General features: G+C 44.2%; 4 protein-coding genes and 3 non-coding genes across 7 annotated transcripts in view; 6 read left to right on the forward strand and 1 right to left on the reverse strand.

Moving 5' to 3' along the window:
• The first annotated feature begins 1,763 nt into the window (after window positions 1–1,763).
• LOC149281776 (inactive phospholipid phosphatase 7-like) lies at window positions 1,764–3,936 on the forward strand. Its single transcript, XM_089499016.1, has 2 exons — window positions 1,764–2,205; window positions 3,572–3,936. Exons 1-2 carry the CDS (start codon window positions 1,764–1,766, stop codon window positions 3,934–3,936), a joined length of 807 nt encoding a protein of 268 aa, XP_089355142.1.
• Window positions 3,937–17,131: 13,195 nt separating this feature from the next.
• On the forward strand, window positions 17,132–36,415 carry LOC149281777 (protein PRRC2B-like). The gene is made up of 32 exons (XM_089498957.1): window positions 17,132–17,246; window positions 17,385–17,562; window positions 17,947–18,049; window positions 18,508–18,580; window positions 18,772–18,915; window positions 19,524–19,765; window positions 19,854–19,984; window positions 20,199–20,347; window positions 20,425–20,515; window positions 20,798–20,993; window positions 21,325–21,653; window positions 23,922–24,111; window positions 24,321–24,540; window positions 24,884–25,067; window positions 26,262–27,773; window positions 28,156–28,337; window positions 28,861–28,970; window positions 29,177–29,300; window positions 29,411–29,487; window positions 29,860–29,862; window positions 29,967–30,152; window positions 30,356–30,550; window positions 30,762–30,848; window positions 31,380–31,484; window positions 31,705–31,897; window positions 32,215–32,312; window positions 32,799–32,926; window positions 33,140–33,377; window positions 33,942–34,091; window positions 34,383–34,465; window positions 35,263–35,350; window positions 36,275–36,415. Exons 1-32 carry the CDS (start codon window positions 17,132–17,134, stop codon window positions 36,413–36,415), a joined length of 6,045 nt encoding a protein of 2,014 aa, XP_089355083.1.
• Window positions 30,981–31,061, forward strand: LOC149281778 (small nucleolar RNA SNORD62). Its single transcript, XR_016278012.1, has one exon. It is a non-coding gene; the product is annotated as a small nucleolar RNA SNORD62 (small nucleolar RNA).
• On the forward strand, window positions 31,972–32,049 carry LOC149281779 (small nucleolar RNA SNORD62). The gene has a single exon (XR_016278013.1). It is a non-coding gene; the product is annotated as a small nucleolar RNA SNORD62 (small nucleolar RNA).
• LOC149281780 (small nucleolar RNA SNORD62) lies at window positions 32,380–32,460 on the forward strand. Its single transcript, XR_016278014.1, has one exon. It is a non-coding gene; the product is annotated as a small nucleolar RNA SNORD62 (small nucleolar RNA).
• Window positions 36,416–41,794: 5,379 nt separating the features above from the next.
• Window positions 41,795–49,441, forward strand: LOC149281781 (protein O-mannosyl-transferase 1-like). Its single transcript, XM_089498945.1, has 19 exons — window positions 41,795–41,916; window positions 42,607–42,713; window positions 42,803–42,853; window positions 42,993–43,139; window positions 43,469–43,580; window positions 44,035–44,100; window positions 44,203–44,296; window positions 44,372–44,527; window positions 44,632–44,762; window positions 45,056–45,151; window positions 45,462–45,554; window positions 46,164–46,260; window positions 46,459–46,551; window positions 46,981–47,101; window positions 47,853–47,950; window positions 48,147–48,260; window positions 48,433–48,559; window positions 48,699–48,876; window positions 49,267–49,441. Exons 1-19 carry the CDS (start codon window positions 41,795–41,797, stop codon window positions 49,439–49,441), a joined length of 2,178 nt encoding a protein of 725 aa, XP_089355071.1.
• A 1,511-nt stretch (window positions 49,442–50,952) lies between these two features.
• LOC149281782 (uridine-cytidine kinase 1-A) overlaps window positions 50,953–52,526 on the reverse strand; it is an 11,118-nt gene continuing 9,544 nt past the window's right edge. The window contains exon 7 of the mRNA XM_089499003.1: window positions 50,953–51,134. Coding sequence (XP_089355129.1) covers window positions 50,953–51,134 — 182 coding nt within the window. The remainder of the gene's footprint in view (window positions 51,135–52,526) is intronic.

The raw sequence follows: 52,526 nt of genomic DNA on the forward strand, positions 1-52,526 counted from the left end.
CTTAACTTAGCACATAATGGAAAGCAAAAAGACTTATCTCCCAGTATATATATATATGTATATATATGTATGTATGTATATATATATATATATATATATACACATATATATATATATATAATATATATATATATATATATATATAGATACAGAGAGAGAGAGATAGAGGGATAGATAGATAGATAGATAGATAGATAGATAGATAGATAGATAGATACATAGATAGATAGATAGATAGATAGATAGATAGATAGATAGATACATAGATAGATAGATACATAGATAGATAGATACATAGATAGATAGATACTATACATATACTGTATAGATCACATGCTGATGTCTCGTGTGTTGAAGACTATATGCATTTATAGTAAGCGGTTCTGCGTGTCTGCTTTCCCGCTAATCTACCAGCAATTATCCAGGAGAGGCTCCTCTGCTCCGCGTTCTCTGTCTTTATGGTGGATAATGGTTACTAATTTTATTACCAGTGAAACCAGACCGCACGTTATTATAATCACCAGCTATAACCCCACGTTATTTAATCACGTCTCACAATGTCAGGCCCCGGGAAATCCCTTTCTGCTATTGCATTAATGTGATCTGCCAGATAACGCTCATTGATTAGGGGAGAAGAAGGACAATTAATTCTGGATGTGCACTCAGAAAGCAGATGGGAATACTCCGATGGGTTAGGATCTCGGGGGTATCTTTAGGGGAAAAGGTTCCTTTGTGAAAATTGCGGATTATATGGCGGTGGGGAAACTCGGTTTCGGTAATGGGTTTCTGGAAAAATGCTGTTTTTTGCCCACGTATGGGGACTTTCTAAGGTATCATGCTTTCATCGTCAAGTGAAGAACTGTAGACTGGTGACCACGCTACATATAGGGCCACAGAAGGTCCCAATGTTCTTCTCCTGGGGCTACACTCTGCCTAAGGGTTATTTAGCCCCTTCCTCCCATCCCTGGTATCACCAAAGGGAAGTTTGAATCTTTTTGGCCCCTCATCACAAAAGAGAAGGACCACCAAAGTCTTCAAGAGGATGCGGGAGCCAGAAGGTCAACTCACATCTCCCACCAAAAAGTCTTCTGGAGACCCAGCTCCACTTCGGTGCAAATAAATTCAAGCAGGTCAAAAAAGTGAGGCATTTGCCCCGTGTGCCAGATGGCCACTACGTCGGCTTGCTGGCTATGCTTGCCTTTAGAGTAGTAGCTCACCAAAAAAGTCAACAAAACATCACACACAATCTCGCCGGTAAGTATTTAGCGTGTGATGCTGCTTTATTTAGTGGCGTGTGCCAGCGTCCACGATGCAGCTGCTGTCCTTCTTCAGAATCCATTCTGACAGCATGGGTGCTGCATCATAGTGACTACAAATCCCAGAATCCTTTGCCCTCGATGAAACAACAGCGAGAGATTAAAATAAACCACCAGCAGCCAACTGTGTCCTCATGTTACTGATATTATTTTCTCTTTCTTCTGTTCCCCATTGGATGGTTGAGTTGGCAGGGAGCACCCGATAGGCAGATTGGAAGGGCTGCCAGACGCGGCCGGAGTAAACGCCAGATGCATTCCCCGGCTAAATATAACTCCGGAGATGTGCTGGGAGAAGTTTGCTCTCGCTGGCTCAGTGTTCTTTGAGAGCTGGTAAATACACGGAGATCCAAGCAGGAGATACTTCGTTCCCTTTCTTCCAGGAAACCCCGTGAAGAAAAACTCTTCAAGAAAACTGCAGCCTGATTTTTTTGGAGGGTGTTCAGGAAAATGCCAGCCCAGCAGCGACGGATTAGAACCCGGGACAGGAATAATGTTCTGGCCAGACCGGAATTTATTTCTCTAAATCAGCCGCCGACGTTGACCCAGGAGGGCCGAAGCCCCAACAGAAAACAGAGCGGGCAAACGGGCAACTCCAGCGAGGGCTCAAGGGAAAAATCGCAAAGCCAGCTGCTCCCCGAAGAAGACTGCATGCAGCTGAACCCTTCTTTCAAAGGCATTGCGTGGAATTCACTGATGGCCATTGATATCTGTATGTCCAAGCGGCTGGGCGTTTGCGCCAACAGTGCTTCATCTTGGGGAAGCGCCCGCTCCATGGTCACGTTGATCGGACTAACCAGCCATGGGTTGCCTTGGATTGGGGGAGCGATAGTTTGTTTGTGGAACAGCAACACATTGGCGGGGCAAGAAGTCCTTACAAACCTGCTGCTCGGTGAGTTATGGTGGAGCTTCTAGTGGCTGAGGGCATCTACTAGTCTGCCAAACTTAACAGGGCAGATTAACGGTGTCATTGGATGTGTAGATGGGGTTTACCAACAACAAAAGTTCTGGTGGGTAAAGGTGATGGAAAACCCTTCCACTTGAAGTGGATAGTAGAAGCATTATTAAACAGTTATCTACGGACACCAGACAAGTTGGTGTCTTGAAGAAGGCTTGTTTTTATCAGAAATCTCATGGTGCTGCCACAACCACAAGGGATTCTGGGTAGGCGCATGCAAATAAGGTTTAGGGAGGCTTCTTATTATTCCTATGTTGTTGTAAGGACGTAGGACGTTCTTCGAGTGCGTTAGACTAACAATACATTGTAGCCAGTGTGTGACACCATCAGACAGAAGGGTTCTAAATTCTCACGAGTGGCACCAGTAGACTGAAAGTTCGAAATCGCATATATACGATATAAATAATTCCATTGAGCTTCTGTGTAAATGTAAACGTCTATATAAGCTGGACTAAATGTTAAGGATCCACACTTCCTAAAGGCCCAGCTTCTTCTACCACGTGACCCATGAAGATAATGTCGATTAATATATATATATATGATTAAAACTCAAGTGATGGTCCCAAACTCTTTACAAATTGTTGACTTTAGTGTTTCCATGCCAATTTGTGTAAAAAAAAAAAAAAAAAGATGATCCAGTTTGGAACCCGGGTGATTCCCCTACTACCTCTACTATTAATGTTCTCAGAGACCAGGACATGGATTAGGTGATCCATGAGTGACGGCACCACTTGGAGCTATTTTTGAGGTTTTGAACGACTGATTTGCTGACACTAACAAACGTTCCCTATGCTGAATCACAACAGATAAGCTCAAGACAGAGGTGCCAGCAGGGGGTCAGGGACGCTATGTTAACCCAGCATCAGAACATCTCTCCAGCTGTGACGTCTAGAAAAGTTTTATGAATTCGCCACTTATGTATATATTATTCCTCTGCACCACCGTAAAAGATGATGTAATGCCTTTCCTAAATGTATGGTTATTGTAGGATAATGCATTCCTACTGCATCTTGGACCATACCATTATGGAACTAATAGGGAGGAAATATTACTAGAAGATCGTGTTAGATTTGATTTTTGGGAAACCGTATAACTTTATAGAGATATTAATGGCTTGAGTCTTGAACCTCGATCTTGATAGAGTCACGGTCATAAAATTTAATGTTTTAAGAAAGTTGTCCACTCAGTAGAACCTTTTCCAAACCAGAAGAACATGATGTGATGTGTTGTTTTTACTCTAAACACCTCTTACGTGTGTACGTGTCTCATATCTCTTCTTCTCCAAACCTTCCTTTGAAAGCCCTGATGCTGGACATTCTGACTGTGGCTGGAGTGCAGAAGCTGGTAAAGCGCCGTGGTCCGTATGAGATGACTCCTGGAATTCTGGACTACCTTGTCCTTGATGTGTATGCCTTCCCTGCTGGACATGCCAGCAGAGCCACCATGGTATCTAAGTTCTTCCTCAACCATTTGGTACTTGCCATCCCACTTCGCGTTTTGCTGGTCCTCTGGGCCTTTTTAGTTGGATTATCTCGTATCATGATTGGCCGACATCACATAACTGATGTTTTAGGAGGGTTTGTGATTGGTTATCTGCAGTTTAACTTTGTGGAGTTTCTCTGGCTTTCTTCGAACACTTGCCAGATGTTGTCCTCCTTCTGGTAAAGTCCTATACTTGCTGTCAAGGAAAGACTTATTGCCAACAACGAATGGACCTTTCATAAAAACTCAACGTTCTATGTTCCGTGGATGCTTCAGGAGAGCAATGAAAGGACAACTGAGTTATTGTTATTTTTGTTCTAATAAGAAAAAAAAGTAATTGTGATATCATCTTCTACATTTGCATTCAGTAAGCGTTGGGTGCATCCAATTAAGGTTGTTGTAAGTTTACACTTTGTGGATCTTTTGCCAGTGGACAATCAAGAAGAAACAAAAATTTTTTTGGGGGGGGACTATTTTGATGCCTTTTTGTTGCTTGTTTGTTCCAGATCCAAGTACTTGACACATATAGGATTTAGAACAACAAAACGCATGGCTGTTCATCAAGGATGATGTCATATGGGAGTGATGTCATTGAATCACATCATAAAATGTCCCAGTGTCAGAGGTTAATAGACTTTCCTCGATTCTTTCCAAAAAAAATATCAATAAAACATCTTTGGATAAATCCTTATTGGTAATTATTACTCTTTTATGTAGATTATATTTATTTGCTTTCTCCAAAAATTATAGTGAAATTATTAGAAAATATATTCAGATTCCAAATGGTATTTTTCACACATTGAGTCTTCAAGGAGAATATAAAGGGAATTTTATTTAATAATCTACGAGAGGCAAAAGAAATTCCGGTGCAGACAGAATAAAAAAGTAAAAAAAATGTATAAAACACCATGAAAGAAATCCGAACATGTTTGCCCCTCCTTAAAATAATTATTTATGATTTTTTTTTTTTTATTTTAAATATAGTTAAGCTATTACCCAGATAATAGGGATTTTGCTGTCATATCTGGGTTGAATCGGATTTGTTACTTTGAGTGACTGTAGAAAGCGGTGCTATGGCTTTTGAAGGGTTAAGGGGAACAACGTCCGTGTTCCAAATACATATGATTTCCGGGGGGTTTGTTACAGTGTCCCGAGCATCTGTATGCCTCTTCCTGCCCAGATAACCGCATTCTTTCACCAGAAACCCTAATCTGCTGAAAACAGACCTGCTTGTTGCAGGAAGGCACGGAACGCAGAGCAGCAAAATGAACAAGCGACTTCCTCCGTAGACGAGAATCGTCCTATATCTTTTAACCCATCGCCTTCGAGATCTAATGGGTTAAAATCTGAAAAAATCCAAAATTCTGTAATAAAACCCGAACTGACCAAATAAACCCCGATGTGACGTGAAACCACGGATATGGATTTCGTTATAAATAGAAGGCCTTCTGGACACGACTCCGATCTCAAGTTGAAACACTTTAGGGAAAAAAGTAATGTGATATGAGAACCCCTGCACGTGGATACATTAAACCCCTGGAGCCAGTATGGAGAGGCAGTCATTAGGGGGGCTTTCAAAATAGCCATACAAGAAGATTCCAAGGCTTTGTAAAAACATCCCTAAAATCCCAAATCTTAGGCCGGTATCAGACCCACTCCCATTATTTGAAGTTCGGTGGCGACCCCAGACTCCTTGTCGACATTTAATTTTGGGCTGAAACCATCCACTAGCCGTTTCTGTCCCGGATGGAGCCATCCAATTAGAAGTGAGCTATTTATATGCCTTCCCAGAAGGGCAGCTGAATGGCGTAGGCACCCATCGAGTGGCGCGTCTACGATGATAAATATGGCGCGTGTTATAATCCGAACGGCTATATCAAATTATTAACGTTCTATATTTATTTGTCTACTGTGTCACCGGACTCTATTGCCTCTGAAATCTAAGAATCGTTTATATTTGATATGCTCACTGCCACTAATAATTGCCCCGTACCGTAGGCGTCTTGTCATTTTGGCTACTTGTCTCCCCCTAGTGGCTGCATTGTTTGCAGAGCAACAGATCATACAGGAGGGAGAAGCAACACAGCGCCCTCTAGTGGTGAGGTTTAAAATAAAAGAAACAGAATGACTTTTCCTTGGTCATGTTAATGAAGTGATCAATACTGATTGGCATTATTATTATTATTATTATTATTACAACTATAATAATAATAATAATAATTATTATTATTATTACTATTATTACTGTTATTATTATTATTTAATATTATTATAATTATTATTATTATTAGTATATTTTATCAATATGGCGCCAACAATTTCCGCAGCGCTTCTTACAGTCCTTAGATTCAAAAGATCTGATAAAAAAAAGAACTGCCAGACTAAGACGACTCGATACATTAGGTAAAGCTCGGCTAACAAGCTTACAATCTAGAGGGGGTCTGATGGAGCTCGAAACTGGAGACTTGGAGCAAAGTCAGAGGTCCGTAGCAATATATTTGGGGCGCATGCATTAGAGCTATAGAGGTTCCATACAGAGAGTCTGTATAAGTAAGGTAAGAGCTCAGAAGTCTTCTTTGGATATGAGAAGCCTGATTACATCTTAAGACGGGACCTCTGAGGTCATGAAAGCTTATGTGCCTCTGTACTTTTGGCCAAGTTCTAACAATTTATTACACACGCTATTAAAAGAGTAACAAAAGTGTGTATTTAAATATAAGAAAACATGTTAATAAACAAAATCGTATAAATAATACACACTATTTTTGCTTTAAACCCATAAGGACCAAGGCTTTTTTACACTAACCACCTAATATACATTAATAGTGACATATAAAAAAAAGTAACCCCTTAGGGTCAGGTAAAAAAAATAAGCATTTTAAAACAGTCAGCTACAGCAGCGATCCCATATTTTCCAGATAACATACCGGGTACGTCATTGGTCCTCTAGGGATATGTTTTCATGAGGTACTTGGTACGTCTTTGGTCGCGAAGGGGTTAAATGCTATACCATAATATTTAATTTAGAGATTCTGCCGAGTGGTCTCTTAACCCCTGAGTGCCTGTATAAATGAGCCGCACGCTGAAGATTCCGTTACCAGACCTAAAAATGTTTGGCGTGGCGTGGAACAGCTGCCTTCTATAAAAATCCCGTGTCTCCATATAAACACGGGCTAAGACGCTAAAATGTAATCTTTTAAGACTGTGCTGCGGACTTTCAGTTACTGAAATAAAACCCATTGATGGAAGGATCAGCCTTTCTTCTTTTTAAAGCATCTTGTAGGTCTTAAGACGACGTGGCACAAAGGTCTCCATTTGGAAGGAGGAGGTTGATTCAACTCATCACAAGAACCAAGACCGAGATGAGCCTCGGCATACCTGCCAACTCTACAGGTCCAATTCTGCCGGTGATGGCTGTGATTTCCTGGGTCGCCGAAGCATTAGTTATACACGCCCACTCCCCGCCCTATTCCCCTCCCACCCCCCAAAAAACTGCCCATATATATATATATATATATATATATATATATATATATATATATATATATACAGTGACCCCCCCCACACACATTCGGCTATCCCTGCTCATCACAAGGCCACTCCCTCCAGGAGGGAGAGCTCAGGGTAGCGAGACTCTGGCCAATCCGAAATCTTTATTTACCCCGTTTAATTTATAAAGCCGTTTCCTGCTGTTTCTATGCACATTATCGGGGCTTTTAGGGCTGTAGAACCCTGCGATCCCCTCATACCCAGCAAACATTCTGACCTCCTAGAAAAGAGGGGGCATCAGGGGAGGAAAGAGGGGCATCAGGGGAGGAAAGAGGCACACAGGGATAGGATCCCGGATATGGGATGTCTCTTCCATGCCCAGTTTGGCCATCTGGCACATTGGGCAAATGCCTATTGGGCCGTTGGCCAACAGCAATTCTTAATATCATTTATTGTTTTATATAGCGCGATCACATTCCGTAGTGCTGTAGAATGGGAATCAGACGTAAAGGAGTGTAAGCCATAACCAAATTGGATAATTAAATGATTCGGTTGATCTATTATTCCCTGGCCTTTGGTAGCCATCATTCATTCTGATGCCCAGTGCCATATTGCATAATCCCTTTTCCAAGTGGAACTTCAGAAGCAGTTGTTGTTGTAGTTCTGTCCGGAGCCGGCAGGCGTCGCTCTCCGCTTTCCTCTAATCCTGTCACGCCTATTCACTGATTGACAGCCGAACCGGGGGAGGGGCCAAAGGAAAAAAAATACACAGAACGAGAGAGACGGAGGAGAGAGAGAGGCGAAGAGTCGGAGCAGAATCGCCTTAAATCCGCCACCATCCCGTGCACCGACCGCCTATCCCGAGCCCGGAATTGTTTAGAATTTAGCCCATAAGAGCCCTCCACCAGACCAGGTCGGTAGTTGTAGCGGGGCGGCGCTCGGGGTCATTCTATACCGGGTGGAGGCGGGGGGAGTTGGGGCTTGGCTAGGCCTTGGCCACAGCTTTGTTCGGTTCAGGCCCAGCAGCCATTTTCCTCCATCTTCACTCAACCCCTGGCTAGGTACACTTGCAGGGGTAGAGAGGAAATGCTCCCGGGGCCTCCTTACACCAATTCCCGGCGACACGGAGGAGGAAGACTCTGGCCCCGGGGCCTATTCAGCCGCCGGCTTCATTCCCCTCCCCCTTGGCTGGGGTCCCCGAGCCGGGGGGGGGGGTCAATGATGGAGTCTGGGTGCAATAGGTACATTAGAAGGGGTTCTATGGGGGCATATTATGCTGCCTCACCGGCCTCCCGGGGCTGGGTGTGTATGCGGGGCAATAATGGCGGTGCTTTGGGGTATGTGATGAGCTGTGGAGGGTGTTTGGGGATCTATAGGATTATGCAGCGTTCTGATTCTTCCCATCTATGTGTCTACATTACTGTGCCTGTAAGGAGGCCACATATATATATTAGTGTGTGTCTGTAGGGAGAACATATGGGGGGTATATATATATATATGTATAGTGTGTGAGGAGGTTATATATATATATATTATGCTATATTGTACAATCTGCAACTGCATTGATATTGTATTTTGGTGCCTTTTTTCAGTGTATGTTTATGTATTTTAACAAATCCCCCCCCCCCCCAATATGGCTGCCAAGTAACGGGGTTTATTTACTGAACGGCCACAATCCACGTTCTATATGTAAACATACGGAACGAAGCGGTGGTGTAAGGGTTATTGGCTGTTCCGTGTCCGCTGGCGGTTATAGTAATGCACCCGCGTGTATGTATGTGTGCCATAGGTGTGTGTTGATAACGTATAGTAAGCGTGGCAGGTAAATTGTATACTAATGTTCTGCTGACTCCTAGTGAATGGAATCGGGGAATAACACCCGCAATTAGTGTTTATTTCCCAGTGTGTGTTTATCTGCCCACACAACTTTCCCTGTGTCTGTCAATGTCAATTCGTTATACACTTCAAAATTGTGTTTTTAATATGAAATGCATTTAAAAAAAAAATGAAAATGTATTTAGATCTCTCGTCTGCTGAGCCCCCTGTTTTAGTTTAAGTTAGTTTGTTAATAGACTTTGTTGCCCTCTTTTTTTTTTTTTTTTTTTCATTAAAACTATTGTTGTGTTATTGGATTTGTGGTCTGCGTTATTTTTGTGCATATAAATAACAAACGTTAACACCGTGTTGAGTTCCTAGCAACTTTTTGGTATTTACAGTCTGTAGGGCTCTTCCGATGACTCCCCCCCCCCCCCCCCATTGCTTGTTTAGAATACAAAATTGATTGGTTTTTATTTGCTAAATGGCTGAATATTATCATTATTGATATTGTGGCATCATATTCCTCAGCGCTGTACAATGGGTAAGCGCGTCGCTTAACAATTACACTTACAGAAACGGGGGAATGTCCTGCCCAAAGGAGCTTACAATCTAGAAATGTAAGTTGATACCTGGGAAAGGTACGATGTTGCGTTGGCTGCTAAACAGAACATGTATATATTTTCCTATAATCTAAATGTGGTAGCCGTTTGTAAGCGGCATCAATAAGCTTTGGGGAGGCTGGTGACTCTGGGTAGTTTTAATGCAAAATCCATTGGCGGTTATTACTTACAGCTGAAATTCCGGCACACTCGGCGGGCGCTGTCTCAGCCGCGGCGGGGATTCCCTAAAAGAGCGGAGGACAAACATAGAGGCGCTTTGGACTTTTTATTTTTTACCGGATGCCCAATTCCCGCAGCGGAAACCCCAGGTTTAGTGCATAGACCGTACTAAATTGTAATTTGAGTATATTTGGGAATTAATCAAACGTTTACTTTTTTTGTACTCCGCTCCGGAAGGTGATGGGGGAAACCATGTTTTATTCCCAAAGCTCTACAACGTCGCGGCCCGTCTCCTGATTCGGGCGTCTGCTGGTTTACCGTTAGTGGGATCGGAGGCACCGGTAAAGGTGTATTTGGGAACGTGTGCGTCTGGCGGGGGTATGAACGGGACGGAGAAGGGCTGCCGTTCGCGAGATACTTGATTAGGGCAGTATTTGTTTCTATGAATGAGAAGTTTTAATTGTAGTGCAGAGTTTCGTGACGTTGAGCTATGCGAAGGCAACACGCGGCGGGTGAGAGGAGCCCGGTAATAGTATATCGGTTAGATCGGTGTTTGGCGGCGAGGAAGACCCTGCTGGATAAGGTTACGGTGGTTCCTAATCTTCTATGTGTTTGAACAGAAGGCGGAGGGTATGGTGACATTAAGCGCAGAAGCCGAGGCGTTGAGATGACCTTGAGCTGGACATGTTTGCGTAATGGACAAAGGTGGGTTTTTTTCCCAAGCGCTTCGTGTTGCGAGCTCTATGCGATTGCAGGGGCTCTGCTGCGTTGTGGGAAAGGCTTGCGTTTAAGCGGCGCTTTCCCTTTTCCCAGATCCTGCACAGTTGGGACACTAAATAAATGTGTGTTTATATGTATGTTATAGAGGCCGCCATCTTCTACTCCTGGAATCCGGATGATTATGCATGCTGATTGTTGGCTCAGAGGTAACGTAAGGATGGGGGGTAGAAGAAGAGGCACCGAATTAATTGGATAATGCTGACTTTGCCACCTCCTGTGGGTTGAACACGTTGTGAGGAGTCTTTAGCCATTTATTGGTACTAGGAAGGCTTCATTTGGTTATGAAAGTGGAACAGCGGCTTTAAAGAGAGCCTGTCCTTTGGATAATGCTTCCTTGTAAGTACTACGTAATATAAAAATCGGCTACGTTGGCTCCACATGATGGCTCCATGAACCCCGGATAAGTAGACTTGTTGTGGAGTTTCAACCTCTTCTTCCACGCGATCAATGTTTGTCGCTCTGCGTTTGCGATGAGAGGGCTGCCTCAGGTGGTTCTCTACCAATGGTTTGGGATTTATCCGTCAGATATTTGTGTGTAAACACACTGTGCAAATACAAAATGTTTATAGCTGAATATTTCTTGATTTGGTTACCTCTTTCTCCATATGATCTCTATCGTGGCTTCTGGAATTGCGTGGCTGGACTGTTTGAATTTATAGTGTTAAATAAACCCTTTTCAGCCATACGAAGATGCCTTTTTTCTGATGGTATACATACACCGACCAGCCTTAACATTCTGGGCACTGACAGGTGAAGGGCATAGCACGGATAGTCTTATCATGGCACCTGTGTGCATCAGGCTAGAAGTGGGCATTTTGTCCTAAAAGTTGATGTGTTAGAAGCAGGAAAAATGGGCGAGCTTAAGGATCTGAGTGACCATGACAGGGGCCAAATTGTGATGTGCTGGACGACTGGGTCAGAGCATCTCCAAAACTGCAGCTCTTGTGGGGTGTTCCCGGTCTGCGGTGGTCGGTACCTGTCCTAAATGGTCCAAGGAAGGAAAAGCAGTGACAGGGTCATGGGCGGCCAAGGCCCATTGATGCACGTGTGTGTGTGTGTGTGTGTTGCTGAAAAAGTTACTGCTTGTTCTGATAGTAAGGTGTCACAACACGCAAAGCATCGCAGTTTGTTGTGTATGGGGCTGTGTAGCCGGAGACCAGTCAGAGTGCCCAGGCTGACCCCTGTCCACTGCCGAAAGCTCCTACAATGGGAACGTGAGCATTAAAACAGGACCACGGAGCAATGGAAGATGGTGGTCTGGTCTGGTGAATCACGTTTTCTTTTATACCATGCGGATGGTCGGATGCGTCGCTTACCTGAAGAACACACAGCATCAGATGCGCTATGGGAATAAGGCAAGCTGGCGGAGGCAGTGTGATGCTGCCATTCATGTGGATGTTACTTTGACACAAACCACCTACCTAAGCATTGTTGTACACCATGGACACTGTATTCCCTGATGACATTCGCCTCCTTCAGCAGGATAATGCGCCCTGCCACAAAGCAAAAATGGTTCAGGAATGGTTTGAGGAACACAACAATGAGTTCAAGGTGTTGACTTGTTCTCCAAATTCCTCAGATCTCAATCCAATCGATCATCTGTGGGAAGTGCTGGACAAAAAAGTCCCATCTATGGAGTCTCCACCTCGCAATTTACAGGACTTAAAGGACGTGCTGCTAATGACTTGGTGCAGATACCACAGCACACCTCAGAGGTCTAGTGGAGTCCATGCCTGGGATGCGATGGGTCAGGGCTGTTCTGGCGGCAGAAAGGGGACCAACACAATATTAGGCAGGTGTTCATAATGTTATGGCTGATCTATGTAAATACACGCGCCATTCAACATGGGCTGATACTTGGCATGACGTACACATGCCTCCCAGTCCCGGTTTTTGCCACTATGTCCACTTTTTGGGACAGAGGTAGATTATGGACTGCAATCTCCCAGTCCAGGTTCATTCTCTGGTGTCTGTGTGTGAATTGGGGTAGAAGTTGGGCGATGTGCGTACAGAATGCTGGGAGCCTCGGTTCACTAACAGATGTTGGTGTTGTCTGTCTCTTCTGCGTGTTAACATAAATATGCGTATATTATGTATACCAGGGCTTGACAAATTAGTTGTGAATCTAGGCGCCAACTAAAAAAGTTAGGAGCCAGGATTTTTTTTAAACTAACAGTTGGTCAGGAGGGATCCGATCATCATCAGCCCACTTACTAAACTCACAGCATTTGACCTGGTTCAGGTCAGTGCTGGGTTTTGTTGTTTTTTTTAACCCTTTCAACGCTGATGTTCCATTGGAGCACATCATTGACTGATATTTAGTCGCCACAAGCTTGTGGGGACAAATGTTAACCCCTGCAAGAACCCTCTCCCCTGTCCCTGAAGCTGCCTGTGGCAGCTAGGACGCAATTGCTGGTCTATAGACCGGCCATTGCAGGGGGGGGGGTCTCTTTGAGTGCTGTAGGCTCCCATGCCTACAGGAATCATCAAAAGGCTTCCAGGCGGACCACCAGCAGCAGAGCCCCGTACAAAACGGGAATTAACCCCTAAAAATGCCGCAATCGCAGCATTGAAGGGGTTAACGCTGCACTGTCGAGCGATCAGGCAGCAGGGGGGTGTGTGGGGACCCAATCAACACACAACCCCCTTCCCTGAAGCTGCCTGTGGCAGCTGAAAACGCGATTGCTGGTTTTCCTGCAACCGCGTTTTCAGCCTACAGGATCACTCCGTGTGGTGACTCAGCCTCTTACATGCACAATTTTTTGTGGATGTAACAGGCTGACAAACACCTAGGCGCCAGGACAAAATTCTCTGTCGCCATGGCGACCTGGCGCCTGGGATTTGTCGAGCCCTGGTGTATACTCGCACAAATCCCTGTAAAAATGCTTCTAAAACTGCTTAGTTTTGGGTGGTTTACCCAACTTCTCTGACCTTATGGATCGGTTGTGTTTTGGGAGATGTGTGATAAAAGGACCACCATGTATATTGAATAAACAGTCCGGATCAACAAGGCGGTTGGGGGATGGTTTCTATAGTTAGGTGGTTGGTTTGTACGGATCAAAGCGACTTCTGAGAATTCTTCTGGATTCCCAAGGAAATTGGCCCCTTTTATTTCCATTTAAACATTTTGATTGGCAGCTTTAAACACAGGGGTTCCTTCTAGGATAACACAAATTCCGCTAAGTTCTAATAAACGGCACCAACGCTGCTGATCAGGATCCGCTTTGCATTCTTTATAGCAGACTCTAATAAAGTCTTCTCGTTGCTTCAGGCTACTCTTTGTAGTTAAGCCACCTCTGTGGAGCTTTTTAATTGGGTTTGTACGTCGGAACATGTTTACGAGGTGACTGTTTGCCGCTAACATCCTTCTCTTTAAGGCATTTACTATCTGAAGTCTCATTAAACACCAAGCACGTTGGATACTCGTCCTTCCTAATCTGTTCTTAAGTCTGGTTCCATTGTTGGTGTCCAACACGCTACGGGAAATATTAAGAAAATATACACAGAATATGTCACTGATCCATCTTCTTAGCCCGTCGGTCTCCCCTGGGCCCGAATCCACGACAAGCCGCCTGAAAGCTCTCAGCAGCTCCCAGCGACCGTCCCTTCCGCAAGGCGAGGGAGAGATGCGGTTTAGAGAGAGCTTGTCTCAACGAGCCCATGTGACCTTGGATATGGAATCCGTTCTATATCTTGTGTGTCTTGGTCATCTTTTATATTAATATATTTTGTTTTGGGGACCTGTAGAGTTAACCTTTTGGATGCAATTACAGTGAAGTTATAAACAACATTCTTTTGTTTTTATAGGTTTACCACTGTTCAAAAGTTTGGGGTCACTTCACGGTAAAACCAGGAAATGTCTGTCTGTAACATAATTGCAAAAGAGTTTTTTTCTAACAATCATTTAGCCTTTTAAGCTTAAACTTGGATCAGCGAACGCAACGTGCCATTGGAACACAGGTGTGATGGGAGTGATAATAGGGATGAGCCCCTATGAAGAGATTCCATTAAAAATCAGACGTTTCCAGCTTCAATAGTCATTTACAACATTAACCCCATCTATGCTGGATTTCTGAACCATTTCCTGTTATTTTATTGGACAAAATGTGCTTTTTCTTTCAAAAAAGGACATTTCTAAGTGACCCCAAACTTTTAAGCAGTGTGTCATATATATATATATATATATATATATATATATATATATATATATATATATATATATATTGTATAAATTCATTTTTATGGCCCCTTTAGTGTCTGATGGAATGTTCTATCTTTATGTTATGTCATTATGCAGCGTTGCCATGTATGTCTGTACCTGTAACTGCGCGTACATCTGTGTAAACGGAACCGGCCGTTCCCGGCAGATGTTAATGTCGGCTCGTAGAATTACAAGGCTTTGTATATTTCAGTAGGAAAAATTCTATGTTTAAATAACCGTCCTTGCAAATCAATAGGTTTTTAAAAATAAACGTATCAGTAATCTTTTGACCCCAATTAGCGATATTTAACTAAAATGTGTTTGTAGCACATGATTAACTCAAACTGTAAAAGATATTGCATGTCGGTGAATTGTATGTTCATATGCGTTGTCAACGTGAGTAGAAGACAATATTTATAATTGTAGAGAAATGCATATATTTAATGCATGGTTATGAACAAGAATTTAAACTGTTGGATTGTTGGCGGCCGTATTAGTTTTTGAAATGGCTTTACGGTCGCCTGTTTGCTACGCCACTGATATGCACGCCCTTTCACTGATTGACAGCTTAAGCAGCCAATCAATGGGAAGCTTTTACACATTGGCAATGGCGTCTAAACAGACCCCTGCCCGCAAGGTTCAGCGGGGAGGGAGATGCATTCGGCCGAATGCACCTCCTGCTGGGCTGCGGACAGAAGGGACAATTAATTTTTAAGGTAGATTTTGCAGAACCCCCTGGTTTGGGTTACAATTAGATGTTTTGTAACCAGACATCTGAGATATTTAACTTCTGGGACCTGCTTTATTTTTGTGTCTTGTTCAGAAGGGAGCTCTAATAATTTCTCTTTAGATAGAGATAGATGGGCTTTGGAGGCCTTTCCTCATCAACTGGGGAAGGCGCTAGAAACAGAGGTAATTGTGCTGCCTTTAATTGTCCCCAAAGTGGGTTAGTCAACCGTTTTTGTAGAAATAAACAAAAACCTCTCAGGGGACGCAGGATAGTTCGCTGCTTACTTTAAACAGTCTGCTACGTTGTAACGGTGGCTGGAGGCACCCCGAAATGTTCCGCTGACCAAATGAGTTAGGCGCAAGCGGCTTGTTCGTCATAAGTCAACAAAATATGTTTGTCTAGGTGGCAAAGAACACAACACCCCGACTCCTTTTATTGAACTGTTTTGGCAAACAATAGAATGGCTGAGTTTTAATCACACAGCTGGACATTCTGACTAATGAAAGTCAATGGAGGAACGGACTTCCTTAGCATTGCCATAAAGCATCAGCTCAGTGTGGTGATTGAGCAGAGGAAGTCACCCCGAATATCACACGACTGGCAATGACGACCTCCAGATCTGGAGATAAACGGTGTTTATCGGAGCAAAATGTGGATAGTCGGGTTCTTTTAATTCCGACTTATAATACAGTACAATAGTATAATACAGCTGTGTGGGAGTTTTCTATCGTTCCTTCGCCGGCTGTTCTTTCTGCGATAGTGGGGGGGGGGGGGATTGTCGGCTCCTGGGGGAACCCGGTGCTAAGCATGGTGGATTAATATCTGAGCGGGGCATGGAGATACGCGCAGGGGCTTCTTTAAGTTTGTTTGAAAGACTTCTGAAAAGCATGCCTGAAATTTCAAAGCCGCCAGGGAGGAAGGTGACTCGATGGCTTTCCATCCGGAGTGCTGGACTCACAACCTCCGCCAGTTGGCTGGGTCTCTCTGTAGCTCGGGGGCTTTCAGCCACTGTTTGTTTTCTTTATCTAAATGTTCTCCTTGCCATTGGAATTCTTGGGGCAAGTAGTCAAGTTAATGGATAACATTTAATTGGCTTACTGGGGTAGATTTAGAGTGTAAGCTTTTTTGACAGGGTTGTCCACGAGTGGAATTAAACCATTCACTGGAGCTTCCAGGCAGAAATGAGAAGAGCGATCCCTTCCCTTAGCAGATTCAGTCTCCGTTAAGCTGTAGAAGATGCAGTTTTAGCTGCCAGTTACATATAGATTGTATGGAGCGCATGTTCCAAGTAGATGGGTCTCCATGGTAACGCTAATGCTTCCGTTTAGGTGATTGGAGATGGTCGCCATTTTATTTTTTTTGGAGCTTGGTCAAAGTCACATTGGTGTTAATCTTAACTCCGGGGCAGGGTTTGGATCTTTTGAGTTTGGGCCAAGGAGCACATGAGAATATTGTTTCCGTAGTAGAATGATGTAAAGTCAGTAGCAGAATGAATGATTACATTTCTGTGCCATCTACCCCCGCAGGCAGATAGGGAGAGGAGCAGAGAAAAATTTCCCTACTAGATGACATTTCATCGCAATGTCCGATCGTTTGGGGCAGATATCCAAGGGAAAGGATGGGAAAAGCAAGTACTCGTCTCTCAACCTGTTTGACAAGTATAAAGGGAAGTCAATAGAAGCAGTCAGAACCACAGGTGCGTTGTGCCCCGGAAACCTTAAGCTGTGAACATCATGCCCTTTACTGCCCCCTGTTGGTAGGGCAATGTGTGCTTAGAGTTCTGCTTACCAATGACATATCGCCAACCTAACGGCTATACCGTTAACCTCCGCAGTTATACCTAGACATGGCCTACAGAGTCTTGGGAAAGTTGCTGCTGCCCGGCGTATGCCACCTCCCGCAAACCTGCCAAGCTTGAAATCTGAGAATAAAGGAAACGACCCAAATATATTTATCGTGCCCAAGGACGGAACAGGATGGGCAAACAAACAGGAGCAGCCAGACCAAAAGAGGTGAGTTCTGTGGTCAGTACCCCTCCGGTAGGTGTTTGGTGGTTAGACATATTGGCGAGACGGTAGATGCGGATTATTCTGTTCCCCTGCATCTTACCTGAGGCACTAAAACTGGAGATCCCCTCCTGGGTTCCATGACCTGAAATGAAACTTCTACATACATGTTGTTGAGTCGTGTTCATCCAAAGACTCCTGTGTTAAAGAGCCCAGTGTGTCGCAGTCAGTCCTCTAGGACAGGTACACACACACTACTGCTCTGCGATACTCGCTGTCGGATAACTAGCTGTCAGAGCTTTCCATAACGCCAGCAGGATCCTCGTAGGTGCAGAGGCAGGATTTACACCCATTCCTGGGGTATTTACATGTTTAATATGTTCTTTACAGTTCCAGTGTAACAGTTCCTGCGCCGCAGGAGTTGCAGCAGCCGCAGGGTTCGCAGAAGTCTCTCTCCAATTTACAGAAGCCGAACCCAGTGATAAATCAGGAGGTGAGTAAAACCGCAGCAGAGATCTAACGCTGAGCGATAAGATCCAATGTGATCAAAATGTCCGTTTTAAACGGGAAAACGAGTGAGCTAGGACTTTCCCTTGAAACGCCGCAAGATGTCCCGTCTTCTGTAGCGCCTGTTGCAATTAAGTTGGTCTCCGTTATTGGGATCCCTATTCTACATCTTGGCAGCCAAACGACTTTCTTCTAACCTGTTTGAGTTACGTAGTCTGCAGTCTCCCTCCCCAGACTTTCTTCTTCCTTATCCTTTTTGATCTGGTTTTCAATTAGGGTTATCTATGAATTAGTCCAAGACGATGTAGATCGACAATGTGTGTTTCCTCTGGCCCCTATACCTCGTTAAAGGGAGAGAGTGTTTGTCCAGTAGCCCTGGGGACTATCAGTCCAGCAGTTTCACGCAGCGGCTGTCTGATGCCATCTTTCTTCTTACCCTTACAGAATATAAATTTAGTGCCAGGTGGGCAAAGGTCATGGGCACAGCTGAATGGAAAGCCAGCCGGACACGAAGGTGGTAAGTATACTATTATCTTCTAAATCCCTAGCGCTCCTTCTCTGCAATGGCATTTTAGTAATTGATTTTGAGCGCCTGACATTTAACATTTACTACCTAATACATAAAGAACAGGAGGGGAATTTAATTATATAACATCACGTTTTGCTTTGTTCTATAAATCCATTGGTTAATCTTTATTTCCTTCCTAGGTTCAAGGGGCTCAAACCGACTGTTGTCCTTCTCTCCCGAGGAATTTCCAACGCTGAAAGCAGCTGGCGAGCAAGACAAGGCTGGCAAAGAAAAGAACGTCTTAGATCCATCGTATGGGCCCGGACCAAGCCTCCGCCCCCAGAGTAAGCCCCTCGCCCTGCTTCCCGGTAACCGCTCTGAACCTTTTTATTGTCTGTCGTCCCTTTCCCCTTCCCCTAATATGAGTTGAACATATTGGAAATGTAGTCTGTATTTTTTGTCGGCTTTTATACTCTTCGTTCTAAACTTTGTGATTGTAAATAAAAGGCCGTTCTGGTGTATGGACCACTGGCTGTGATATATGGAGTGAGAGGGAATCTGATTGGGTTCAGCAGGGATACGCATATAATGTCCATGTTCATTTCCATGTAACAATTGATTTAAATACTAAAATTAACCTATTACGTAATCGGCAATAATATTCGTTAACGAGCTGGGATAATATTTGGACTGAATTTTAATAGCTTTCGAGTGTTCTGTCTTTGCCGCTATTGTGATCCCAGCAACTAATGCTGCCCACCAGGGCACGTCGTATCCCATGCTACTGAAAATAAAGGTAGCGGCTGTGGTAACGTCAACGGAGGACAGTAACTCGCTAGGAACAAAGATAACTTGCGCTGCTTTCAATGTTAACCTACTGGGAAATAAGCATTCACATTGTTTTTCTTAACATTTCTTGTTTTTTTATTCCCCCCCCCCCCCCGTGTTCTAGATGTCACCAGTTGGAGGGAGGGCGGTTCGAGAAACACTTCTGGCATCTCTCCAACCGTCTCTCCTACTGAGCCGGGCAGCAAAACCACCGCCGTTTCAGGAGACGGCAGCTCCTCCTTAGCACTTGCAACCGACTCCAAGGAGCTTTCGCTGCGCCCAGCTCAACCCAACCGAAAAGCGGCTTCACAGTTCATGGGGAACACGTACCATCCACCGACTTACCATGACATGTTACCGGCTTTTGTACGTATTAAGTTAAGGCTTCCTCCTCGTATTGTGTAGTTGTGACCACTTCGTGGGTATGGCATTTTTGTTAATGTTTTGTTTTCAGATGTGCTCTCAGCAGCCATCAGAACCCACTGGGACATCGGACCGTGCTTCCTTTCCTGTCCTCGCAGCTTCCCAACCTCGCCTTGAGCCTCGTGTCCCATTTCGACAGTACCAGATGAATGATCACGATGGGTAAGCCCCTTTGATTAAAAATGAAATCTGAAGCCAGCCTATGTTTTGTCCCCGTGAAATAACCTACTGCTAGCGTAAATCTTAATTCCGGTCATTTGTTTGGAGATCTTTTACCTGTTGAACCCCTACTACCACTAAGTAAGTCTGTGTTTTGAGTTACACGTAAATACGTGAATATGCTGACATGGTACTTTCTCCTTTCCCTGCTGCTCAGAAAAGAGAACCGGTTTCCGGGAGGTCCACCTCGTTCCGTACGTCCGCTGCGACCGCAGCCGGAGAGGACGCAGAGACCCACGATCATTAATGCCGAAGATCTCAAGGAGTTAGATGACCTTGACAATGATGCAGAGGACGGCTGGGCTGGTACGTAGCAGCTTGATGCTTAGAAAGGGGAGTTGGCTCCTTTTTAGTTCTCTAGATTCTAGTATATCTTCTTGCAGGTCTACAGGATGAAGTGGATTATTCAGAGAAACTTAAATTTAGTGAGGATGAAGATGAAGAGGAGGCAGCCAAAGATGCCAGAACTAAATGGTAAGCCTTTTATATCTCGCAAAGGCCATAGTATTGGACACTTTTTGTCTTCTGGCAAGGAGTACGTTGCATGTTCAACAGCACACACTGGCTTTCATCTGCTCTGCTGAAGGGTCCCCCATGTGTCGGGGGTCTCCGATATAGTTCCTTCCATTAGTTTATTGCAATGCATGCATATTTTATTTGTATTTAGTCTGTGTTCACTTTTTCCTTGTTAACCGGCAAATGCTTGTCCTTGGGGTTTCTGCACGGTCTGTAATTGATGACCTTGCCTCTTTCCAGGAACGGCTGGGACGGCAGGAGGCAACGGCAGGTCTCTTTCACTTCCACTGACAGTGCCGAGGCCAAGTATCCTATAGAAGAGGGGAAAAGCAGGAGTGATCCGCTGGTTCATCCGCGACCTATCCGGAGGTCACAGGAACCTCTGCAGCAAGGCTCTCGAAAACCAAGCAGCTGGGCAGCTGTGGCGGAGCACCAGGTAAAAGATGGCCGTGTAGGCTGAACTTAAGCTAGACTTCATCTCACCGTTTGGCTGCTTTCCATTGAATGTTTGAAGAAAAATGACCTTGCACACACAAAAATACTAGAAGGCTGTATTAATCTTTCTGTAAATTAGGATTTCTCGCCTCACCCCTACGTCTAACACTCTCGGAATCATGCTTTGTCGTTTTCAATGTCTACCAGTCATAGTGAAAGCGTTTCCTTTGTACATGTATGTTACATGTGGCTAACCTTGGTCAGTTTAATACTTTCTTGAATTAAATATCTATTTCTGTGATCATCCTCAATAATTTTTGTTTTTGCGGAAGCCTGCTGCCCCTGCTACGATTTTAAGACAGCAGTCTGCCGAAGAGAAGGAAGACAAACCGCCGCCTCGGCAGAAGTTTGTCCAGTCCGAAATGTCGGAGGCAGTGGAGCGCGCACGCAAGCGGCGCGAAGCGGAGGAGAGGCGTGCCCGGGAGGAGCGCCTGGCCGCGTGTGCCGCCAAACTAAAGCAGCTAGATCAGAAAACAAAACCGACTCCAAAATCGCCAGGAGATGCTCCGAGGCAAGCGGAGAACAAGGAGAATGAGGACCCACGATCTCCAGTCTCCGACCGGAGCGGCTCCCAGGAGAATAGTCACGCTTCTCGGAGAGGTACGGCAACTTGGGAGGATGACGTTCTCAAATCGTTAGCTGAAACCTCGTGTGCGAGGGCTAAAGAGATCGGTCAGGGTTGGTGCATGTTTGAATGTCCGTCTACTTCCTCGCGTTTCCTCTGCAGACTCCCCATTTTGTTATTTGTCCCGCCTGACAAAGAAACACTTTTACAACAAGTGACACCGGAGCAATTTAACCCGTAATTTATTGTGTGACCTGATGTGGTAAGATGCTATCCCCGGTTGCAGTTGTATTGCTCTAACGTTACCAAGCGTATTTATTACACAGATGCCTGTGCTTGTCCAGTTATATTTCTCTATGAAAGAATGTTTGCCAAATGTAAAGGGGGCATGGAATGAGTAGTATTTTTCTAGCCACCATGTCCTGTGTTTTATGTACTCTTTTCCCATATTTCCAGGTGAACAAACCTAGGCTTATGGGGAGCGGGCATCTTGCGTTCCTATTATATTTATTTTATAGCACATATTTACATGTTTGGGCGATAATGTGCAACATATCACATTCTTATTGGAAATGTGTTCTTTCTACACATCAAGAGATTACAGCTTTGGTGGACAACCTTATTTAATTTCCCTTTTAAATTCTGCTTTAAGGCCACGTTGTATGGGCTAAATTCCGCAAGCTTGTTCCTATGTATTTGTTTAACACACACTGCATTGTACATGAGCTTACGGTGCCTAAATACATTCCAAATTGCACTTCTTAGTTAAAATGTCCATGAAGGTAGTAGCCCCGTGTTTTTGACCCCCTAAAGCGTAGGCAACTAGTCCTCCATCCCGTAAAATGAATCCCATATACTAGCCGTGCATATAATGCTCTCTCATGCTTTTACTGGTTTTATCACCGACGATTCTTTTTATGCACTTGCAATAGAACCTTTTGCGTTTTTGATGTATTTGTGTATATTTTTCTCAATGTGCGATTTATATTTGAATAAAACAATCCATTTAAATCAAGGCCTTTATTTTTTTTCCCTAAGTATTTTAAAAAGATGGCGACGCCAGCAAGTTGCACCTGAATTTATTAAAATTGTTCCAGCCTCTTAGGATAGAGATTATGCCAAATTTCTACACTGTAAAAATGTAGCATGTTTTTTGAGCCTTTTGTTAAATCCCATACCAATACAAAAAAAAATCTTAAAAAGATTTTATCCGTTACTTTCCAAAAAATACATGTATTCAAAATGAGATTTTTGATATAAAGTCTCCAATTTGATATACTGTATCAATATAATTCCTAGCATCTTTAAATGGTAATATGGGGGGGACGGGTACTGTTCTTGAGATTGTAATTATTGCGAAGCCCCTTTTTTTGGGAGGGGGGATGCAAAATCATGCGCATTAAACTCCTGTACAGGTCGCCTGGTGTGTTTGGTCCATCAAATTCACGCTTTTTGTAAACCTTGCTGAATATGATAGTAATATACCAAGTGCAGTGCGGGTTTTGTAAATTGTTTAAATTACACACGTTGAGCTTTGAGACCCTAAAATCTTAAACATTTGGCAAAATCTGAAAGGTGGTAGCGCTGGCTGATTTTTGCTTTTGCAAAGTCCATTAAATAAAAATAAGCTGTTGCGTCGATCTTAATAGAAATTAGTTATTTTGTGCCCAACTCTATTACTTGAGTACGTACGTCTGGCCACAGGGGGGCCGTAGGTTATGTTCATCTAGCGAAGCATGAGGTCAAAGATCACATTCATAAAGTGTTTCTGTTTGGACAGTCTTCTTACTGACCCCCATAATGAAGCAGCCGCTGCTCGTATGCATTTCATAAGCATCTGTGTGAATGGACCCCCCCTTTAAATTGCCAAATATCAGGACAGCTCCAAAAACTGAGTGGCCCTTTTTAATATAATCGTATTTTACATGGAACTTGGAAGCCTTACAAAAAAAAACTGTTTGCTAACTCTATTGCTTATGGCAATATTTATATATATTTTTTTTAAAGGAAAAAGCAAATGTGAGAATGTTAATCAATATTTAATTAAACTCACACAGCTTACTACTTAGTTGATTTTGCATTTCAAAAAAATTACCATAACTCTTGATCATATATATTAATTATATATTGTATTAATTCATTAAATAGTCCTTAGGTTCCTGTTGCTGCATTTCCGTTATTTTTCCCTAGTCCGTCATTTCAGAAATGTGGATTTTTGGGATGTCTTTGTAGATAATTTTAATAGGATTTATTAGCACTGCTGTTACGCTACTATGGAGATAAAAACCTTTTTTCCCCTTTTTATTCCCCAGAATACTCCACCCCGGAGCACCTGCCAGATTATCCTGATGAAGAACCTCCTGTAGCACAGAGGGTAGAATCGAGTAGTGATGAGGATTACCCAGAATCCACTTCTCCAGTGCAGGAATTCAATAAGCACCAGAAGCTCATCCCTCCGCGGTTTCAGAGGCAGCAGCAGGTACGCGATGGTATTGTGGTGTTGCGTGCCCACACTGGACAGCGGGCTTCCCCGCAATGCAGTGAACGCAACGGCAGAAGAGCCGGTCTTTCTCCGACAAAATAACAACAAGTTGCTTGGCTTCCTACGCTTGTTACGTGCAAGCAATGTGCTGCTGGACATTGTAATGTGTTTATGTACATCTACCTCTGGTAAATCTTTATGGTCTCATCCCCCTGTAGGAGCAGTTATACAAGATGCAGCAATGGCAGCAGCAGCACCAGCAGCAAGCTGCAGCATACGTGGCGTCTTCCCATTCCAATCCGCCGCGCACTTTCTATTCCCATCATCCGCAGATGTTGGGGTTTGATCCTCGCTGGATGATGATGCCTTCGTACATGGATCCACGGATGACTCCGGGTCGTGCCCCCGTGGACTTCTATCCCCCATCCATACACCCTCCAGGTGGGATTTCACATGTTCATTTTATTTCTGAGTAGGGAGGTGTAAACTGTATAACCACAATGTCTTGTCTAACGCCTTTTTACAAAACAGACTGTTCTGTTTGCAATTTTCATTTCAGAAGCTGTCAGTACCCGCCAAATTGTGTATTTTCCTGCTCCTATGGGGGTACAATAGACTGCATGTGTAGCATGGGAAATTATTAAAATTTGCCGTTAAATGTTAGTCTAAAAATAGTTTAGTTGAAGCAGTATGGAGGTAGACTTACGATGGGGAATAGGTTCAGCCATTTAGTGAAGTATGTTTGATGTTTTTTTCATAATAGTGTGCTCTTTCTTAACATTAGGTGTGATGAAACATATTATCCAGCAAGAGTCTATGAGCAATGAGGAATGCCAAGCGGAGAGGAGACCCCCATCAACAGAACCAGTGTCCACATGGAGCCCAGATGGCTGTGTCCATTTACAGAACAAGGTCTACTCTGTCCCCCAGCAGAAGCAGGCTGAGAACGCAGCAGATTGTAGTTACCGGTAAGAGATTTCTTGTCTTTTTTTTATTTCCCTTCCTTTCTCTCATTTAAAGGATTATTGCCAAATGATATTTGCTGTCAAATGAGCCGGCAGTACAAAACTGTGTGCAGCCGTGGTTTTCATAGTAATTATGGAACCCAAGCGGCTTTACATGAAAAGTTACCATTTTGTGTGAGAACTCCATGTGTTACAAGTCAACAGTCGGATGGTTCTGAACATGCCTAAAGTTTGGAAGGTTAACATGAGGTCCAAAGGGGCACAAGCATGCAGAACCTAAACGGTCTACAAAAGCAAATTCTTGGTTTTATGCTTAAATTTTATTAAGTATTAATCTTTTGCAAATATCAGATGGTGCCAATGAAGGTAACATGCTTTTATTGGTGTAGTACCCCAGCGAGACTCTTTATTGCACGCGACCAAAGCATTTTTAATCTGCTAGGTTTTGTGGACACGTTTACCACCATGTTTAGGAATCACAGGTGTCTAAAGTTGAGAAGCCTGCCGAGGTTGAAGGCTCAATGCAGGGCATGCATATATGACTCTTTCCCCCCCAATGACTGTGGAAACGCTCCAAATTCTTCCTTAGAAAGTGTCGTACCTTCCCAGAGAATAATAATGCAATTCATAAAAGCAGTGATTTAGTGAGCGTTCGCAGGATGAATGAAAAACCTTGTCTGTAACGCTCGCTTTCAGTTGTCCGGACCCGACTTATATACTTTCTGGTTTGCTTTCAGGAAGGAACGAAAGCTCTTACTCTGTCTCAAGGGAAAGGTCAGAGGGTGTACACACCCACCACGGACCCTTAGAAGAGCGAGACGGGGACTATTTAGCATCCAGCAGTTATGAAAAGAAATCCTCTGGAAGTATAAACAGCTGTATTTCACCTCAAAGAAGAGGGCAAGAAGCTCTGTACCAGCCCATTCAGCCTTCAGAGTCTGGCATTAAAATGGGAAACCAAATTGGTGCAAGGGATTCATCCACAAGGGGCTCAGAGTTTGGCAAAAATGATAAAAAATCAACATTTAAAGGTTGGGGCTATGTAAATAATAAATCGTCAGATACAACAAGCAGTGCAGAAGAAGAAGCACATAAGGAGGAGCAATTATTGGATACTGGTTCATGGAAGAAGGAAGACTGTGGTTATCAGGATAACACAGATGAAGGTCATTGGCGAGGTGATTCCACCAAATCTAGTAACCAACAGCAGTCCGAAAGCCTTGGCAGGAGTCGAAGGTCTGGTCCGATAAAGAAACCGGTTCTCAAAGCACTTAAGGTGGAGGAGAAGGAGCTGGAAAAAAGCAAACCAGAAACTAAAGATCAGGTTAAAACGACAAAAGAAAAACTTATTTCTAGACCCGACAATGCTGTCAAAACAGATCTGACGGTTCCTTGCTCCCCTTCATTCCAGTTGGAAGAAAAAAGCGTTTTCCCCTCTAATAACGTTCAGGAAACTGAGATCCCTCAAGAAAAAGTTGAAAGAAGCTGGGAAAATAAGCCTTCTCGGGAGTCTACCAGCGAGCCCCTGACAAAAAGAAACAACTGGATTTTCATTGATGAAGAGCAAGCGTTTGGCACCAGGTCTCAGGGCCGTGGAAGAGGCAGGGGTTTTAGAGATTTTGGCTTTAGAGGCCGTGGCGCGGTCGGCCCATATGCTGGACAGAGATTGAGTAGAGGAAGGGGCGTAAGGGACTTCAACCCTCCAGAAGACTTTAGAGGCAAGGTTTCCCGTAGACGTGTGGCTAGCGAAACCCACAGCGAAGGCTCAGAGTATGAAGAGCTTCCCAAACGTAGACGTCAGAGGGGGACGGAGAATGGGAACGAACCTCCCCTTTTAGAAAAGGAAGATGATGTAAAAAAGGGTGACTTCCAAGATTCCTGGAGGTCCAATAGAAATTATTCCGATGATCCCAACGCTACAGATCCAAAGGCCAGAGCCCCGCGTGCTTTTGGAAGATCTCTTCCCCCAAGGCTGAGTAACAGCTACGGAAGAAGGCCGTTCACCTCCAAAGAGTCTTCTAATTGGCAACCCAAATCGGGAGGCTCTACTTGGCAAGAGTATAACCCGTCGTCCGAGTCTTACGGGACCCGACAGAACACAGAGCGGGACTGTGCTCAGGATCGTAGGTATTCAGATTCTTATTCTGGTAGAGGTTTTGACGAAACCCAAGGTGACAGGCGACCGTTCTTCCAAGACGAATATTTAGATCGAGACAATTTAGAGAAGCGTTTTTTTGGTAGAAGGCGCCCTCCTCGTCAAGACAAACCTCCGAGGTTTAGACGTCTCAGGCAAGAAAGGGAAACGGTCGGCCAGTGGAGCGGTGAAGAGGTGAGCGGTACCGTGAACAGCCACGATCACTGGCATGTGCGCCAGAAGGTGTCATTAGGGGAGAAATCTGGCACGTCTACAAGGAGGTCTCCTGAAACCTCTTACCGTAACTCGGATCATGTGAACGAAGAGTGGGAAACGGCATCGGAAAGCAGTGATTTCAGCGAAAAGAGGCCTGTGGACTTGGAGGGCGATGCAAATGTATCTGGAAATGGGTTCTCGGAAAAGAGAGAACTGTCCAAAAGGAGCTTTTCCAGCCAGAGGCCTCTAGTGGATCGTCGAAAAGTTGAGCCTTCTGGTTACGATGAAAAACCTTCAAGAGTCGGTGGGAATTCTTCCCGTAACGATTACCAGCAGAATGGTGTCCCGCTAAAGGGCAGGTAATTGCTGTTTACATTTGACTCCAAATTCCCTCTTGAATCCAAAATTTATTTAAAGTTGTATATCACAATTTGTTCAAGTGTAAGCATTAAAATGTTTGAAAAAGAAAATACACACCTGCATATGTTTTTTTTTGCTGACATGGATTAGAAGCCATCATGAATTTTGTCTGAATTAAAATTCTGCAGTTTCCCTTTAAGGATTAACAGGTTTATTTTTTATTTTAGGACCTGCAAAGGGTTCTGCCCAAATATTACACACAGCCGCAATACTTTGTGCTACAAACAGGCGAATGTGTAGCCCTTTTCTCTGCGAACATGCTGATCCCGGAACACCCCCCCATATGTATTTTAATTGTAATTTTCTATACTTTTTTTCCAGTCGATGCTCTGACGACTCCTACTCCCAAGAGAGCAGCCGCCATAGATACAGCTTGGAGCACTCAATACACGGCGACCCTGGAGATTCTTCTGTAAAAAAACATGAAAGGGACTCCAGGCCATGTGGGCTGAAGGCTAAAGAGCAAGCAGAGACTATAGCACAGTTTGATATGAAATACAGCGGTAGGTTCCTCTTCAACACTCTCTCTCTCTCTCTCTCTCTTCCTCTCTCTCTCTCTCTTCCTCTCTCTCTCTCTCTCTCCCCTCTCTCTCTCTCTCTTCCGCTCTCTCTCTCTCTTCCGCTCTCTCTCTCTTCCGCTCTCTCTCTCTTCCGCTCTCTCTCTCTTCCGCTCTCTCTCTCTTCCGCTCTCTCTCTCTTCCGCTCTCTCTCTCTCTCTCTCTCTCTCTCTCTCTCTCTCTCTCTCTCTCTCTCTCTCTCTCTCTCTCTTCCCCCCTCTCTCTCTCTCTCTCTCTCTCTCTCTTCCCCCCTCTCTCTCTCTCTCTCTCTCTCTCTTCCCCGCTCTCTCTCTCTCTCTCTCTTCCCCGCTCTCTCTCGCTCTCTCTCTCTCTTCCCCGCTCTCTCTCGCTCTCTCTTCCCCGCTCGCTCTCGCTCTCTCTCTCTCTTCCCCGCTCTCTCTTTCCTCTATCTCTCCTCCCTCTCTCCCTAGCAAGGAGCTGTGTTGACACCACCTATTATCTAATACAGATCTGATCTTGGACGAAGACTCTGAAGTAGGAGGAGATGGTTATCCTGACGCGGTGAATAAGCCAAGTCGCGTGCTGGACAAAGACCATAAGAAGGACCAGATGGTTCAGGTGAGGTGCTCATATGGTGAATGGGCCACGTACTTTATATGCAATAAAGCAGTGTTTAAATGCATTATCCTGGGTAATTGTACCCTAATATTTAAACCCAAATAAAATGACTCTTCATTGGCCTAACTGATGGTTTTGAGCTCTATGGTGATGTGTTTAAAGGGATTCATACATAGCCAATGGTCAACGCTTTTTTCTCATTCTAGGTTTCGTCGAAAGGCAACAGCATCCAGTCCAGAATTCCTCCTCGATTTGCCAAAAAGCAGAACGGCATGTGCCTGGATCAGAACAGTGTTAACAGCAAAGAGATCTGGGAGAATAACAGCCAAGGTTAGGCAACCATTAAACATAAAAAAAACAATAAAATAATCTTACGAGCCCCTTCTTTGTATAATTGCTGTGGTACTTTTGGTGCGCATGTTTGTTTCTCACCTGCACAGGTATGTCTGTTCAGTCTGGCAGTGATGCCTGGAACAAGCCTGTGAGTGCCTTTAGCACGGAGTCCAGCTCCTCGGAGGTATGTTAGAATGCTTGAATATTCTAAAATAATGAGAAATGTCCTGACTTTTCATAGCTTTGGAGCAGTGTCTTTTACATGTCCCAGTGTCCATGATGTTCCAATAGATCCTGCTGAGCCTTCACCATGTACTCAATCTAAGGCCTTCTGAGGAGACTATAGTCCTGAGAATTTTAGGTTTTAAATAAGTCTTCCTCCGTATTCAATATCAAACACTGTAGGCATGTCCTTATTGGCTTTCATTTATATTCCTCCTAAACAAAGAACTATCTCTTTCGTATTCTCCCGATCTTTTTCTCTTGCTTTGCTTTCCTGTTCTCTATTCCTCTGTCCTCCTCTCGATTAACAGACTTTGTAGTGTTGTATTTCAAGCAAGTTAACCAAAACACGTTGGTTGAGCTTTCATATATATAAATATATATATATATGTATGTGTGTGTGTATGTATGTTCTGATTCATTCTCTGCTTGGACTGGTAGGGTTTCAAATCAAGTCAAGGTGACAGCGGCATTGACCTAAGCGAGTCTCGGGAGTCATCTGCCACGTCGTCTCAGCGTAGCTCCCCATATGGCACCATGAAACCCGATGAGATAAATGGCACAAGTATGGTGGAGTCCAAGTCAGATTGCACTAAAGATCAAGGACAGAAACAAGCAGACAGAAAGGTGAGATGTTCTCTGGCAATATGTAGATTTAGTTTAACCCTTAAATGCTCTCGGCTTCAACTTGGTCAGTAGCACTGTTTTGTCTGACGCTTTCGGGGAGGCTTCATTGTCGCCATTGAATTTCTCCGCATGCCAGTCCTTGTTTTGTGAATCGTGTCTTTAGATGACGAATTCCATCTAAACATTTATCTCTTTTCCCGAAGGATTCTGAAGCTGGTTCGGTGGTGAACAAAGACCACAAGCCTGGTCCCATCGGGAACGAGCGCTCTCTAAAGAACCGAAAAGGCTCCGAAGGCACCGAGCGTTTAGAAGGCAGCGTCCCTCCGGTTAACGGAGTTGAAATCCATGTGGATTCTGTCCTCCCAGTTACACCAATTGAGTTTGGAGTAAGCGCAAAAGTGAGGATTTACTTTTGTTTTCATTTTATAATATATGTTTCATACAGATTGTAATGAATCCGGTCTATGATGGACCCTCCATACTATAAAAATGTTTTAACAGTTGCTACCCGTTTGTGGGTGTGCAGTTTGTGTCAAGTAGCTGATTTTTGTGCGTTCCACTTATGCTTTGTGTTATGTGTTCTGTATTTATTTTTATTTTTTTGCACAGGAGGCAGACTATTCCTTACCTCCCGGGGGAGCTCCTGGTTCTACGGCTAACACAGTCACAAAACTTCAGGACGCTCTGGCTAACAAAGTAAGAAAATAAACAGATTTTCACCCAACCACTAAGTAGCCACGTTTGCTAGCCAGCCAAGTCTACCAAAACAGACTGCTGCACATCAACATTTGGCGCATACAGTAGTCTGTTTTTGTTTCTTCTTTATGGTCTCTGTGATGTTCCAATAGATCCTTCTGACTCTTCACTATGTACTCGGAAGGGAACTGAAGAAATTGTATCGCTGAGAGACTAATATTTCTCCAAATGGTTCAAAAGTGAACCCAAGAAGAACGTTATAGTGGCAAATCTGTTGAGGATTATTAGCTCTATTCATCTGGAAAAAAATTCTGTCCCTCCTCTGGTCCAGCTCCAGGAGTTCTTTAAGAATTTCTAAGTTGGGTGAATATGTGGCTCCCTTTTTTGTTTAAAACCTAGAAATTGTTGGCACGCTCTTCCAAGCGTGTTCCGTGGTCCATATCTAGCGATAGTTTTGCCAGAATTGTAAATCTTATGCGTTTCGTTGCTCGGTTTTACCTTATTTTGATGATTCTTTTTGTGTTCTTTCAGGCAGGGTTAACACAATCCATACCTATTCTGAGAAGAGATCACCATCTCCAGCAGGGCCTGAGCCTGAATCCAATGTCCTACCCCACTGCCGAGCTTACTCTGAAGGTACTTTCACCTAATAAACGGCACCTTCCACTAAATATTTCCACCATTGCCCAATTATCTGGTACACTTTACGGTGAACACATAAAGCCGCCAGAGTGGCAATCGCTTCTGTTTTCATTCGCACAAACACTGAGCGTATGTTTGCATCGTGGTATATAGTGAATGAGATCTAACCTTGATAATAAAGAAGCTGAAGTTTTATTTTTCTTTGCACGCACAGATGGAGTCTGCACGCAAAGCTTGGGAAAACTCACCCAGTTTGCCAGAGCAAAACTCTCCCGCGGGCTCTGGCTCGGGAATCCAGCCCCCCTCCAGTGTAGGGGCTTCCACTGGGGTTAACTACAGCTCGTTTGGTGGGGTCTCAATGCCACCCATGCCCATTGCCTCAGTGGCCCCGTCTGCTTCCATGCCAGGTAAAATCTCAATGTTCGCCATTCCCTGGAATCATTCCGTGCTTTGTTTTTCTAAGTGGGGGGGGGGGGGTAATTCTCTGTGATCCAATAGATCCTTCCAACTCTTCACTATGTACTCGGAAGAGAAATGAGGATATTGTGTTACTGAGAGACTTGACTGTAACAAGTGTAAGGTGCAATTGATAAACCCACAATGTCGAGTGATCAAGTGTGGCCGGCCAAACACAGGACTTCTACATGTATGGCTCTCTCGTGTTTAATGAATCTGCCTACAGGCAGCTTGAGGTCAGATTCTTCATCCGCTCTTCTCATTTCAGGTAACCACATCCCTCCTTTGTACCTAGATGGCCACGTGTTTGCTAGCCAGCCACGTCTGTTACAACAGACTATACCTCAGCAGCAGGGCTACCAGCAGGTATGATATAGCGCTCAGTTATCCTCCAGCACATACACGCATCTGCTTCCAGAACATACATGGAAGGTCTCATGTGATGTTTCAATAGATCCTTCTGACTCTTCGCTTGTACTCAGAAGGGAACTGAGGAAATGATATTGCTGAGAGACTAATATTTCTCTATAGGAGACTATTTAAATACATGTTATATGGACCCAAGCCTGGTCCAAGTCACTTGTAACTGTGGCTAAAGGCAACAACGACGTAACTTGTATAAACAGCTTTGCAGAATTGGTAAATGGAGAGCTCCACCAAGTTCATCTTCTGAACAATGTCCCCATTGGTGTCAACTAGAACTCCATTATGGGATGGAAGGCAAAACCATTATATGGAGCCTTTTGCTAATCTCCCAACTTGTGATGCTTTGTTCCGTGTAATATGTGTTCAGAAATGGTCAGAATGAAGTTAGTTGGTCGCTTTAGTCTAATGTCCTCTCTCCCGTGACAGGCGGCAGCGGCTCAGCAGATCCCCATCTCACTTCACACATCGCTTCAAGCTCAAGCCCAGCTGAGTTTACGTGGCGGCCTCCCCGTCTCCCAGTCACAGGAGATGTACAGCTCCATGCAGCCGTTTAGGTAAGACGGGTTCCTATGATCAAATTCCGAATTATATGTAATTGAGTAGCTTGTAAGAGACGATGGGAACTACGGTGTTCAAAGCACGAGACATGCTGTAAAATAAACTGCTATTCCCTACAAGCTTCTTGATGTCGTCCTCGTACTCTTTTATGGATTAACCGAGCCTTGTGGTTGTTGTGCGGTTGTGACTGTAGCCTTCTCGTCCTTCAGGTCCCAGGTGTATATGCACCCCAGCCTCTCTCAGCCCAGCACCATGGTACTGACCAGCAGCACCGGTCTCAAGCCGCCGTACACCCAGTTCCCAGGCATGCAACCCCTGGAGATGGTGAAAACCCAGGCTGCCTCTTACCAGACCATGAACGGAAGCCAGCAGCTGGTGTACGAGAGCCAGCTGAACCAGGCCGCGGGGTTGGGAGCCTCTCAGATGATGGATTCCCAGCTGACGCAGGTAGAGCACCGTGCCTCTCGTGGCGTTAATGTGTTTCGTTGTACAGTTCGTATCAGTACAGTATTTAAACTTGCCCTAGCATTGTGCATAGCACAAGCCAAATTATCTTTTTAACTTCCTACCTGGATTCCACAGATTAAAGGCTTACTTTAGGTAGAGAAATACTTAGATCTTAACATTGTGCCCTAAAAGCGATTACTGAATGCACCGATTGAAAGTTAAACTGGATACTCGGATATATCAACTGGTCGCGCATCCGCCACCCAGGGTGATCCCAAACACACGGTTCCCCTTCCTCGCTCCAGAAAGCTGAGCTTCCCAAGAAGTAAAAATCAGAGACTCTTCTGCCAAGCTTTTAATGTAGGCAGGCTTGCGTCTGAGAAGGGATTTGTTAAATCTGTCACTTAATCATTCTAGCTGGTTTGATAGCTTGTATGGGTCAGGGGAGGAATTAGCATGTGTCTCAGCAGCAGCAGTGGCGTAGTATGTTCCGAGGCAGGTTGAATGAAATGCACTGAGATATCTTTGATACTTCATGGTAGTAATTGGCGTTTTCCTTTACAGTTAACCATGTCGCAGCTCCAGATGCCTCGTTACGGGTCTGGCCAGCAGGCGATGCTCCTTCCGCAGTCCATTCAGTTACCCCAAGGGCAGAACCTGCCAGTGGGGGCTCCGCGCAGGATGCAGCCCTCCGTCATGACTGCAAGCAGAGAGGTAAGGGCATCTTGGTTTTTATGTACATTTTATATTTTTAAATTTTGTCTTTAGCACAATGGCAGGGTAAAAATCAGTATGTGTGTCATCAGAGAAATGTAGGTACCTGAAGCATAATTAGATTGCACTATAGGGCCTGAATTGCGTGAAACTTTCCATTTTTGTAAGGCTGGGGTGTTATTTGCCAGTTTATTGCATTCGTATAACTATCGGCGCTTTTAATGTTTTTTGGGGGGGAGATTTCTTAGCGTTCCACATCCTAAGGTCTGATTTCTCCTGTCTGTTCCTCAGTCCTCCCAGATGGAGATGAAAGGTTTTCACTTTGCAGACGGCAAACAGAACATGCCCTCCATACAAACGCAGCACTCTTACCGGTAAGACTTCACGGCATGCGGGGGCGCTACTCGTTCCGCTTAAGGAGCCCCAAAGACTTTACCAATCGTGGCATCGCTTGAAACACCAGGGCTTTGGAGCATTGAACTTTCTGTTATTCATTTCAACCTGTTTTACCTCAAACTACTAATTATGGCTTTCAAGCAATAGTAGAAGTAAAAGAGCCAGGTTTGGGTGAAACGCTCTCTAAATTCCTCTTATGCTCAGATAAAATTTAATATCTTTACATAAATTCTTTGCTCTGCCGGGAAGGCTGGATCTGTGGCTGCTTGAAGCCTCCGCTTTTTGTGAACTAACCGATATGAATGCTAATTCTTGTCCTGAATTAGACCGCTCCGTTAGTACAGACAATCCTATGGCAGGCCTAAGCTGCTTAATCAGCCGGCCACTAAGGAGGCGTAGGGTGGCAACCCAGTCTTACTAAGGCGAATCGTTATGTATTATTGGTGTTTTAATAAAGTCAATGGAAAGCGTATTCAAGGATACGGCATTTTGTTTTTTTCTTCCGCGGTTTGCATGCTGCTATTCTAAAATGTATGTCTAATTCTGTGTCTGAATGAAGCTGAAGTTTGGAGTCCGGCACCCACTTTCCCACAATCAGTTAGGTTAGGTAGATGTTCTTCAGACGGTCGTGTTGCTCTGTGCGACGATATAAGACGTTCGTCTGTCGGTAACGGTAGAGCAACCCCCCCCCCAATTCTGCTTAGTCTCGTTTCTCTGGCCCTGTTTGGTTCTATGCTTTGCCTCTTCTTCTGAAACAGTTGCCTTTTATTTTAAGGCCCAATTCAGCTAGTCCCAGTGGAAAGTCACCCGGAGCGGGGCACTCTGCCAACCTGGGGTCTGTGCAGGGACACTATCCTCAACAGGTAAAGCCCGTGATTCACAGCCTTCATCTGCAATGCTCACATTATCCTTCACTGGCTGCAGAGATGGCCCTTAATGTTACCTCCGACCCGTGTCCGCAGCGTAGGTCGTGCTGAGTACTCGTAGCGGCACTGTAAGTGTCTTAGGAAGGTTGGGTTGCATGAAAATGTCTTCCGTGGATAAATTACATGTGATAGAATGTAATGTCCTGCTATACTGGAGACTTGCCTTTTGTCGTGTGTCTTTGGTTATTCGTTCTGCGCTGTGCTTGGCCTCCTTGCATCTTTTCTTGGCTCAGCTTTCATACTCCCCCTCGCCTCCTTTCCTCCGTTAAACGGGGACGGTCACCGTCGCAGCTTTAGTGTGACTACATTTACTTACCGGGACTCCCTAGAGCTTGTTCTTTTCACTCTTCGATCAATGCAGTTTTGGTGATAGAATTAAAGTAAAGGGTTATTTAATCCAAGGAAAACTTAGATCTGCGGAGTAAGGTAGAACAGCTAGTGTTGTCTGTTTTAGATTGGTTTAGGGAGGAGAAGGGAGGGAACGTCAGGAAATTGAACAATCATCACTTTACCAGGGGGGAGAGAACTGGAACAAGCTAAGATGGCTGCTCCGCATTGTATACGCATGAGCGTGCCTCTGATACATCTATATACGTTAATCCATAAGCACCATTACCTGGCTTGTTCCAAGTCTGTTCACGATGGGCGCTTCAGTAATCTTACACCCCAAACAGCCGGTTATGTTCTGTAGATGAATGTAATCAGCTTCGGGGCCTTTTCGTGATCGAGAAATGTTAGCCGTAAATTCTGCGATTGAGGAGAAGCCAATAATGCCGCCGCGGCCGACAGTATTTCTCTGCTCTGTTTTTAATGCCCATCTCCATGTTTTGGTTTTTTTTTCCCTCTTATTTTCTTGAATAGGTAAAACCAAGATCGGATGACGGCAAAAGCTGCCTGGCGTCCCCCAAACTCCCTGAGCAGCCGTCGGCAAATCCGATGAAGCCGGTCCGCACGGGGGCCATCAAACCTCAGATGGTGAAGGTGGAAGAAAGCAAAGCTTAAAAGCGAAGTCTGTATATACCAACCGGTTTTCTCCATCTTGCCTCTGAAGCCGTCAGCCCCGGCCTCCATGTCGTCCTCCTCTCGTTTTGGATCCTTCATCTGAGAACAGCCCCCCTGCCGCTTCTGCCGTCACATGAACAGTCGGACAATAACCCCTCTTCCCAGCTGGACAAACTACCTGTGGCCATAACGTCAGGTCTTCTAGTCGAACGGACTCCTGTGTTTTACGTGGAGCTACACGGGCCTTTTACTGTCCCGATTCCATTCCCCTCATCACGTGGCCATGCATTCGATGTTTGTGTATCGGGTCCCCCACCTCCATGTGGCAGCCGACGTCGAACTCCGGGACGCCATTGTTTCTTTCCTTAGTTCTGATTTTTAAAGTACTTCTGTCCCCTATTTTATTCTTCTTTTCTTTAAGGCAGCTCTAGCTTACGGCAAACTGCAGAGATTTTAGACGAACCTTTTTTGTTGTGCAAAAGCTCAGTGTTTTTACGTATTTAAAAAAAAAAAAAAAAAAAAAGAAAACCCACCCTCCATGTATTTGTTTTATCACATTAAAGTTTCGATGGAAGACACGCAAGGAACAGGTCGACGCTACTCACGCCGGACTTTTAAATATATACGAGAGAGACGTTAGTGATTTGATGATGGCTTGTGACTGGCTTTATGTCGGTTTTATATGAATCAAGGTGGTCTTTACCCTCTTGGACTGGTTGGCTTCACTGATTGGAAAACCTTCTCATCATTATGTGATGCCCCCTTGTTTGGATTATTCAAAATCTGTGCTCCATTAAACCGCTTTCACTAACCGAGACAACAGGCTGGGCAAATAAATGTGACCTTTTCCTTTCTCTTAATTGTTTCATAGTCGCTGTACATATTAGAATCCCTTACATACTCTGCTTGAACACGCTTTGCACAGATTGTCGGTTAACCGTTAAGAAGCAGGACGCGACACCACGCGTGTACATATTTGCAGACATTTCTGCTTAGCAACGTGACTTTCCAAGTAAACTTAAGATTGTGTGAATTTGGGTCATGCCTCTTTTTTTTTTTTTTGTTACGCAATAAGGAGCGACAAGCCCTGTCGGGATCATGCGTGAGCTTCCTCGTGAGGTTGAATGTCCCGTACAAGTCCATGACGGGCTTCATCTGTAATTACTCTTGCTTCATCACGCAGCGTTCGCTATATTTGTTCTCTCCCGCAGTCGCTGGATAGCGCCACCATTCTAAGTTTTCGTTTTTACGCTCGGGCCGAGAGTGTTTTGACTTTGAACTTCAAGGCAAACAGCCGTGGACAATTTATTAACCTGTTCCAACCCCCCCCCCCCCCCCCGTATTCTCTTTAGCAGGTTACACGGTATTTATTTGGGAAATAGGTGGTGCATCTTAATAGCCCCAACTAACATTTATTTTACAGGATACTAGACTGTTGGGGGGGCTTTCACAATACCCCCTGATCCTAATCCTGTAGTCAAAAAGAATGTCCTGCGTTTCATCAGATGTGGGTTGTTCCAGTTCACCGGGGATGGCCATAGCTCAGGCGTTGAAGAATGTCTTCTAGATAACAAACCCCTGATTTTGCCCTTTTTACCCATAAATATTTGGGCAACTTAAAACTTTTGGGTACTGGAACGCTTAATAGTTTGTTACAAATGTACTGTTGTTTGACAGGAGAAATAATTAAGTACGTTGAGTAATTGCTAGCCTCGTGACTAGAGATGGAAACCACAACCTATATGTTAATACACAGATTGTTGTATGAAATATAAATGTTTTTTCTCCTTGGTCCAGTCCTAGGTAGGTTCTGCCCAACTCCTTCTGTTGGACCATACCATTTTACAGCAAAGGTCTGGCAGTGAGATACTATTAATTTGTGATGTAATACAGAAGCACCTGTTTGCCTTTTGGACAGCAGTGTTTTAGGTGGTACCGTTTTAATGAAGCAATTCAGATTTATCTAGTTTGATTTTCTTTTTTTTTCTGGTTATGTATCTACTCCTGTAATTACTTAAAATGCTCTGCTGTGCTCACTGGATCCATCTGCATATGATAACCGTTTTGTTGTAGGTCACTGAATCTCCAGGGTACCACGTTTGTTAAAACGAATTGACCCCCTAAATAAAAAAAATAAAAATAAAAAACACAAAAAAAACCTTAAGATCCATTATTGGCACAAAAGCCGCGAATGACCGAGATAGAGCTAGCTCTGTATCATGCACTAGCTAGACTTCTGACTTGGTGCGTGATGTCATATATATAGTTCCTGTATGTAAATTTACACGAGGGACATTTCCTGTGGCCCCGAAGAAGTGTCCAAATCAAAGCAGTTCTAATAAAGAATGCCTTCCCTTTATAAAGTTGTACTGTTGCTTTTGTGTTCTTTTGCCGGGTCAGACATGTCTCTCTCCGTGGACGTTCTGCCATTGGATTCATGACATTTTTTTTTTTCTCCAGCCTCTTGATGCTGAGGATTACGGAAGCCAAAAATGTAAATGCAAAAAAATAGCTGCAGATCGAGAGTCTTTCCCGTTCTGCATTAAATTTAGTGTAGAGCTTTAAAAAGAAATCGTCATTACACGAACCCAGCAACCATACCTGGTGGGGCATCTTCGGCCAATGTCTGCCACACGTGCTTCTATAAATTGCCTTGGTTTCCTACGCCGTTGTTAAACTGTCTGGTTGGAATAGTAAATGCCCGCAGTAGTCAATTTCTCAAGAACGCAAATTCGGAAGAATTGAAACAAGATTTCTTCAATGCCAAGCCGTTGTTGCCCTCTTTGTAAACGATGGTCTGATGGCATCTCCGCCACTGTAACGGAGCAATAACAAAAAATGAGTAAAGGGCACCACGTGCTCCCCAGTTTTATCCTTCATCCCAGCTTCATTTATTTGTTGTTGGTGTTGTAGGCCTGTATGTATACAGCAAAGTGCGTAACCCCCCCCCCCCCACCCCTTTCTTTCCGCAATGTGTGTTTCATAATCACCAAATTATTTCACAGGTTCCCGGGTGTAAAGAATACTAGAAAACGCAAACTTGAAAAATTGAATTGGTTAGAATACATCTTACTGTTCGTGTTTTGTTTTTTTAATTGTCGTATGTCCCATATTCTATTAGTCTCTAAATACAGAGAGATGATGGGGAAAAAATGCATGATTATAATATTGGAAAAAGTAAATATTTTGTTGATTTGCTAATTAAACCAAACAAAATATTTTTTTCAAAATTCTCCCTTTTTATGGAAAATGTTCCCTACACTTTAGCGTAAATTGGATCCAAGCCTTGCATTGTTTCTTTTCAGATGGTAAAAAGCTATTACCAGAAGCGATTCCAAATGGAAATCAAGCGGTTGTAAAGAATGCAGGGTTTGCAGAGGTTTATGGGAGTTGTAGTTTCTCTTCACCTGTACTGAATTATGCCTTTGCGTGTCAATCTTTTGCTTTTGTCTGATCCTGTAAAATCTCTTCTAACATGTAAATGTCTTCTGTACTCTGATAGCCTCCTATATTGCAACACAAGGGGCTTAGTCTGGTAGTTTGTGTATATATAGATATATATAACAAATAAATACAATGTACAGTGTATATGTAGTATCTTACTTTTACTTGCCTCTGTAGTAATGCACATCATGTGCTTTTGTGTATATATAGTGACATAGGTCATTTTTCAACCTTATGTACTAAGTCCTTTAAGTCCAAACCTTCTACCTCACCTTCCTATTCTTGGCAGTGAATTCTATATATTTATTGTCCTTACTGTAAAGTCCTTTGTCATCTATGAAATCTCTGCTCTTCCAGTCTCAGAGATGTAGTCTTGCAGCAGCTGGCGGGCCGCAGGTTGGACACCCTAAACCCACATTAAGGTACACAATGGGTCTAGTGCAAGTATGTGAAACGAAGAAGGTACAAAGCGAAGCGCTATCTTTTTTTTTTACGTATCAATGCATGGGATGCACCGCGATCGTCAAGTCGTTTTAGACAATGGAGGGACGAAGTGATGCACCGCTGTCACGCATCTGTTCTTGCGAAGTGCGCGTACCCAAACAGGGGCACTTTGTGTTGTACGCCTGTAGTGTTCACTCTATGCTGACTGCTGCTGACCCGCATGGGAACCTTTCTTTGGGTTCGCTACTGGGCCTAGGGCCAGCCCTCTTTGGAGAACATCAAAGGATAGCTAGGTCATAGCTAATGAGGTCATCTCTGTTGGCCAGGCAGTGAGTAATCTATTTGAAGCAGTAGCATTCCCTGTGCAGCCACGCTTTATTGTGGGATACAATTTATAACTAAACCCCATTCACTGACAGGGCCCCGCAGGCTGACACCCTGCCCATCACATATAAAGTGCAACATGCTTTACAACGGCACTGATAAGTGTAATTTTACATGTATGACGGATGCCTGTTACATGCGATCGATCTGCGCGAAGAACCAGCCTGTTACATTGTATCACGTGTCAGGCAGACAGTGCTAGCCGAGCGCCCAGACGTAACCAATCGATCCCGGATCGTTGCTGAGGTAGGGTACTCCGGAGTAATTGCTGCAGTAACGCTAGTACTCCCTCCGGTAACGGTACCCCCCCCCCCTTTACCCCGTATAGATAGTACCTCCATATACCGGCATGCCTTATATATTTACCCTCCAAAGTAGACTATAGCAGCCTGTCTCTGGGTACTGATAGGAACGCTGCTTGCACTACCTTTCATGGCCGGATTTCTGTTTGTATAAAGTGGCTAATTTAAGCTTTAGTCTAATGAATTTAGTAATTAATTAGCTAATTACCGACTTTAGTATATTTAATACATTATTATGCAGAGTGTCGCTTTTTATAATCTCTCTGTTGCTGCACAGACATAATATATTATAATATCCAAAAAGACAGAAACCTAGAATATGACTGCCGATAAAAACCTTAATCAGCCGTTGGTCTCGTCTTAGATTCAGGAGCCGTATGCCTACCCCATGCGTGTTTAATCCCCTCACTGTATTACCCGCTACCACTTCTGCTGGGAAATTGTTCAATTTATCTACTACCCTCTCAGTAACATAAAGCTTCCTTATGTTACATTTAAGCCTCTGACCTGACCTCTTGCTATAACATGTCTCCATCATCTGAGACCGTAATTATTATTTTTTATTAATAAAGCACCTGCGTATTGCTTGGCACTCATTGTGATTGGTGCATTATAACGAAGAGGTCGGACTCACAAGAGCTTACAGTCTACTAGAGATCACCTTTAAATGACCTGAAACTCCATTAGTAAACAGGCTTTTTTAATGACCCCAATTAATCTTTTGCATAATATTAAAGGGGGGGGTCTGTAATGTATATCTCATACGCGATGAACATGGTGCTTGTTGTTATCTCCTTCCTACAGGATGCCCGTCTCCTCGAAGCCGCCGTTCGTGGTCACCTTAAATATCAATCTTTTCTTGGTGGCTCTGACCGCGCTTGGGCTCCTCAGCCGGCTCTGGTCCCTGTCTCATCCGCATGCTGTTGTGTATGTACTATTATTATTATTATTATTGTTTTATGTAGCGCCATCATATTCCGTAGCGCTGTGCAACGGGTAGAGAGGACATGACAGCTAGAATATAACATAACAGTTTGACTTACAGAAGCAACAGGTCAGGAGGGCCGTGATCAAAAGAGCTTACAGTCTAGAGATTGTCTGTTCATTTACGTCTCTGACAGAACTAGCCTTTTTTTTTAATAAATCAAATCGCTCGAAAATGAAAATAGGAGCTAGAAAGAAAACGACTTTTTTCCAGCTTTAGAAACATTTTCTTTTTATTATTTGCTATGTTTTTCTATTTTATGGATTTCTTTGGCAGCGCGAGGCTCTTGCGTATAGAATGCACGCCCTGAAGCTATACTTATTGTCGGGTTTAACCCGCGCTACGTATTTAAGTTATTTCTTCTGTACGCCTGCGTCGCCTGAGAGGTTTTTAAAAAACATTACTCGCTTGAGCTCCTATGGTGTATTATTTATCATTTATCCGAGTGCCCAAAACTTACTTTAGAGAAACTAGACTGAACCTACTATATAGATTCATTACCATTATGGGACTTTTTTATGCGTAGTCTTTATTCTGTGCTGTTTATTTTAGTTTGAATTATGTGTGGAAACGGTTTGATCTGCATTTTTTTGCTCCTTCTTAAAGTATAACGTGGTTTATTTGCCCCACAGGTTTGACGAAGTGTATTATGGGCAGTTTATATCGATGTACATGAAGCGGATATTTTTCTTGGATGATAGTGGTCCCCCTCTAGGACACATGCTTCTTGCTTTGGGAGGTAAAAAACAAAAACAAAAGCAAGTATACCTCATCACATGTATTCACTAAATAACCCTGTTTTTTATTTAATCTGGGTTTATTTTCTAGGCTACCTGGCTGGGTTTGATGGTAACTTTATGTGGAACAGGATCGGTGCAGGTAAATCCGTGAAACAATCATCTCAACATGGCGCTTGATGTGATGCCAGAATACGAAGTGTTCCTCATCCCTCTGGAACTGACGGGTTTAACCCGAGGCGTCATGTGACATCTGCCGTGTTTTCTGTCCTCCTTTACAGAGTATTCCAGCAATGTCCCGGTTTGGTCCCTGCGGCTACTGCCTGCTGTATCAGGAGCTCTTTGCGTCCCCCTCACCTACCAGGTCGTGGTGGAGTTGGGGTTCTCTGCCAGAGCAGGTCTGGTAGCCGGCGTGCTGATATTATTTGGTGAGTCGGTGCGAACCGTAGCCAGCGGTGTCTGTGATACGGTATATACCAGTGAGTGGAACTGGCCCACTTTGTGGCAGCCAAATGGGTGTTCCTGCAGAGTTTGCTGTGTTCCCATAATTCATATGTGCAGAACTTACATTATATTTGTTTGCAGAGGACCAACAGATTCTGTTACAATAGAGGAGAGTAAAATTGATAATAATGTCAATGCACGTTAAGACGTACTAGTAGAGCAGGAGGAGAATTCTGATGACATTTTGAGACAGACTGGGCATTTTATATGTAGTGAGGTTTGTTGACTCCCTGCTTTTCCCCTCTCATCTCAGAGAACTCGCTGATCACTCAGTCTCGAATAATCCTGCTGGAGTCCGTGCTCATCTTCTTCATCCTCCTGGCTATCCTTTCGTTCCTCAAGTTCGGTAGCTGTCAGCAGAGAAGGTGAGTTCTCGCTGCCAATAAGGTATAGATCGCTTGCCAGCTGACTCGTTTCATCGCATAAGATCGGTGGGCAACCTTTTCATTATTCTTTTGGAAATATCACAAGAGTTTCTGATCTTGTCTTCATTAACTTGGACACGAAAAGTTGCAACACTCACAATATTAGCGATAGCCTTTCAAAAGGAACAAAAATACATTTTGTTGTCTTTGACACCACCGACCATTGTTAATAATAAGTGAGTTGGGTTTAGCAAAAAATCCTAATGAAGTATTAATGGGGATAAAGGACACTCTCGCCTGGTGTCTCGTTTATATAACAATAGATAATGGTGGTAATTCCTTGTTATTCTGCTTTATAGCTGTTTTAGGTCCTGCCGAATGTGATAAAGTTGTGTTTTCATGCGATAAATTAATTTAGATTATGAATCTGATGGATGTTTCTTTTGACCTGCAGCCCCTTCTCCTTATGCTGGTGGTTCTGGCTGCTTCTCACCGGGATCTCCTGTTCCTTAGCGGTAGGGTGAGTAGTCACTTCCATCAGCTTTCTTTACCTTTGAAAGTCCTGTCTTACTCTATACCGCGTCTGTTTCCATCTCTCCAATCTCTTTCTTGTTGCCTCTAGGGTGAAATACATGGGTCTCTTCTCCTATCTTCTGATTTTGGTTATTGCCGCAACGCAGTGTTGGTGGCTCATTGGTGATCGGACCCTGTCCAATGTATGTAACTTGTTTCATTTACCTATACTCTGTGCGGCTGTTACTAGCCGCTGACCGGCAATCTCTGTGTTACAGATGTGTGTGCTGTTTCATGTGCTGGCACGTGGCTTGGCTCTGCTGCTGGTACCTGCAGCCCTGTACCTGGGGATGTTCTACATACACTTGTCAGTACTGATCCGTTCTGGCCCACACGACCACATAATGAGTAGTGCGTTTCAAGCCAGCCTTGAGGTAATACGCACATTTTCCTCGTGGGGCTAAGTTTACTGGTGACACCAGAGGCCCAATCTGTCTCTCTTTTGATTGGAGTTTCTAATCCAGTTTGCTGTTTGCAGGGAGGTCTGTCCCGGATCACTCAAGGACAACCCTTAGAGGTGGCATTTGGCTCACAGATCACCCTTCGGAACACGCTTGGTAAACCGGTTCCATGCTGGCTGCACTCACACAAACATACCTACCCAGTAAGGCAAGTACAAAGAAACCTTTACTGGCTATACATCCTTGGCCAGACCACCACCACCGATGCAGACTTACCTCCTGTGCACTTACCCTAGCAAGCCGATTAAGCTGGTAAATGCACCACAGCTATAAACCGCTTTCCTCACCCGTAGGACCTCTACAAGCCCCATACTATGTATTCATTTGAACTGATTTGTGAGCTCAGAGGTCGCTCTACAAGCAGTCATATTACTCGTCGCTTGCCTTCAGTAATTATTTTGATAAAGGAATATTCCTCTCACCAGTGTCCTTTATCTGTAGGTACGATGGTGGCAGAGGGAGCTCCCACCAGCAGCAGGTCACCTGTTACCCCTACAAAGATGTGAATAACTGGTGGATTGTGAAGGACCCAGCCAGGTAATAGTCAGTCTAGGTGTGTGTTATGCTATTTTCAGTAGGTATTGCTGTATTTGTACATTGCCACAGTATATAATTCATTTTTTTTTGTAATAAGTTCCTGCTCCTCATAGAAGGCACATCTGCGTCTTGTTCGGCTTCCAGGGGAAGTATCATCTGAGGGGTAACTCATTACAGAGTAACCTTGGAAAGAAAGAGAGCCGGGGGGAATCGTAATGCTAAGTTTTAGGAGAATTCTTCTCTGGCTTCTAAATGTTCAGGCTGGTCCCTGAATAGGTTTCTCTACTAACTTTTCTCTTTTGTCTTGCAGACAAGCGATGGTCGTCGGATCTCCGCCACAGGCCGTGCGACACGGAGATACCATACAAGTGGTACATGGAATGACAGCCCGCTTTCTCAACACGTATGTGCCACACACCTCTGTTAGTTTGCATGTATAACCACAGCCCTTCATGCATGCCATGTCCAGCCGGCATCGCTGTGACGGCTCCATGCCTTTTTTTTTATATCTGCTCTTGGAACCTGTTCGTGGTGACAGGTGTACAGGTTTGCCATACTCCTCCACTCACCAGTGACTGGTGGCTTACTGGTTTCTGGGGACAATGGGTATTTTAAGGGAGTATTAGTCATTGAACTGTACCTTGTAGGTTACATCTGACATTTCCTCGGGGTCCAGTTTATGTAACTTCAGATGCCATTGTTTGGTGGGAAATGTTGCCACCAGGGCTGTGCCAACATGTCTATTGAAGAAATCTGTTACTAGGGGAACATAATTAGACGTATTGTTTTAGCTGTTGGTCATATAGCCTAACATTGCATGAGGTTACAACATGATGTTAATGTTAATCCTATGGTGGGCCATCACCTATCATTGGTTATTTTGAAATTCTGACTCCTACTTGGAGTGGAAGTAGACCTACAGGTCTTATAAAGCAGGCTCGGTTACCTGCCTCTGGTTATTGCATGTGGACCGTATGGCCATATTAATTGTATATCTTCGCTCTTCTTCTAGACATGATGTTGCTGCCCCTTTCTCCCCGTACTCGCAGGAAATCTCCTGTTACGTAGATTACAACGTGTCCATGCCTGCCCAGACCCTGTGGAAAGTGGTGAGTGCCTCTTATTATTAGGAATGGCTTTTGGCGCTATGGTTGTTACAGTGCCATATTTGTGTACAATGTACAAGGAGAATATACTAGTTATAGAGCTTCTAAGGTCAAGGTACCAGGTAAATACAGTATGTATTTCAGGGTATTAAGGGTTTTTCACTTATTTCCTGATGCATTTCCCCTTTGTCTCTGTCGTAGGAGATTGTGAACCGGGAGTCGGATACAGATACATGGAAGACCATCCTCTCGGAAGTAAAGTTGGTCCACGTCAACACGTCTGCAGTACTGAAGGTGCGAGGTTAATGGGTGGTGGAATGACGAGCGTCTCCCATCATTCCCAAGCGGAGCAGTAGCTTATATACAAACTATATAAAGGAATGCCTTTTAGCATTCAAGGCACTTTCATTTGTAATATATATTCTCCTGGATATAATATAAGATATGGGGGGTGAATTTTTGGTGTTCTTATGCTTGTAGCTACCTGTACAGAAACTGCCCCAAAATTAGATTTCCTGGGATTCTCAGGGCCCTTTCAGATATGTGTATGAAGTTTAGTAAACGCTCTTTCATCAGTGAAACTTCTCAATTAATAAATGTAGTCTCTCCTTTTGGATTTCAGTATAAAGTTCAGTATGTCTGTGTTACTTTTACACTTAATGATTATATTTGTATAGCTCAGTGTTTCGTTATCGTTGTTGTCACTTTGCCGCCTCTATTTAGCTCAGCGGGGCAACTCTACCAGAATGGGGCTTTCGGCAACTGGAGGTCGTCGGAGAAAAAGTATCCAAAAATTATCATCAGAGTCTGGTGTGGAATGTTGAGGAGCACAGATACGGCAGGAGTAAGTGTCCCGCGCGTTTAACACGTGCAAATCTTCCTGACGGACACCCTGTCCAAGTGTGACAAGTAGGAAAACTGAAAAATATTGGGTACATCCCGACTGAACCTCTTCTGGATCCTAATACCCCTCTCGGTTTGGTGTGTTTGACCAAAAAAAAAATAACCCCTAATAATATTATTTGTATAGACTGCATGCATTGAATGGCTAGATGGGTTTTTATTAAAGGTGCTGTTCCACCTACTCTGCTAAATATAGCATTTTCCTACATCGTTCCAAGTACTACTGAATGCCCAAAGCCTTCCTTGAAACAATTGTTAATCCAAGTAAAGTTTTGCCTCATTCCCATTGTTTGCTAGGGGTCCTTGTCATGTGACACAAAAGCATTCACTGATGCCCTGAACAAAAGGCTTCTTAAAAGTTAGTTTTTTGTGTGAATCAAACCATAAGATGGGGTGCAGTGATAGTTCTGCACGGTTTATTTGTGTAATATAGCAGAAAATGGTACAGTGGGACAGCACCTTTAAACTATAGGAAATGGTTTAGCTTTGTATAAATGTTTGCATCTAGAGCCAGTAGAAGCCATGGGTGCTCTCTGGACCCATCATAGCAGGGATCGGGTCATTGAAACCAGTCCATGCACATAGTGACACTAGTTTGTGTTGAGTGGGGCCGTTGCCCTGTTGTATCTGCTTGGCTTTTTTGTTCTTTAATGCATTTATGTCTCTTGATAACATGTACTTGGTGTCTGCAGGTCAGGAGCAGGCAGAAAGGGAGCAGGAGTTGCACTCACCAGCACAGATAGATGTGGCGGGGAACCTCAGTTTTATGGCTCGATTTTGGGAGTTACAGGTACGAGTTCATGGCTTTGAGATCTATGTATCGCAGTTTATGTGCAGAAAATGGGTCACTTCAGGCAACTTTCATACTTATGTTTTTGTGCCTGGGAAAATTTTTCAGCTTTCTGCACAGCTCTAGGGCTGTGGTCTGGAGCCGTTAAGTTATTAGCGTGATGAGCAGGTGTCCTCTTTCTTGCTCCTTTCTACAGTGGAAGATGTTAACCATGAGAACAGAGACAGCGGAGCACAAGTACAGCTCTTTGCCTGTGGACTGGATCTCTCTGGACAGCAGTATTGCCTACTGGCTTCATCCTAAAACTACGGTGAGTGCAAGCTCTTGGGTCAGTAATACTGGGAGGAACTGCATTAAGCCTCGGTCTTAAATATCCCAAATATACATAAGTCACTGGAGGTATGCACTCCCTCCCTCGCTGCATGAAGAGGTAACCTAACCCCCCGAGGCTGTGGATATAAGGGATATTATGTTCTCTGCAGGCACAGATCCAACTCCTGGGAAACCCTGTGATCTGGTATTCCGCCAATGCCGGTGCTCTTCTGTACTCCGTCTTGTTCCTGTTCTATTTGCTTCGCCGGAGGAGGGCAATATATGACATTCCATCAGGTTTGATTAAGGAATAGTTGGTGTTTGTTTATTTCGATGAGTTAGTTATTGAACCACTAGCACCAGAAAAGGTTTAGCGTAGCCTAGAAGAGTAATTCTGCATCCCACCGACACGTTCTAATGTATTTTTCTCCTACAGACTCGTGGCAGGCTTTCCAGCTCACCGGCGCTGTGTGTTTGGGAGGCTGGGCTGTAAACTACCTGCCTTTTTTCGCAATGGAGAAGACTCTCTTTCTGTACCACTACCTCCCGGCCCTTACCTGTCAGATCTTGCTGCTGCCCCCTCTTCTGGAACACATCCACCAGTGTTTGCTAAGGTACTTCTGATCTCTAATATAGTTTTGGGGTGAAGGACACTGCTGTAGGGAGGTTCTATTCTGTTTAGATTATCAGGGTGTTCTAGTAAACTACACGGCAAACAGGGAAGGATCATAAAGAAAGTGGATTTAGAAATAGTCAAAAAACATTTATTTCTGTCATAATTGCCCATCTTTTTACAAACAATAGTGTTTGGTTTTCATGCTCTATAGACTCAAAACAATCTGTATTTCTATCTAAACATTTGTATATAGATAAAATAGGACAGGGGACGCAGTGGCACACATACACTCATGCTTGCACACCCTGTTCGGACTGCCCAGATGTGGGGTATAATGCATGGCGTGGTTACCCCGTTTACTGTCTCGTTTTCTCCTGTTCCCACTCAGGTCTGAAGCCTTACGGAATACGTTCTCAGCGCTTCTGGCGGTTTGGATATCCAGTGTGTTCCTGACGCACCGCAGACTTTGCCCTTTGACGTACGGGGATCCTCCGCTCTCCCCTGAAGAGTTACGGGGTCTACGATGGAAAGACAACTGGGACATTTTGATCAGAAGGCAGTGACGCCTTTGCCCTGAACTGTAGAAGTTAAAACTCCAGCCAGGAATCGTGTGTAGCCGGGCAGAGGTAAAAAAAAAAAAACTTTCACTTCTTAACAGAAAAAGGGTTTTGTTGGAGAAAATTCATCACCAATAGGAAGAAGCTTTACAAACTGTCAGCAGGTCAGACGGTAGATGTAGAAGCACAAGAGATAAAATCATACGGACTAGAATCTCTAGCAAGGCTCTCTAGAGACTGCCCCCCCCCCCCCCCCCGGTGCTCAGCCAAACACTACATTTTTTTGATACAATTACTGTTTTTTAATGAAAATTATTTGAAATGAACACATGTGGTTTTGTGGAAGGAATATACAAAATGCAAATAACTGTACAGACCGGTCACTTCATTTTTTTGTGTAATACTGACGTGCGTCTGCACCACAGAGCAGCGTTTCTGATCGCCGGTGCAGCTCTTAAAAGAAAGAGATCCTTTTGTACGCGAACGCTTTGGGGTGAAATTAGTTTGAAAATATTTTAGACTCTTTGACTATATTTGACAAATGATTATCTAAAGGAGTAGCATCCAATGGGCACATCCCATAATCTGAATAGGTACTCCCCAGGCCTATTACCCCCTCTCGCTAATAGGAAGCTCAGTGTTTCTGCCCCACTTGGAGGCAGCAACAATCGTATTGCACTTTAATCAAAGCAGGAATTCCTTTATCAAGAAGTGTGGTTAAAGCAGTTAAGACTAAAACAAGCAGCTGGGACTTTGGCTCGGTGGAAGAGTTCGTGGTGGTTTGATATTTGGCGTTATAAATATTACTACCGGCTAATTGTCAAACCGGTACACGGAGACGTACTCGACGGAGACGTACTCGACAGAGCCGTCAAATCCTTCAGCCAGAAAACACGGATAAGAATTGTGAGAAAGCTCAAACATGGATGTGTGCGTATCCACGTGCAAATAACGTATTACAGAAGTGCAATAAAAAGGCTAATTTAACTCATTAAAAACAGCTAAAAAGAGTCAATTTCCCTTTAGAGGTCAGAGACCCACAGATTAGGTATTTAGGAGGCGTATTCAGTCCCGCTGTTGCCCAGCGGAGGTCTGAGTGCCAGGAGGTAAAGCATTTTGCTCTGAAAGAAATCGCTCATTTATTCTGCAATCCCAAGTCTAAGAAAAATAACTGGCATCTGAGCGGGAACCCAGCCCTAAGCGGACGGTCGCTGCCACGTTACACGCTCTAGAAGTCTATACATCCCGTTCTAGTCAGTTTAACCTCCTCCCTATGTTCCGGCTGCTGTGGCTGTCCGGAAGTAAAGGGGTTAATAAGATGCTATTAAAGCTATTTGATGTTCTATAGATAACCCTATATCCGGTGTAAGGTTAGTAGACCATCACACCCGCCTGCAGCCGGAGTCTGTTACCCTTCCAAAAGTTATCGCATGTTGGAAATACGGACAGGGGGAGAGGAGCCGTGGGATTTTGGGGAAAGAATCCGAACCGCACCGGTTACTCCCGATGAATCCGGCTCAGTGAGGCCGGCTGCTGGATTCCAGGTGAGTGCGCTTTCCAGGAACGAGTGCCACTCCGGATTCCCCCGGCCCGGGGAAGGTCCTCTTCGTGGAGCGGCCGTTCTGGATCCCGCGCTGCCATTTACAGATGTCTCCGTTGAGGATGTCTTGGATGTGCTGTACGATCAGGTTAATGGCCACTGCAACGACAGACACGGCTACAATTAGTTAATCATGTCTACTCACGCTCCACTCATTGACTGGTCGGTCGTGTTAATGGTTACCTTGCATTTGATACAGCATAAGATGAGGGGTTCAGGGGTGTAACACCCCTGCTTTTCACCTGGTATGTCTTTTACCTGGCTGTCTCCATACCCTGCTGCTATCGAAGGGTTACGATTGGTGCCCTCTAGTCTAGCCTGATGGCAATTGTTGGCCGAGGTGTGCACCAGCTGCCTCCTGTATGCAATCACCTTATCCAACCACTCGTGAGGCGGCCCTATATAGCTCTAGACCCCACTTGGAACGAGCTTGCTTGGACTTGTATCTGCTGTGGCCTTTCCCGTCTAAGTGGACTCTTCTTAAGTGGACAGATAAGAGTTAAAACAGGAGTTAGACAGGAGGGGGACACCACACACAACGCAAAAAGCAGGTAAGGCACATAGGCGTATGCTTGCTGCACTCCTACCCTACTATGACCCCATACGTGTTTCCATGTCCTCTACCCACAAATCCCACAATCACTGCAGCCTCTACACCCCTTGACAAACCCTCTACAGTCCACATAACTCCGTCCCATCTATCACCCAACCCTATCTCATATGCCTGTCCTTCATACCCCAAACACCACTAAACACTCACAAGTAAAGGCATCCAATGCCCACAAATCACATTCCCATATGTAGTCCGTCTGTATCCTACTCCCCATACCCTTCACAATCAAATGTACACTTCTAAGCCCCCAACAACTCGGCACCCCCTTACAGCTCTACGCCCCTATACTATACACCATAACCCTATACTATACAACACTATACCTTACATCTCTACCCTCCTATCCAAATACACCCCTACCCGCCCTCCTCTCACAACCTGCAGCTTTCCTCTACTGTTATTACCTCTTCCCACTCCCATATTCAGGATTTCACCCGCGCCGCTCCCCTCCTGTGGAGTTCCCTTTCCCGTTCCGTCAGACTTTCTGCCTCGTACACGACATTCAAAACCTCTCTGAAAACTCACCTTCAGGGAAGCGAACAACATTCTTTCCCATTACTCCCAGCCATCATCCTAATCACAGCCATCGGAACAAACGGCTTCAACACATCATCAGAACCAGATCAACTCATCCTCATCCAAGCCTTCCTCTCCTATTGTCTCACTCCCCTCAACCACCAACTAGATTGTAAGCTCACAGGAGCAGGGCCCTCTTCTCCTTTGCACCAGTTTGTTATTATATGTGTTTGTGTTATTGTTCTAATGAATGTAACAGCGCTGCGGCATAATAAATAAATGTAATGTAATGCATGGCCCTACACACTTACACATAACACCAGCTGCCATTTTGTTTTTAAAAACGTATCTTTTCCATTTTC

This window comes from Sceloporus occidentalis, unplaced genomic scaffold, assembly GCF_023333645.1.
Source record: "Sceloporus occidentalis isolate IW3139 unplaced genomic scaffold, rSceOcc1.0.p SCAF_127, whole genome shotgun sequence".
Lineage (NCBI taxonomy): Eukaryota > Metazoa > Chordata > Lepidosauria > Squamata > Phrynosomatidae > Sceloporus > Sceloporus occidentalis.

Excerpts from the sequence above, each read along its gene's own strand:
- LOC149281776 (XM_089499016.1), top strand. The coding sequence starts at position 1,764 with ATGCCAGCCCAGCAGCGACGGATTAGAACCCGGGACAGGAATAATGTT. Across the intron at positions 2,206-3,571 it reads CCTTACAAACCTGCTGCTCG|CCCTGATGCTGGACATTCTG; the intron begins GTGAGTTATGGT and ends TTCCTTTGAAAG.
- LOC149281777 (XM_089498957.1), top strand. The coding sequence starts at position 17,132 with ATGTCCGATCGTTTGGGGCAGATATCCAAGGGAAAGGATGGGAAAAGC. Across the intron at positions 25,068-26,261 it reads GCAGCAGATTGTAGTTACCG|TAACCAACAGCAGTCCGAAA; the intron begins GTAAGAGATTTC and ends CACCAAATCTAG. Across the intron at positions 31,898-32,214 it reads CCCGTCTGCTTCCATGCCAG|GTAACCACATCCCTCCTTTG; the intron begins GTAAAATCTCAA and ends TTCTCATTTCAG.
- LOC149281781 (XM_089498945.1), top strand. The coding sequence starts at position 41,795 with ATGCCCGTCTCCTCGAAGCCGCCGTTCGTGGTCACCTTAAATATCAAT. Across the intron at positions 42,714-42,802 it reads CATGCTTCTTGCTTTGGGAG|GCTACCTGGCTGGGTTTGAT; the intron begins GTAAAAAACAAA and ends TTTATTTTCTAG. Across the intron at positions 45,152-45,461 it reads ATTGTGAAGGACCCAGCCAG|ACAAGCGATGGTCGTCGGAT; the intron begins GTAATAGTCAGT and ends TTTGTCTTGCAG.